The sequence below is a fragment of the Ziziphus jujuba genome, chromosome 8, assembly GCF_031755915.1.
Source record: "Ziziphus jujuba cultivar Dongzao chromosome 8, ASM3175591v1".
NCBI classification, from domain to species: domain Eukaryota; kingdom Viridiplantae; phylum Streptophyta; class Magnoliopsida; order Rosales; family Rhamnaceae; genus Ziziphus; species Ziziphus jujuba.
In genome coordinates, this window is record NC_083386.1 from 11,168,252 (window position 1) to 11,229,199 (window position 60,948).

The 60,948-nt window shown below is 34.6% G+C and overlaps 6 protein-coding genes and 1 long non-coding RNA gene across 17 annotated transcripts in view; 4 read left to right on the plus strand and 3 right to left on the minus strand.

The window, feature by feature from the left end:
* Positions 1-6,880, plus strand: part of LOC107404960 (ARF guanine-nucleotide exchange factor GNOM) — a 6,928-nt gene extending 48 nt beyond the window's left edge. Inside the window, exons 1-4 of one of the 7 annotated variants that reach the window (XM_048469638.2) lie at positions 1-256; positions 1,362-2,196; positions 2,771-6,344; positions 6,435-6,880. The exon at positions 1-256 is cut by the window's left edge and continues 48 nt beyond it. In XM_048469638.2, coding sequence (XP_048325595.2) covers positions 1,462-2,196; positions 2,771-6,344; positions 6,435-6,445 — 4,320 coding nt within the window. In that variant the 5' untranslated portion in view covers positions 1-256; positions 1,362-1,461 and the 3' untranslated portion in view covers positions 6,446-6,880. Of the gene's footprint in view, positions 257-644; positions 1,114-1,275; positions 2,197-2,770 lie in introns of all 7 variants that reach the window. The other 6 variants (XM_025068889.3, XM_048469636.2, XM_048469637.2 and 3 more) reach the window with 6 other exon arrangements.
* A 7,467-nt stretch (positions 6,881-14,347) lies between these two features.
* Positions 14,348-16,584, plus strand: LOC107413410 (AT-hook motif nuclear-localized protein 15). Its single transcript, XM_016021355.4, has 2 exons — positions 14,348-14,617; positions 14,821-16,584. The coding sequence occupies exon 2, from the start codon at positions 15,542-15,544 to the stop codon at positions 16,427-16,429; it is 888 nt and encodes a 295-aa protein (XP_015876841.2). The 5' UTR covers positions 14,348-14,617; positions 14,821-15,541; the 3' UTR covers positions 16,430-16,584.
* A 5,481-nt stretch (positions 16,585-22,065) lies between these two features.
* Positions 22,066-29,229, minus strand: LOC107404962 (ARF guanine-nucleotide exchange factor GNOM). 4 transcript variants are annotated; one of them, XM_025071420.3, is made up of 5 exons: positions 28,951-29,229; positions 28,292-28,350; positions 28,120-28,199; positions 26,956-27,795; positions 22,066-26,277 (listed from the first exon to the last, which is right to left on the minus strand). In XM_025071420.3, exons 4-5 carry the CDS (start codon positions 27,688-27,690, stop codon positions 22,615-22,617), a joined length of 4,398 nt encoding a protein of 1,465 aa, XP_024927188.1. In that variant the 5' UTR covers positions 27,691-27,795; positions 28,120-28,199; positions 28,292-28,350; positions 28,951-29,229; the 3' UTR covers positions 22,066-22,614. The 4 variants fall into 4 exon arrangements, with proteins under 4 accessions (XP_024927188.1, XP_048325410.1, XP_015876840.1 ...); XM_048469453.2 differs by having other exon boundaries at positions 28,292-28,437; XM_016021354.4 differs by lacking the exon at positions 28,292-28,350.
* Positions 29,230-34,394: 5,165 nt separating this feature from the next.
* Positions 34,395-42,370, plus strand: LOC132805059 (uncharacterized). Its single transcript, XM_060819816.1, has 4 exons — positions 34,395-34,484; positions 34,565-34,693; positions 34,774-34,968; positions 42,353-42,370. The coding sequence occupies exons 1-4, from the start codon at positions 34,443-34,445 to the stop codon at positions 42,368-42,370; spliced, it is 384 nt and encodes a 127-aa protein (XP_060675799.1). The 5' UTR covers positions 34,395-34,442.
* Positions 42,371-44,414: 2,044 nt separating this feature from the next.
* LOC107413415 (uncharacterized) lies at positions 44,415-46,322 on the minus strand. The gene is made up of 4 exons (XR_007239731.2): positions 46,218-46,322; positions 46,038-46,142; positions 45,826-45,876; positions 44,415-45,082 (listed from the first exon to the last, which is right to left on the minus strand). It is a non-coding gene; the product is annotated as an uncharacterized LOC107413415 (long non-coding RNA).
* A 1,626-nt stretch (positions 46,323-47,948) lies between these two features.
* Positions 47,949-49,333, minus strand: LOC112490873 (LOB domain-containing protein 29). The gene is made up of 2 exons (XM_025071312.3): positions 48,959-49,333; positions 47,949-48,845 (listed from the first exon to the last, which is right to left on the minus strand). Exons 1-2 carry the CDS (start codon positions 49,235-49,237, stop codon positions 48,420-48,422), a joined length of 705 nt encoding a protein of 234 aa, XP_024927080.1. The 5' UTR covers positions 49,238-49,333; the 3' UTR covers positions 47,949-48,419.
* A 5,519-nt stretch (positions 49,334-54,852) lies between these two features.
* LOC107413423 (ribulose bisphosphate carboxylase/oxygenase activase, chloroplastic) lies at positions 54,853-58,154 on the plus strand. Of its 2 annotated transcripts, none has more exons than XM_016021370.4 (7): positions 54,853-55,027; positions 55,316-55,641; positions 55,760-55,862; positions 56,169-56,254; positions 56,660-57,132; positions 57,467-57,748; positions 57,900-58,154. In XM_016021370.4, exons 1-7 carry the CDS (start codon positions 54,983-54,985, stop codon positions 58,013-58,015), a joined length of 1,431 nt encoding a protein of 476 aa, XP_015876856.2. In that variant the 5' UTR covers positions 54,853-54,982; the 3' UTR covers positions 58,016-58,154.
* The last annotated feature ends 2,794 nt before the right edge of the window (positions 58,155-60,948 follow it).

Sequence of the window (60,948 nt, forward strand, 5' to 3'; positions counted from 1 at the left end):
TTTTTCATAAAAAACTAGAAGCCGGCAACGTGTATGAGTGGTTGATCTTTTGCCGGCAACGGCTCTGATCGCATCGAAGCGAAAGCGAAACTAAAATAAGAAAAAAAGGATAAAAAAAAAAAGAACGAAAACACGGTGACTGGCCGAGTCTTGTGTGTCGCCGCAGCAGCTAAAACCCAAGTCCTTCGCGATCCCATTTCTCTCTGCATATAGTGTTTTAGGGTTTCTGCTGTTCTCGGCATTTTGCCAAATCAAGGTTCGTTTCCAATCCCTGATTCGCATTCCTCATTTTTCACTTAATTTCACAACTTTTGGATTTGTTTAATTCTTTTTATACAGACATTTGCCATTTTAAGTTTCTTTTTTTCTTAATTACATATTTAATGTCAAATAATTTGCTCTTGATACTTCAATATTTATCTGCGTTCCTTTTTTTTTTTTTGTATGATCTGTTAGTTTATACTTTGTTTTCTCTGGTCATTCACTGAGATCTTTGATACTTGGCTAATTGGGTATGCATTGTTGACCAGATCTCGAGCATATATGAAGCGTGCATGTGTGTTTCTGTTTGTTCAATACTGCATTTTGTTTAATTTTTCATTTATGATGAAATATTGGTGTTGGGTTTTTCTGAAACTTGGCAGAGAAAAAACTTAGAGATTATGTATGAACGCAAAAATTCAGTATTCTGTGCATGCGGGTCAACTTGGAATGTTGTTGTTGTTGGTGCCATGAAATGGGAATTTTCACCTTCATTTTTGGACTTTCTCTTATTTGTCTCATACAAAACGGATACAGTCTGTCCTTTTGAGGAGTTATGTTACGCTGTCTCAGGGTAGTAATGATTCCTTATTACTGATTTGCTTCAGCATGCTCTTAAGTTGGTTGGAAGTTAGTAAGTAATGGATTGTGTTGGCATCAGTTCCAGTGAAAAAGTTGGAAGAGAGAAGGGAAACAGTGAGATTGATCCTGGATAGAGCTGGTGCTTGTGGTTGCTGGACTGTGGTAGTGTTGGCATTGCATATAGGACTAGAGCACACCTTATATATATTTTGCCGAAAAGGATTTCAAGGGGAGGTCATAAAGAAGATAAAACAAGTTTGTGTTAGTATCGTATGTTATTCTGCTGATAACTATATTTTATATATGGATATATGCATTTTACATGTTTTGGTTAGGTGCGTGTGTCTTATAATTGAAATATGTCTCTTCCCTTATTTCCTTGTTATGGTAGCTCTAAAAGCCTGCTATTGATATGACTGCAAATATCTGCAGGAGGCTTCTCTGTGTTACTTGTTGCAGTTCACTCAACTAATTCAATATGTGAATTTTCTAAAAAGTATGCCTTTGCATGTCTGTAGATTGTGAAGGTATGCTTTGCTTATGTTTCTTCGCCTTCTGTGCATAGACGTTGGTAAATACTGGTAGAACTTGGGTTCTATCTTAAGAAATTGTTGAAAGATGGGACGTCTAAAGCTGCAGACTGGAATCAAGGCAATTGAGGAAGAACCTGAGGACTGTGATGCTACTTGTTCTAATAAAGCGACTTTAGCATGCATGATTAATTCAGAAATAGGAGCTGTATTGGTAGTTATGAGGAGAAATGTAAGATGGGGGGGTCGGTATATGTCGGGTGATGATCAGCTGGAACACTCTCTAATTCAGTCTTTGAAGGCATTACGCAAGCAAATTTTTTCATGGCAGCATCAGTGGCAGACCATCAACCCTGCAGTGTATCTCCAGCCTTTTTTGGATGTGATTCGATCGGATGAAACTGGTGCACCGATTACTGGTGTTGCTTTGTCATCGGTTTACAAGATCTTAACACTTGATGTGATTGACCAAAATACTGTGAATGTTGAAGATGCAATGCACTTGTTGGTTGATGCTGTCACTAGTTGCCGTTTTGAGGTGACTGATCCTGCATCTGAGGAAGTAGTACTGATGAAGATATTACAGGTACTTCTGGCTTGCATGAAGGGTAAAGCATCTGTTATGTTGAGTAATCAGCATGTCTGCACCCTTGTGAATACATGTTTCCGTATAGTCCACCAAGCAGGAACAAAAGGTGAATTGTTGCAACGGATAGCTCGGCACACTATGCATGAACTTGTTAGGAGTATTTTCTCACACCTTCCAGATATTGACAACACAGAAGGTGCGCTGGTAAATGGAGTCAATACTGTCAAACGGGAGGTATAAGTGCTGTTCCATTTGTCTTTTCTTGCTGCAATATTTTCTCTCAGTTTTTGTATCTGCAGTTGGGAAGTAAAGTGGAAATGAAAAGAAAAATATCGAAATTCTTAGATTTAGTTGTTCTTTAGGCTATCTTACCATAAGAAAAGTTACAAGTAGCAACCATTTAATTTCTTTTCACATTGTCCAGAGACTAGTTTATGGTTCCCAAAATCCAAATTTTCTTCAATGCTTTTGTGCTTTTAAACTTTTTCTGTAATTGAAAAGTGATATGTAAGCTTCCCTTCTCTTATTTTCCTGTACCTTGAAAAGGAAGTCTCAAGTGAATTTAGAGCTAGAAATGTGAATGCGGGGACCAGATGCCTTGACTTTGTCTCTATGGTAGTTAAAGGATATTTGGCCTTGTAAGCTGTGTTTGCGTTTGTAGTTTTGTTCTGGATGATTTGCATCCCTTGCCTATTGTGTAGATGAGACTAGATCTTTTGAATATACATGAGAAGATAATAATTAATGTTTCTGATACCTATCTTTTTATATTTCTTCTTCATGAATATATTTAGTCATTGCTTTGCAGATTGATGGGCTAAATAATGAGTATGCATTTGGAAGTAGACAATTGGAGAATGGCAACATGAGTACTGAGTATGATGGTCAATCATTATCAACGAATCTTGCTTCTAATGCTTCTATAGTGGCTGGAATGGATGAAGATACGATTAGAGTTGGTACTGGGAAAGGCAATGATCCATATGACTTGCATCTCATGACTGAGCCTTATGGAGTTCCCTGTATGGTGGAAATATTCCACTTCCTTTGTTCTTTGTTAAATGCTGTTGAGAATATTGGATTAGGTCCCAAATCTAATACCATAGCATTTGATGAAGATGTTCCTCTTTTTGCCTTGGGTTTGATTAATTCTGCTATAGAGGTGAGTGGCCCCTCTATTAGGCATCATCCTAGATTATTGACTTTAATTCAGGATGAATTGTTTCGTAGTCTGATGCAATTTGGCCTGTCAATGAGTCCACTTATTCTTTCGGTGGTATGCAGCATTGTTCTTAATTTGTACCATCATCTATGTACTGAACTCAAACTACAGCTGGAGGCTTTCTTTTCTTGTGTAATTTTGAGGCTTGCACAAAGCAGATTTGGAGCATCTTACCAGCAGCAAGAGGTTGCTATGGAGGCTCTCGTTGACTTCTGCAGACAGAAGACGTTTATGGTGGAGATGTATGCTAACTTAGATTGTGACATAACTTGCAGTAATGTCTTTGAAGACCTTGCCAATCTTTTATCCAAGAGTGCTTTCCCTGTTAACTGCCCTTTGTCATCAATGCATATTCTTTCTCTGGATGGTCTTATTGCTGTTATTCAGGGAATGGCCGAGAGGATAGGCAATGGGTTAGTTAGTTCAGAGCAGTCTCCCATGAATATTGAGGAATATACTCCATTTTGGATGGTGCAGTGTGATAGCTACGCTGACCCTAATCATTGGGTCCCTTTTGTTCGCCGGAGAAAGTATATTAAGAGAAGGTTGATGATTGGAGCTGATCACTTTAATCGTGACCCCAAGAAAGGGCTAGAGTTTCTCCAAGGAACACACCTCTTGCCTGACAAACTTGATCCTGAAAGTGTGGCCTGCTTTTTCAGGTATACTGCTGGGTTGGATAAGAATCTTGTTGGTGATTTTCTGGGAAATCATGATGAGTTTTGTGTTCAGGTTCTTCATGAATTTGCTTGGACTTTCGATTTCCAAGACATGAATTTGGATACTGCATTGCGACTTTTTTTGGAAACATTTCGACTGCCCGGAGAATCACAAAAGATACAAAGGGTGCTTGAAGCATTCTCAGAGAGATATTATGAGCAGTCGCCACAGATTCTGGCTAACAAGGATGCTGCTCTCTTATTATCATATTCACTTATATTGCTGAACACTGATCAGCACAATGTCCAAGTGAAGAAAAAAATGACTGAAGAGGACTTCATCCGGAATAATCGGCGGATCAATGGAGGCAATGATCTACCTAGAGATTTTCTTTCAGAGCTGTACCACTCGATATGCAAGAATGAGATCCGCACAATTCCAGAACAGGGTGCTGGTTTTTCTGAAATGACCCCGAGCCGGTGGATTGACCTAATGCACAAATCCAAGAAAACTGCCCCATTCATTCTGTCAGATTCTAAAGCCTACCTTGACCATGACATGTTTGCTATAATGTCAGGGCCAACTATTGCTGCTATCTCTGTGGTATTTGATCATGCAGAACATGAAGAAGTATTCCAAACATGTATTAATGGATTCCTAGCCATAGCTAAAATTTCTGCATGCCATCATCTTGAAGATGTGCTGGATGATCTGGTTGTGTCTCTATGTAAGTTCACAACACTGTTGAACCCATCATCTGTTGAGGAACCTGTGCTGGCATTTGGTGATGACTCGAAAGCACGAATGGCAACTGTAACAGTCTTCACTATTGCCAATAAGTATGGTGATTACATTCGCACAGGTTGGAGAAATATTCTGGACTGCACCCTAAGGTTACACAAGCTTGGCCTTCTTCCAGCTCGTGTGGCCAGTGATGCAGCTGATGAGTCCGAACCCTCTGTTGACACTGGACATGGCAAGCCTTTAACAAATTCTCTATCTACTGCTCATATGCCTTCTGTGGGTACTCCAAGGAGATCCTCTGGATTGATGGGGCGATTTAGTCAATTGTTATCTCTTGACACAGAGGAGCCAAGATCTCAACCTACTGAACAACAACTTGCTGCTCATCAACGCACCCTTCAGACGATTCAAAAATGCCATATTGACAGCATATTTACTGAAAGTAAGTTTCTGCAGGCTGAATCTTTATCACAGCTTGCACGAGCACTTACTTGGGCTGCAGGGCGACCCCAGAAAGGGAGCAATTCTCCTGAAGATGAAGATACCGCAGTTTTCTGTCTAGAGTTGCTAATTGCCATTACCTTGAATAACAGGGATAGGATTGTGCTTCTTTGGCAGGGTGTCTATGAGCACATAGCCAGCATTGTTCAGTCAACTGTCATGCCATGTGCCCTGGTTGAGAAGGCTGTTTTTGGACTTCTTCGTATTTGTCAGCGGCTGCTTCCGTACAAGGAGAACCTTGCAGATGAGCTTTTGAGGTCACTGCAACTTGTGTTGAAACTTGATGCCCGGGTTGCTGATGCGTACTGTGAGCAAATTACGCAGGAAGTCAGTCGCCTTGTAAAAACAAATGCCTCTCACATCAGATCCCAAATGGGTTGGCGGACCATCACATCCCTACTTTCCATCACTGCTCGACACCCAGAAGCCTCAGAGGCTGGATTTGATGCATTGTTGTTTATTATGTCTGATGGAGCACATTTGTTGCCAGCCAATTATGTTCTATGTGTTGATGCTTCAAGGCAGTTTGCTGAGTCTCGTGTTGGACAGGCAGAGCGTTCTGTTCATGCAGTGGATCTAATGGCAGGTTCTGTTGATTGTTTAGCACGGTGGGCATGTGAGGGTAAGGAAGCAATGGGAGAGGAAGAAGCTATGAAGATGACTCAGGACATTGGAGAGATGTGGTTGAGGCTTGTCCAGGGATTGAGAAAAGTTTGTTTGGACCAGAGGGAAGAGGTTAGAAATCATGCTTTACTGTCGTTACAAACGTGCTTGACAAGAATGGATGGGATACATCTTCCTTATGGTTTCTGGTTACAGTGCTTTGATCTAGTGATATTCACATTGCTTGATGACTTGCTTGATATTATTGCACAAGGATCCTCCCAGAAGGACTATCGGAACATGGAAGGAACGCTTATCTTTGCATTGAAGCTCTTGTCCAAGGTATTTCTGCAGTTGCTTCCTGACCTATCTCAGTTAACAACTTTCTGCAAGTTATGGCTTGGTGTTCTTAACCGAATGGAGAAATATGCAAAGGTGAAAGTTAGAGGTAAAAAAAGTGAGAAGCTTCAGGAACTTGTGCCTGAGCTGCTCAAGAACACCTTGCTTGTTATGAAGACAAGAGGTGTGCTTGTGCAGAGGACTGCCTTAGGTGGTGACAGTTTGTGGGAGCTGACATGGCTAAATGTGAATAAAATTGCTCCATCTTTGCAATCTGAGGTTTTTCCTGATCAAAATTCAGAGCAATCAGAGGGTAAGCAAGGTGAACCTTTGGAAGGTCTGTTATCTAATGAATCAAGTGATGTTCCTGCAACTAAAGCAACACTTTCTGAAGGTGCTGCAGGTGGAGGTTAGCATGTTCTACATAATGTTGGCAACCAGACCTTTTCTCTTAGTACATGTCCATAAGCATTGAGCTATTATACGAGATAGTCTTAGTTCAGAAATTTAATCAACAGAACCTCATGGACCACATGTTGACGTGGTTGGAGAGATGCTAGATGAGGGCCGATTGGCAACCCAGGCAAGTTGGTTGGTGTCTTAGTAATGATCTCGGTATTCCGTTTCATGATTTGGCTCCGGCAAAATTTTTTTATGGTGTATTTCCAGATAAGTAGTGGATTTCTCTGATGGTATATTTTACTTACGTTAGTAAGAATGCTTATTAGGCTAATAGTTTTACCATTTTTTTTTTTTTTATAAATTTTTTTTTCTATGTTATATTGAAAAATTCGTGAGAAGGAAGTTTATCTATACCACAATATAAGGAAATCTTTTAATAGTTTTGTATCTGCTTGCATATTGATGTACAGAACCAGGATTAGTTTTTTATTTTTTTATTTTTTTATTTTTTTATTTTTTATTTTTTTACCGTTAAAGTAGCATGTTCACTCATGATGACAATGTTAGTTTTAGGTTCTATTCAAACTTTCTAATTTGTCTTGCATGACACAAATAGTTCTTCAGTCCCATGAATTTCAAATTTATTATGTATTCTTTTGGAAGTGGTTGTACCTTGACCATGATGATGCTGAAAAAGAGCAGTCTATGCTTTTTGTAATTCATCCTAAAAACTTTCCATGTTGACTAATTAGCAGCAAGCATTATGCTTATGATGCAACGTGCTCAAATTAATACTTTAGTTTTCATTGTTTTGGAAGGAAAATTATGAATATGGGTACCAAACCTAAGCACACGAGGTCAAGTGAAATCTTTTTCCTGTCCCATTAGTTTGGGATTAGAGAAACACGGGCAAAATGAGTTATTTTTTGTGGTGCTGGTGAACTGTGAGAGCCAAAACTGAATTCCTGACATTGTTTTAAGCCATTTGCTGGTGATTATAGCTGGCTGTATATTGCAGAAAGTTAGGGCCTTGCATGAAGCTTGGTTTGGGTATGTAGCATTGAATGTCTATCCTCACCAGATGGATCTGAGCAGGAATGTTTGATTACCAGGAAAAGAAAACAAGAGGGCTCCATAAGGAAGAAAATAGGTCTTTTTAGTGCTAGAATCTGCTCATCTTGTTCTATGTTTATCCGCAACAATAATGTGGAGCCATGTGAATCAATATGTTTTTATCTCTCTTATAATGTGCTTAATGCAAAATCAAGCTTGAGATCTCCATTATCAAGCTGTTTTTAAGGATATTTACCTAAAAAAAAAGAAGAAAAAATTATCAAAAGGAAAAACTGTTTTAAAGGATAGAGCAGGGTGATTTTGATATTGACCCTAATCAAACTGTTTGAAATGATTGCAAGCGAAAAAAAATCCAGTGGGTAGCTGAGAGAAAGTCAGCAACATTGATTGTGGAACCAAAGATTAAGGAAAGCAGTTTTGACATTTTTACATAAGTTCGTCAATCCAGGGACAAATTAGATTTTTAACCAGGGAAAAAAAAAAAATTAAAAAAATAAAGGGACAAATTAGGTGGCCAGGGAGGGAGGGTAGAAAAATTGGATGCCTTTCCCTTTTAATTTGGTAAGCCATGATATTGAATTTTCTGACACAAGAGTGGAGAACTAATGAACTATGCCTTATTTTGTGGCTCTTTTTTTGGCTTTTTTTTGCTTTTTTTAATTATTTGTTTTTTTTTTTTTAATCTTTTTCTTCTAGGATAATTTTCCTGGTAAAATTCAACAAGGAAAGATGGCACTTGTTAATTGTCTTGTTAGTCAAATTTGGAGGTAATATTTTTCTCCTGCATCAAATTTGGAGGTAATGCAATCCAGTGACGTGGCAGTACAAATTATTATTATTATTATTATTATTATTTTTTCCCGATAATTAATGCTCAAACCTTCAAACTTTAATACAAGTGGCTCAAAAAGGAGGAGGAAAAAAAGAAGCAAAGGACCATAGTTTGCATATTTCATTTTGACCGGGTTAAAAACTGTATTTTTATAGCCCATTTGGAAAGTATAAAAATTGAGAGAAGAAAAGATTTTTGGATTTAGTTTTTAAGGATTTAATTTTCTGATAATTAATTTTTGTTTTAATTTTTATGATGAGTAGTAGAAAAGTTAAGATTTATAAGTAATTAAATTTAAGATTGTATAATAAATTAAAGGTAAATATATATTTTAAAAATATTTAAAATTATTTTTTTTTTAAATTTTAAAATGACATTTATATAGATGTGAAGAATTTTCCCATATATTTTCTACATTGATGGAAATTTAATTTTCTGTACTCACACTCTTTCACCTTACAATAAGTATTCAAATAAAAAAAAAATTTACTTTTCCAAAAAAATTAAATTTTCACTAATTTTATCTTTATTCAAATATGATATTAATTTTTTCAGTTATAAAATTCATAATATTCAAATATTTGTTTATATATAATTTGAAGATTTAAGTAAGATTTATAGTAAATCAAAATTATAAATAAGATGCTATGGATAGATAAAATCTTATAATTATTTTCTGACAGAAAAATAATATGTTTTCAGAGTAATTTTATAATTGGATAATATATAAAATGATATTAATATAAAATCAACAAATAATCTTTTGAGAATAATATATTTAAAGATTAATTTAAGATAAAGCTAAATTATATTTTATAATTTTCCCTATCTAACTATTTAGAGAGAATTTTAAAAATTATCGTATGTCTTGGATCATATATATATATACATATATATATATATAAAGTTAATGTTACCTTAGGACTACGACATTTCCTCTTTTTTTTTTTCTTCTTTTTTTTTTTCCTTAATTTTTAACCTCGTTTCTTAAATTTCGATACAAAATTAACTCTTCAAATAATCGCATAAATAAGTCCATATACAAGCCTTAGTTTTTTCTTAAAGCAAATCGATAAAAATAAGGAACCGTTAAAAAATAAAGTTTAGAGTAACCACAAACAACAAAGCCGGAGAGATAAACTTAATACTGAACTTTGACGGAGACAAAAAAATGTTAAACAAACTGGAATTAAATGTGATTAAACCCATGAGTAAACCAGATTAATTCGATGATGAAAGAATAATAAAATAACATATTGCAGTGTAAACTTAGCTTTAACCAAAGGAAAACCGTGGATTGGAATTAAAAATAAATAAGATTAGAGGTACCAGTTAGTCCATTAAATTATTTATCGAGTATACATATATATATTTTTTTGTTTGAATTAGTATACATATATATTATTTGATTGACTGGTATTTATTCACATTTATGGTTTCAATAATTATTTATTTATATTTAAATTATATTAATTAATTAAATAATAACACATGTATACTTTTATAGATAACTTGATAAAGTAGATATGCCTTGAAAATTATGATACCATGAAATTCAGAGAAAGAGTCTTTTGACTAGCTTATTTTCGATTGCTATATATGTAAGTTTGCTTATTTACGTGATTTTCTAAATTTTTTATCTGTGAAATGTTTATGTCTTCCTTGATTCTCTTTTAATAATATTTGTCTTTATAATAAATTAGTTCCTTGATTCATGAAATTTACCTTGAAAATTTTTAAAACAGTATGTTTCTATTTGTATGGACAATTTAGTGATAAACAGTAATATTAGAGGTGCCAAAAAGTCTTATTTTACCAAATATAGATGTGTTATTATTTTATTGGTTGGAATATTAGTATAATTTACATATGAATAAATATACTTTCTATGGAATAAAATAATACTAAATGTATCACTTATTCTACCAAGTTATTTATCAAATATGCACATATCATTATTTAATTGATCTATATTTAATTTCATTTATCTTTTTTAAATTGATTTATTATTAATACATTAACCAATCGATAATAAAATATGTATATTTGATAAATAACTTTATAGACAAAATGGTACTTGTAACTTACTCTTAAACAATAAATGTAACTAAATATAACTTAATTAAATAATAATACATGTATACAAGGTTTAAAATATCCGATATTTTTTCGATATTTTTATTTTTTGAAGGGGTCGAAATAAAATTTAAGTTTGAAATGAAAATTAATAGAATTTCTATAATATTCATTGAAATTTTTGAAATTTTTGCAAAATTTTCATGGAAATTTTCATAAAATATCTACATTAAATCTTTAACGATTTAGTTAAAAAATCTATAATTTCTATGAAAATTTTCATTAAAATTTCAAAAATATCCGATATTTTTTAATTTTCTTTTTTAAAAATTCATAAATATTATTGATATTTCGTAAAATATTTTATCAAATTAACTTTATTAATAATTTTTTTATCCTTTAATTGCTTTTTAAACATTTAGTGATATAAGCAAAATAGAATGAATTGAATTAAATAACGTTAATAAGTTTTACTTATTTATTGAATATCGATAAAGCAAAAATACAAAGATTGTAAATTATATTTTTGAACCTTAAAAATCTTAATATTTGAAACTATAATGGAAGATGATGATGAAGAAGGCAATCAAATGTACCAATGGATTAGAAATGTTCATTTAGATGATCATGAAGAGAATCCTGATCTAAAAATTGCTTAACAAGCTGAAAAAGAGGAAATAAATGTTCAAAAAGTTATTGTTGAATAAGTAAATTCTAGTAGTGGTGATTTATTTCAAAAGCTTATGAGAGAGCCAACTAGAACTACTAGTGCTTCAACTTCATCAAGTGGTATACATTCACAATTTGAGATTCTTAGTAGTCACTCTAGCTCCAGTGGTAATGAAGATAACTTCAATAAATTATCTGAATTAGAAGTTATAAAAGGTAATGGCTAAAGGGAATTACCAAGTCAAGAAGTTGGATTAAGCCCATTTACTGGTGAACAATATTAGACACATGCAACACAATATGAAGATCATGAGAGTAGAAATGCAGATCAAGGATTCAGTGCTGTTGGAAAATACTATATACATAAAAAAGAAAAAAATTTATATTGGAAATGTCACAACAAGAAGAAGATTCAATTTCTACGAATTTTGGATCTATGACAGTTGTAAGTCATTTTCATAATCCTCATTCAATGGATATGTATGGAATGTCACCAAGTAGCAACTCATGGATACCATCTAAAACTCAATCATCAGAGAGTAGTAGTTATGTACATAGTCAATCAATAATGCAAAATCCAAATGGTCGATATATTAATAATTATATGCAAAATTATCAAGCAGATACATCTTTTCATTACTATTTCTTATATTTCAAATCTCAAAATCAAAATGAGAAAGAAACTGATGATTTTCCACCACCCAGAAGTTCTATGCGGTATTAAGATGACATTTATGAACTACAATGTAATTGTAATAGTCATTTTATATATTTTAGTTAATAAATAATTTTATCATATATATATATTTTTGATATATTTTTATTAATAATAATTCATTTATGGTCATTAATGCTTATTATAAATCAATTCATTAAAAATAATATAACATCTATTCAATATTTTAGCAAGTTTTATAATCAATTTGAAAATCAATAGATTAAATAAACTAATTTTCAAGTTTGAATAAAAATTTATATTTTTTAAAACAAATTTCCATCATTTTTTATAATTTTTTATTGATATTCGATATTTTTCGATATTTTTATGAAAATTTTCGTATTTTAAATTTTCAATATTTCCATCGATATTGATTTTTTGAATCTTGCATGTATATTTGATAAATATTTTAGCATATTTTTTTTTTATTTCAATATTATTCAATATTATTATAGTGGTAAAATGATAAAAGAGTAATGCGAGAGGTATAACAAAAAGTCTACTAAACCATTAACCAAAAAATTGTGGCAAAATAATAGTTTTATTTTATAGGATGAAAAATTAATACAATGCATTAACCCAAAGATAAACCACTAAAATAATATTAGCTCCCTGTAGACTTTTTGATCTAATAATAAAATCATTATTTTTGAATAATAATATTACAATCAAAAAATTATTTATAAAAATATTGATCAAATGACATGGCATAGTGATACATATTAATATAACATAAATATAAATAAAATAATTAAAAAGTGGATTAAAACAATTTGATCCCCCTACTGCCATTGGTTTCTGAATTTCCCATCTCGGTATAAATAAATAAATAAATGTATATATATATAATTTTGCTACAAAAATATATGTGTTACCTTTGTGAGGTGGAGGGCTATGATATATTCGATTACATATGTAATAACTTATAGGGAGATTAATGTGTTTAAATCTTCTAAATTGAACATATTTTGGCATCTTAGTCCTTAAATTCTTTAATTTAGACGTTTTGATATTTGAATTTAAATAAATGATTCTTTAATTGAATTCTATTTGCATAAAAAATTCTTAAATTGATTATGTTTTAACACTTTAAAAAAAAAAAAATCTACTTTAAAAACTAAATAAAGTGTCAAAAAAGAGAGAGATTAAAGTAGCAAAATATATTCAATTCAAGAAGAAAATACATCAATCACCCTAAATTACTAAATTATATGTCTATGATCAAGCACTCTCACATTATCGTAGAATTGTTTGCATATGACTGTATGCATATAATGCTTGCCTTATTTGCTTGTCTTTACTTTATATGCGATTTCCTTGTTAGGACTTTCTATTTTATTTTAATTGGTCTTCGGTTATAATCCATTCCAATATGGACGGTAAGTTACTTATTACTATTTTTTTATCGCATGGAAAGGAATATTTCAAACAATTTGCTTTCAAAATTAAAACTCACCCTACATCCTTTTTTTTTTTAACCCCTTTCACTCATTTCAAATTCTTGACTTTAAATACATCTTCCTATTATCAGCAAAAAACATCAATAAAAGCACTTGGAGAAAAAACTAATCCAATTTCCAACCAAATGATCAACTTTTTTCTTTTATGTTTCTTTGGTGATACATAAATGTTCAACACTAGTATAACGAAGTGGCCTGGCCTGGTGGTCGAGAAGCCACTGCTTGGGCCAGAGATGCGCGAGTTCGAGTCGCTGGGGTGGAGGGTGAATCGGGGTCAGCCAAACCAAAAAGAAAAAAAAAAAAAAAAAAAAAAACTTTGACACTAGTATTGATTGACAGGTAATTTGTTTTTGGTTGCAAAATGGCAAAAGTAAAATGTAATGTTGAATTGAAAAGAGTGTACGAAAGTCCAAGCCAAAACTGGTCACAAGCCCACATCAAGCACACTTTTCTTATTTTTCAGAATAAGAGGAATAGGTTCTAGCATATTAGATATGTAGGTGGACTGTCAAAGCAGCAGAGTATGGCCTTGGTAACACCAATATTAATTTTCACTCACAGTTCCAATTCTCAAGTCCCAAGTAACAAGGTCCCAATTGCAACCCCAAAATGGCATATTAGACATGCTATAGACTATAGAGGAAGAAAGAAAGAAAGTCCTCCTTTGTGCAGTGACAGTGTAGCAGAGCAGTGGTTCTGTGCTGGTGGCTCGGTTTTTGGCGGTGATGGGTTAATGGGTTTTGTTTTTTTTTCTCTTTGCAGAGACATTGGCATTCGATACCCTTGTCAGGACTCACAGTCCCACAGACAGTGACGTGTTGGCGTTCCCACTACTCCCCATGCGCACGTTATCCCCTACCCCTGCCCCAACCCCAACCCCAACCCCAACCCCAACCCCATGCCCTTTTTCTTTAACAATTTATCAAAACTCTTTCTTTAAGAAACCTCTAGCCATATGATTGCCAATCACAAACGTACACGTATACTGTGAGGATATATATGTCATTTGGAAGAAGGCAAGTTGAATGGGTTTGAAGATTTTAATTGGTGGGTGAGAATATTGGTGAGTTGTGTCGGATATTAATAAAAGGTTCTCTCTCTCTCTCTCTCTCTCTCTCTCTCATTCTCCAAAAGAGAAAAACCGAGCTTGGAACTTGTAGAAGAGTAGAGACACAAAAAGGGCAAAAACCGCTTATCGGGGAGACAAAGAGCAAAAAGAAAAAAAAAAAAAAAAATACCCACAAATGCTCTGCAAAACCTCTTTTTACAGAGATTTTTAAGTACAGGAATCCTTATCATACGCCTAGTGAGTGCTGGGTCCTAAGCGTACGCCCACCCTCCACCCCCCAGAACAGGTAAAAGAAAAGTTTTCGGATGCCTCATAATAAACTTATGAGGGGTCCCCAGAGAACTTAAACCCTTCTTTCCTTCTTTCAGCTCTCTCTTTCTCTTTTTTGTTTCTCTTTTGTTTTTTTCTTTTTTTTCTCTCTGCTGCTCGGACGGGTATTGAGACTGCCATAACTTGCGCTACTGCTTTGCTTGTACTAAACCAACACAGGCTTTGCGTAATATAGGCTTCACCTGAAAGAGGGAAAGGTACAAAGCCACATCCAGTTGCCTTCCTCATCTTTATCCCTCTATCTATGTGTATGGAGCTTGACACGTGTAGTTAGCGGGGGTTATTGTCTCTGTATCGTTCTTTGCGGTTCTTGAAGTGGTTGAAAGATTAGATCTTTGGATACCCTTTGGGGTTTAAAGAAGTGGGTTTTTCGAGCTTTTTGGATTTTTGATATGGATCTGCTGATTTTTTTCTATGGGTTTTTTGGGGAAGTGAAAGGTTAGGGTTTTCATGCAAAACAAAGAAGACCCATATCTATGTAATGTCTGATTCTGTCATGCAAATATAGATATTTGGGGTAGGGCTTTGGTTTTTAGGGAGGAAAAAAAAAAAGGATAAGATTTTGGATTGTATCTGTTGGATTTGGAGTGATTCCGTATTAGAGATCTCAATCTATCACAAGCAAGCAAGCGAACAAAGAGAAAAAAAAAAAAAAAAAAAGAAGGAACAAAGGAAAAAAGAGAAAAGAAAAAAGCTGGATAATTTTCTCCTTTATTATTCTGTGGTTGGTGTACTGGAGCTTGCTTCACAATTGGGTAACTGAATTTTTATTTTTAATTTGTCATCATCTGGTTAAGAAAGAGAAAATTTAGGTTTTTTTTATTGCTCCATCTATCTTCCATTTTTGGGTATTTTCTCTTTCTTTTTTTGTTTTGTCCTGATGGCAAATAGATGGTGGGCTGGAAATGTAGCCATTAGAGGAATAGACCCAATGTCTTCACCACCTTCGCTTCAGCTGAGAAACACAAACGAAGAAAACAGCAACACAACTCCAACCAATAGCAGCAACAACAGCAAGCAAAACCAACTCGAGGACGAAGACAAAGATGCTGAAGAAGACGCAAACACAGTCACCATGGACCCAGGAAGCAGCAGCGGTAACCGCCGGTCACGAGGCCGACCACCGGGGTCGAAAAACAAACCCAAACCTCCACTTGTGATTACCAAAGAGAGCCCCAATGCTCTCCGAAGCCATGTATTGGAAATCAGCAATGGGAACGACATAGTCGAAAGCATAGCCAACTTCGCTAATAGAAGACATAGAGGTGTCTCTGTCCTCAGTGGTAGTGGCATTGTCACCAATGTTACTCTCAGACAACCTGCTGCCCCCGGAGGAATCATTGCACTCCATGGAAGATTCGAGATATTGTCGTTGTCGGGTGCTTTCTTACCTTCCCCTTCTCCGCCGGGTGCGAGTGGATTGACGGTTTACTTAGCTGGCGGACAAGGGCAGGTCGTCGGTGGTACGGTGGCAGGTGCGCTGATGGCGTCAGGGCCGGTGATAATTATAGGGGCAACATTTACAAATGCAACCTATGAGAGATTGCCTACGGAAGATGATGAGGAGGCTGCTGCAGGAGGAGAAGGAATGCAAGTAGAGCAACAATCCGGTGGGAATTCGAGTTCTCAGAGCTTGGGAGGCGGTGAACAACAAGCTTCATTGCCCATATACAATTTGCATCCGAATTTGCTTCCCAATGGTCAAATGGGTCATGAAATGTTTTGGGGTCCTCCACCTAGACCCCCACCACCACCTCCATCTTACTGAGTTGGAGAGAATTTGGATTTTAGCAGCTGACTTTTGTGCAAAATGTTTTTTTTTTTTTTTTTTTTTTTGCCTTTTTTTTTCTTCGATAGTTTACTTGTAACAAAAGTAAGCAAGAGGTTAGAACTTTTTTATTTTTATTTTTATTTTTGTGTTTATATCTTTTGATTGTGAAATCTCAATTTATTTCTCTAATTTTAGCCAAATACGTTCAAAATTTGTGGGCCATTTTTTGTTTGTTTCTAATCCGAGTTATTTTCTGGAAGTATTAATCATTCTAGATGATGGTGTTGGCCAAAGAAAGCAGTAGTAGTGGATCAAGAACGGAGTTGGATAGAGCTACTAAATTTTAGTGGAGGGTTTGTGCTATTCCTCTATATTTATGGTGAGCTCATTTTTGTTCTCTAATTGCACCTCTTAATCATGCTTTGAAAAGCAATAATTTCATCTTTATTTTCCGAAAAATGGATGGTTTTTTGAATCCAATGGGTTCGTAAGCTAAAAAACAAAATCCATCTCCTGTATTCACTGACAATATTAATTAATCGGGTTTGCATCTGTACTGCTTTTAAAATGGTTGTCATGAGTGCATAAGTAATTATATGTATGTATACTTACGCCTGCTAGGACTTTAGGTTTAGGGCGACCAACCGTCTTGCATGAAAGAGGGGGGGTTGGGGTGGTCATATTTGACCGAGTCTAGTGAATTTGACGACTGGTCATGGACAAAAATTTGCATCCTACCTATACCATTGGCTAGAGAACCGTGGTACTTTTGGCTTCTACTTGTACTGTTTTAGCATACCATTAATTATCAACTAGAGACAGGAGAACTAGCTAATTGCACAAAGAGTTGGAGAGGCATGTAGCTCCATATAGACATGGTGAGGTTCAGTTTGGTTTACTAAGGTTGATAAATAGTTCATGTGATGGTTTGAATTGGACAAATTTGATGGGATGAAAAACATGGTATTTTCAACGTATTTGATAAATATGTTTGGACCTACTAGTTACATGGGTATGTATGAGAGTTGAGACTTTATTAGCAGTATAAGTTGGGTTCAATATCTTAAGTACTGTCATTCGGAATTAAAATGTGACTGCAGTTAGGTATGGCGTAATTAATGTTGGTTTGGGTTTTTAAATGACTTGTTTATTTCGAAAAGGACGTTCATGCTGTTTACATAGTGTAGGATATATATTGACATGGGCAGGTTGATATTAATTTTTTTGGTGACATTTTGGTTGCAACTTGCATGCATGTTTTTAGAGGGGATTAGATCGAATTCCTTTTTTGAGATTTAGAAGTTATGTGTTGAATTTTACAACCTGGTTGAATGCTTGGTTAGATTTAGACATTCCTTTAGGTTATCATATATCAAATAGTTATTACAATTTTGGGGTGCTTTCTCTTCATTATTCTTGTCCTATCAATTATACGATAGTTTATTTTTAGTTTAAAATGAGAAACACATGTGCATAGTTATCGATAAACAAAATCTAATAGAATGGACATTTTGAAACATGTTAAGGGATTAATTGTTTGTTATTTTCTGTATATGATAATAGATTGTTTGATGTTGGAACAAAATAGAATTTTCCATGTTATACGCACAGAATGGATAGGTTATTAACATAGAATGATATTAAAAATCTTCAATTTGTGCTGTGTTGGTAGCTGATAAGTTAACCTAACTTTAATAAAAGCCTCAGAGAAATAGATTGCTTTTGTAAATTACATATTTTATGAAATTTCCAACACTTGGAAGACATGGTTTATATTATATAATATTCTCCTAAGCGAGTAGCTTAGCATAAGTTAGGCAATGATGACTTGGCAAACTATTTTTGACTTGTTAGTGTACTGTGTATGGGTTCAGCCAAAAAGGTGACAAAAATTAGTTAAAAATAAGGTGTCATGTTGTTGTTGCCCATATCATTGCTCAAACATAAGTTTAGTAATGTTGCTTTCAAAATCCTTTATCATGTATATGTAGAATAGGAATTCGTGAATGTTTTAGATGAAAGAGATACTGGTGCTTGCCTTAGAATTGATCAGCCAGGAGTTATTCTTGTGAAAGGGATGTGCACATGAAGCTCTCTTTTCCAAAAACTATGTCAACAATATATCTTTGGCATTTGTTGATTACTGATTACTTTGTACACTTTTAACCCCAAAATGTTGTACTGACGGCTGTAACATGTTTTCTCGTTATGTGTATCAATCTCATTTGCAAATCTTTGATGGTTTTTTCGCGAATAAGACTACATATTCTGAATGCTTATTCCAGCAATATTATCTTCCGTCAAGCAAACTAAATGTTTGGTCATCTGCTCCTTATTTCCCTAGTTAGTAGTAGGAACTTTTGCTTCCGCTCTTATAGTTGGTTTTGACTGAATATAATTTCAAACGGTTTGCTTCCTCTTCATCACCTTTTCAAGCTTCGCTCTTTGATGATCCCTTCTCGATTCTCAAACTATTCTCAAACTACTCAACTCTCTCAATGAAATGAGCTGGTAAAAGATAATACTATTGCAATTTTCAGCTATATATTATTTGACAACATAAACTCCTAGTTTACTTGTTTGATCGTAATTTAGCATTGTTGTGAAGGCTGTGATGGCCAATGGCTTTAAGTTTTTGTAGTTTTGCATCGATCCAATAGCCATCGTTACAAAGTTACTACATTTGTTTTGCTTGCTTAATTTGGTGTTGTAACAAGTCTGATGCTTTTAATATCTTTTTTTTTTTTTTTTTTTGGATTAATGTTTGTGCTCTACTTTCAAAAATTGAATTAAGTTGGACTGGGACATTCCTGTATTAAAGTCGAAATGCTAGAATTATACAGATCGATTGGACAGATTGATTTCAGGTTTTGGTCTTGTGGCTGGTAGATGTTTTTTGACTTTTTGAAAGAATAACTTGGCAACGAATCCGTTGAATCGTGTTTGTGTTTATGTTTGTAAAATTTAGTCATTTCGAACGTAGCCGTTAAGATTTCAAGATTTTGTGTGTGAAAATAGATCACTAGATAAGTATGAATTTATCGTTTAAATGATCATGTCTTATTATTTAATCAGGTGATTTGTTGAATGTACAAAAATATAAATTTGATTTAGATTTTAAATAATAAATATTTTTTATTTTTTAAATTTTGCAAATAGGACAATTAAATTGAAAAATAACAAATTAATACAAGAATAAATAAAAAAAATAAGTATTTTTAATATTATGAAAGTAACAAATTTACCTAAATATTCCTTTTCAATCAATTTATTATATATTATCATATTTTATTTGTTAATATCTATTAATTTATTAAGTTTTATTTAACAATGATATAGATTGGCATCATCGATTGGAATCTGCAAATTATCATATGGGTATTTTCTGTTATAAGATTTTGCAACGACCAGAACTCATTAATAGACAAGATTAAAAAAAAAAAAGAAAAAAAAAAAAAGAAAAAGAAAAAAGAGCAGTAAGAGGGTCCGGTTTTGAATTTAATCATGATGATGTAAAAGCATGAACAAGAAGTCGACTCAATGCAAATTGCTGTAGGACTGAGAAAATGTGGATAAACATCTTGATGCAAATTGCCAAATTGCTCTAAAGACACTAGAAAAATGTTGACAAACATCATATGAAAGTGATTACTAACCGGAAGCTACTAGTTCTTATTCTTTGTTTTGTTGGGTTTTAGAAATTAAATTCAAAAGCTGATGGATAAGAAGAAAGTTCAACGCTTAAGCTTTACTTTGAAAAATTAAATTCAAGAGGCGGTGGATAAGAAAATTTGACACCTAACCCCCACGTGTTAAAATTTTTAAAAAAATTAAATTTTAAAAAATTAGTTTTTTGGAATCAAATTTTTAAAATGGAAAACTTATGATTCGTAAGTAATCAAATTTAGTTTTATGTAATGAATCAAAGATAGATTTATATTTTATATTTTTTAAAAAAATTAAAGTTGTTTTTTTAAAATAATAGTTTTATAAATGAGAATAATTTTTTTTACATATTTTTTTTTATATAGATGGGAATCTAAATTAATAGACTTCTGCTTTTTTATTTCAAAATAAATATTTATATACATCAAAATTATTAGTTTTAAAAAAATTAAATTTCTACTAATTTTATTAGTTATAAAAAAATTGAAAAAAATATATGTACATGTAATATAATTAAAATATTTATTAAATGATATGATATTAGATTAATATATCTATCTAATTTTAGCATGAAAATTTTTGCAAGAAATAAATAAATATGGATAAACAAATTTAAATGTAAAAATGAATAAAGAAATAAATGAAATGATTTGATAAATAAAATTGATAAATATTTTATAAAATAAATCGTTATTAATAAATAAATAAAGATATATTTATTTCTTGGAAGGTAAGATATATGCAACTCCGTGTGCACGGCGGCGTACTATAATTTTTGGAATTTTCTTAAAAGTATTATTGAAAAATAACATGTGATTATTTTCTAATTAAACGTGGCAGCTGTCGGTATGTGTTTTTCTTTTCTTGTTTTTTGTCTTTTTGTAGGTAGACTATTCTCTCAGTTTTTGCCTTTTTTGGTAATAGTAGGTAGACAGACAGTGCACTATTCAAGAATTGACTAAGCAAAACCACAGTTTGATACCACAGAATGACTCAAGGGTTCCAATGTTTGGGTAATTGAACAGTGCCAAAAGGACTTTACATCATACTAGAGACAGTGGAAGGCGACCAGAAATTGCCTTTAGTGAACAATAATATCGGTTTATCATCATCATATTATCTTCCAATTTTATTTTTCTTTTTTATAATTATTTTACAAAAACGCTATATATTATATATGTACCCATACACACACACACACACACTTTTAATTATCACTTATTTTATGGATTTTAGCTTCTTATTAGATTTGATTTTGTCAATTTACTCAATTTTAGGTGGATTGTTCAACCAAAAAAAAAAAAAAAAAAACAAAAAAACAAAAAAGAAAAAGACGAACAAACAAATACAGGGATTGGATTGTTAATTAGCATTTCATTCCAGATAATATCTCTTTTATTTTTATTTTTATTATGAATTTTGTTGTTTGTTATAATGAATTTATATGATAAATTATAATTAAAATATTTAATTATATTATTTTTATATATTAAAATTTTAAAAATAAACTCTTACCTTTTTTTTGTTTTTTTTTTGTTTTGGGTAATCTACGTTACGCCAAGAAGCACGCAATGCAAATCGCAGCTACAATTATTAAAATAACAAAATAATTATTATAATATATTTCTATTTTCATATTTTATGTACACAATTGCCAATGATCGAAAGTCTGTGGTGCTTTTCCTTGGGAATCCTATGGTATGATGATGACTCCTCAACCTAACCATTGAAATTTAAACACCTGCTTTACCCACAAGTAGCGGAACTTCGATAAGGAATTGCTTTCAGCTATTTCTAAATCCCACAAAAATGAGAAAGGACTACAAAATCAAGTCTCGTTAAGGTTTGGAATTTTTAACCGATCTTTTTTAACATTAACTTGTCAAAAATACAAGTCCACCGCCACCTCGATGAGAATTAATTAACAAATTTTATTTCAAGCCAGTAACACATTTTAGTATCATTGGTGAGTGAAAAATATACTTCTCAGCAGTACAAAGTAACAAACCAGTTCTGTACAAACAATAAGCAAGCCGATATAAAAACTATTGATGAATTTCTTACATTCTGGAAGAGAGCAACTTCTTTCCCTTGCGATTTCTCAATGTGACAGAATTAAAAAACAAAAGGGTGATCAAATTCTCAGCCTATAAAAGTACCTTACTACAAGGCCAGTGTAACATCTCATTAGGGAAAAACCACTATTTATCTTGACATCAACCATAATAAAGTTTTGCGGAGGAAAAACATGAGGGAAAACCGGTTCAATGACTAAGGATATTGTAACAAAGGAAACTGACCAATCTATCTGGTTGGCTTTTCATTCAACTAGATACAGGATTCCTTCCATGCGTGCCAATCTGCTGCTTTTGGCAACTCTCCAACAAGAATCAACATGCGGTCCGCTAGCTTCAGTATTTTACACCTTATAAATAACTCAAATGGTAGGGACCGAGTTTGCTTAGTAATTTATGAACATGCATCGCCATGACATTGGCAATATATTGTATAACAGGCTAACCACCACCAGCAGCACCTTCAGTTGAAGGTACATGGCCCATTTCATCAGATGTTATATCTTCCCCTGCTTCACCTTGCTTACTGTGTGAATGCTCCAAATTTTGATCAGGGAAAACCTCGGATTGCAAGGATGGAGCAATGTTGTTAACATGAAGCCATGTCAGCTCCCATAAGCTGTCCCCTCCCAGTGCACTTCTTTGCACAAGCACACCTTTTGTCTTCATGACAAGCAAGGTATTCTTGAGCAACTCAGGTACTAGTTCCTGAAGTTTCTCACTTTTTTTACCTCTAATTTTCACCTTCATATACTTTTCCAATCGACCAAGAACACCAAGCCATAATTTGCAGAAGGTTGTTAACTGAGATAGGTCAGGAAGCAACTGCAAAAACACTTTGGGCAAGAGCTTCATCGCAAGGACAAGTGATCCTTCCATGTTCCGATAGTCCTTTGGGTGTCCTTGCGTAATTTCAAGTAAGTCATCCAGCATTGTAAAGATCACTAGATCAAAACATTGTAACCATAAACCATGAGAAAGATGTATCCCATCCACTCTCGTCAAGCACTTTTGCAAAGACAGTATAGCATGATTTCTAACATCTTCTCTCTGGTCCAAACAAACTTTTCTCAGTCCCTGAATGAGCCGAAACCACATCTCCCCAATATCCTGAGTCATCTTCACAGCTTCCTCCTCTCCCATTGCTTCCTTACCCTCACAGGCCCACTGTGCTAAACAATCAACAGAACCAGCCATAAGATCCAGTGCTCGAACAGAACGCTCTGCCTGTCCAACACGAGATTCAGCAAACTGCCTTGATGCGTCAACACAGAGAACATAATTGGCTGGCAACAAGTGTGCCCCATCAGACATGATAAAAAATAATGCATCAAATCCCGCTTCTGAGGCTTCAGGGTGCCTGGCAGTGATGGAGAGTAGGGAGGTAATCGTCCGCCAACCCAGTTGGGATCTGATATGAGAGGCATTTGCTTTAACAAGGCGACTGACTTCCTGCGTAATTTGCTCACAGTATGCATCAGCAACCCGGGCATCAAGTTTCAGAACAAGTTGCAGTGATCTCAAAAGTTCATCTGCAAGGTTCTCTTTGTAAGGAAGCAGCCGCTGACAAATACGGAGAAGTCCAAAAACAGCCTTCTCAACCAGGGCACAGGGCATGACAGTAGACTGAACAATGTTGGCTATGTAATCATATACACCCTGCCACAGCAGCACAATCCTATCCCTGTTATTCAAGGTAATTGCAATTAGCAATTCCAAGCAGAAAACTGCAGTATCCTCATCCTCAGGAGAGCTATTCCCTTTTTGGGGGCGCCCTGCAGCCCAAATCAGTGCTCGTGCAAGCTGCAATAAAGATTCAGCTTGCAAAAACTTACTCTCAGTAAATATGCTGTCAATATGACAGTTTTGAATTGTCTGAAGGGTGCGTTGATGAGCAGCAAGTTGTTGTTCCGTAGGTTGAGATCTTGGCTCCTCTGTGTCAAGAGATAAAAGCTGACTAAACCGTCCCATCAATCCAGATGACCTCCTTGGAGTACCCATGGAAGGCAGATGAGCAGAGGATAGAGAATTCGTTAGAGGCTTTCCCTGTCCAGTGTCAGCAGACAGCTCTGTCTCATCAGCTGCGTCACTGGCCACACGAGCTGGAAGAAGGCCAAGCTTGTGCAACCTTAAAATGCAGTCCAGAATATTTCTCCAACCGGTACGAATATAATCACCGTACCTATTGGCAATAGTGAAAACTGTGACAGTTGCTATTCTGGCTTTTGCATCATCACCAAAAGCTAGCACAGGCTCCTCAACAGATGATGGGTTCAACAATGTCGTGAACTTACAGAGTGACACAACCAGATCATCCAGCACATCTTCAAGATGATGGCATGCTGAGATCTTAGCTACAGCTAGGAATCCATCAATACATGTTTGATAGACCTCCTCATGCTCAGCATGATCAAATACCACAGAGATGGCAGCAATTGTTGGCCCTGACATTATAGCAAACATGTCATGGTCAAGGTAGGGCCTGGAATCTGATACAATATATGGGGCAGATTTCTTGGATTTGTGCATTAGGTCAATCCAACGGCTAGGGGTCATTTCAGGAAAACCGGCACCTTGTTCTGGAATTGTGCGGATCTCATTCTTGCATATTGAGTGGTACAACTCTGATAGGAATTCTCTAGGCAGGTCATTGCCTCCATTGATGTGCCGGTTATTCCGGATGAAGTCCTCTTCTGTCATTTTCTTCTTCACTTGTACATTGTGCTGGTCTGTATTCAGCATTATGAGAGAATATGATAATAGCAGAGCAGCATCCTTGTTAACCAGGATATGTGGTGACTGCTCATAATATCTCTCTGAGAATGCCTCAAGAACCCTCTGTATTTTTTGTGATTCTCCAGGCAGTCGGAATGTTTCTAAAAAAAGTCGTAATGCAGTATCCAAATTCATGTCTTGGAAATCAAAAGTCCCAGCAAATTCATGAAGAACCTGAACACAAAACTCATCATGATTTCCCAGGAAATCCCCGACAAGATTCTTATCCAACCCAGAAGTATACCTGAAAAAGCAGGCCACGCTTTGAGGATCAAGTTTGTCAGGCAAGAGATGCGTTCCTTGAAGGAACTCTAATCCTTTTTTGGGGTCGCGATTAAAGTGATCGGCTCCAATCATCAACCTCCTCTTGATATATTTTCTTCGGCGAACAAATAAAACCCAATGGTCTGGATCATTGTAGTTGTCACACTTCACCATCCAAAACGGGGTATATTCTTCCAGAGTCACAGGGGTATATTCTGATCCAGCTGACCCATTACTTACCCTCTCAGCCATTCCCTGAATAACAGCAATAAGACCATCCAGCGCAAGAATGTGCATTGATGACAATGGGCAGTTGACAGGGAAAGCACTCTTGGACAAAAGATTAGCAAGGTCTTCAAAGACATTACTGCATGTTATGTCACAATCTAAATTAGCATACATCTCTACCATAAATGTCTTCTGTCTGCAGAAATCAACAAGAGCCTCCATAGCAACCTCCTGCTGCTGGTAAGACGCTCCATATCTGCTTTGTGCAAGCCTCAAAATCACACATGAAAAGAATGCCTCAAGCTGTAGTTTGAGTTCAGTACGCAAATGGTGATACAGATTAAGAACAATGCTGCATACCATTGAAAGAATAAGTGGACTCATTGAAAGGCCAAACTGCATTAGATTACGAAACAATTCATCCTGTATTAAACTTAATAACCTAGGGTGTTGATGTATGGAGGGCCCACCCAACTCTATAGCGGAATTAATCAAACCCAATGCAAAAAGAGGCACGTCTTCATCAAATGCTATGGTATTTGATCTAGGATCCATTCCCATGTGCTCAACAACATTTAACAAAGAGCAAAGGAAGTGAAATATTTCCACCATGCAGGGAACTCCATATGGCTCAGTCATGAGATGCAAGTCATATGGAACAGTGCTTTTGCCAGTACCAGCTCCAATTGTATCTCCATCTAACCCAGCCGCTTCTGCACCCATTGAAGTGTTGGAAGCAAGATTCAAGGATAATGACTGACCATCATATTCAGAACTCATATTGCCATTATCCAATTGTCTACTTTGAAATGCATGCTCATTGTTAAGCCCAGCAATCTGCAAAACATTGTCCAAATACATTTATGAAGAATAGTGAAATAATTTCAACTCTAGATATCAGAAATATCACGTCATTGTCTTCCCAGATTTATTTAACAGATAATGATATATGCCAGCATTACTAATCGCCCAGAATAGCACTTGTTTCTTCTCCAGAAACAAAGTCAAGGCCCCCCGATATGACATATAACATAAATATATAATCACTAAATAGACAAAGCCAATTAAATGCAAAGCATCAGACCCTTCTATTATTTGCAATCTAAACATACTTAGTTCTTTCTTTCTATGGAAAAAGGAAATTAAGTGAAGGAACTTTTTATATGTTTGTTTCTCAATTACCCATAGATACAATAGGAATACAAACAAGTTGAAAATTTTACTTTCTAGGAAAAATTTTTCCAGTTCAAAAGCTGATTCAAAAAATGAAACAGTTTGCTAACCTAACTTCCTTTCCTGTCATAAGATTCACCGTAAGGCACAAATCAGTGACTATATGGACAACTAATTACAAGTCCAGGAACAGTTTCAGTTGTCTTCAGCTTTTTTTATTTTTTCTTTTCATAATTCTTCTTATGTCAATAACAAGTTTCCTTTCACTCACCAACAAACGCTATAAACATGAGAAAGAGAAAAATTTTCAACAAGAAAGAGGACTGAGTCAAGCACTTATACCTCCTGCTTGCTCGTATTGGTTCCATTTACCAATGCACCTTTTGTGTTGTTAACATCTGAGAGATGTGAGAAAATACATCTAACAAGTTCATGCATGGTATTCCGAGCTATCCGCTGCAATAATTCACCTTTTGTCCCTGCTTGATGGACGATGCGGAAGCATGTATTGACTATAGTGCATACATGCTGATTACTCAACATAATAGATGCTTTACCCTTCATGCAAGCCAGAAGTACTTGTAGTATCTTCATCAGTACTACTTCTTCTGATGCAGGATCAGTAACCTCAAATCGACAGCTGGTAACAGCATCAACCAACAAGCTCATTGCGTCTTCCACATTTACAGTGTTTTGATCAATCACATCAAGTGTTAAGATCTTGTAGACAGATGACAAAGCAACACCAGTGATTGGTGCACCAGTTTCATCTGATCGAATCACTTCCAGAAATGGCTGGAGATATACCGCAGGATTGATGGTATGCCACTGATGCTGCCATGAAAATATCTGCTTGCGTAATGCCTTCAAAGACTGAATTAGAGAGTGTTCCAGCTGGTCATCACCTGACACATAACGGCCCCCCCATCTAACGTTTCTCCTCATAACTGCCAATACGGCTCCTATCTCTGAATTAATCATGCATGCTAAAGTAGTTTTATTGGAATAAGTATCATCAAAGTCCTCAGGTTCTTCCTCGATTGCTTTGATTCCTGTCTGCAGCTTCAAGCGCCCCATATTTGAACAGTATTCTTAAGATAGAACTAAGTTCTACCCGTATTTAAAATTCACTAACTTTAGCACAGAAGGTGAAGAAACATAAGCACAGCATATCTTCACAATCTACATAGATGCCAAGGAATACTTATTAGAAATTTCGCATATTAATAAGCAAATTGAAGTACTGCAAGTACAAAGAGAAGCATCTATCGTTTCTTTTTTTCAAACATAGCAAAAGCAGTCTTTGAAGCAACCATAGGAAACATTAACAAGACAAACACTCTTCAACTGGATCAATGCCTCTATAAAATTTCACATACAAAAACAAAAAGTACCACCAGAATAGTGCTCTTAAATTATGCTGACTTGGTTTGACAATTAATGTTAAAAAACTCAAACTAACCAAAAACTCTACAACTATCAAATCTGCAAGCATAGCACCAGTACCACTCTATTATCACCGTAGAGCAACCAACAATTCAGTGCCACAGCCCAGAAACAGTCCTCAGAGTCTGATCACTCTTCCTCTATAACCAATGGCAAAAGAATTAGTCATTCCTTAAAATCAGTTTTTACCACTTACAAGTATCCTAAAAGATGACATTATACAGAATCTTACCCTACTACAACCATATAGCAGCCTAGTATAAATTTTCTTCATTAATCCAAAGGCAGTATCTGAATCACAAAAAGGACCTTAAATGCAACAAACATCCAACCAATCTTGACAAGAGCCCAGTTGATGAGATAGCATGAGAACAGAAACTGCACTAACAGATTGGATCATGGAGGAAAATTCAAAATTCATTGAAACCAGCAATATAATTCTTATAACACAATTGTTTGACGTGCCCAATACACAAAGACAGGGATACATTATGCTTATATTATACAAGGTGACTAAGAGATCTGATAAAAAAAAAAAATTAGCCCAAGTTATTTAAGGATCAATTCAAGCTAGATCCTAGTAAACGACCAGATTAAACCAACCAAAAAAAAAAAAAAATCACAGATCTTCATTTTGATGACTGAAGAAAAATAAAATTGAATTTGAAACAACTTTGGGGGAAAAAAAAAAAAGAATTGAACATTTGCACACATACAGATCATTTCTTCAACAAACATATTAAACTTCTCAGAAAAAAAAAAAAAATCTAGAAACTTTTCCTTAAACAATTATTATAAATTCAAACCAATTGACTGTATAAAATAGAACAGGACAAAACCCTAGATTAATGGAAAATTAATGTAGAATGCAAATCTGGGAATTGAGGGAACCTGAGATTTGCAGAAGGTGGGGGGGAATGGTGGAAACCCTAATCAGAGGCCAGACGATCCCGATGAGGAAGAAAGAGAGTCCCGGTAGGGCTGGGCCTTGGTTGCCGAAACCACTCGACTCGAAAAAACAGTCAGTCACCACGTTTCACGGTTCACTGGGATTCCATCACACACCCATTTCCACAGCCGAGGGTCCACCGCTCCTTCGCTGCGGCCTTCCCGTACCTGTAAAATTTCTCTCCTTTTTGCCCGAATTTCTGACCCGTCCGATAATAAGGTTCGGCCTTAAATCCAGTGGGACCCTTAAAAAAACAAAAAAAAGGGAAAAGAAAAGGGGAATTTGGCCCAATACCGTAGGACCGAGCTTCATGAATTTTACCCCCTCAATTCATTTCTTTTTTGATTTACCCCTTAATACCTCTTATAACCTTCAAATAAAAAACAATTACTTACATATCCTAGTATTTTTAAAACCAAACAAAAATCAACTATTCCTTTTTTAAACGTTTTTACACTTTCATACAAATACAAAAAAAGTAAACAAACGGCTTTATACACGAACACACAAATACAAACAACCAAACCGAAGCTGTCGTGGAAAAGCCAAACATTAGGATCTCATCTCAGCACAGGGAATAAGGTAATTGGTTGAATCTTTTTCTTTATTTGTTGCCGTGGGACCGATGTGGGTTGTTTTTGTGTGGATTTGGCTTTATGTTTATTTCTTTCGTTGCCGTGGAGTGGGTTTTTATTTATATTTTTTGTGTTTATATTTTTTGAAGATTTAGGATAGATTGATATTGGGCATTAGTAGGAAATGAAGAGAGGAAAAAAATGGGACCGGTTTGGCCTTGATCGGTGGCCGGAGGTGGAAGAAATAGCCGGGTGAAGAATCAGGTCGGTACTGGTTTAGGCGGGTTTATTTTTTGAAGATTTAGGATAGATTGATATCGGGCATTAGTAGGAAACGAAGAGAGGAAAAAAATGGGACCGGTTTGGCCTTGATCGGTGGCCGGAGGTGGAAGAAATAACCGGGTCAAGAATCGGGTCGGTGCTGGTTTAGGCGGGTTCGGGTCGACCCGGACGAGGGTTGAAGATGGATTGAACGACATGTCGTCTGGGATGAACGACACCCAGACGACACGTCGTTTTTTATTTTTTATTTTTTTTAAAATTTTTATAAAAATTTTTTTTTTTGGGTATAGATATATATATAGAATTGAAGATAAGAGAAAGAGAGAGAGAGAGAGAGAGAGAGAGAGAGAGAGAGAGAGAGAGAGAGAGAGAGAGAAATTAATTAGAGAAAAAATGAGAGAAATACTTTATGATTATTTTTTTTGGGTATTTTTTGGGAAAGAATGAGAGAAAGAGAGAGAGAGAGAGAGAGAGAGAAATTAATAGTAATTCATAAAGGAATGTAATACCGTCAAGAATTCCCTATTATATTTTTTTCCTTGTATTCATATACAAAATAATGAAATATATTATGAATTTTGTATCACAAATATGTATGAAAACTAGGATGCCGTTTATTTGATCTAAAAAGCATAAAAGCATCCTGTCTAGATAAAGGTAATATGTTTTAACGGTTGTTGACTAAGACCAAAAGGACCCTTACAAGCAGCAACATCAACATACCCATCCTTTCCACAAATTCCAACACATGTTGAAACCCTTAAATTACCATAATATATATATATATCACAGAGAGAGAGAGAGAGAGAGAGAGAGAGAGGGAGGGGGGAGAGAGAGAGAGAAAGAGAGCAAAAAGAAGTGAGGTCGCCGACTACTAGAAGACTGCACTTTGTTCTACAAATAAATAGAAAAGAAAAAATGCTTATACATGTCAAAACTCTCCAATGGGGAATAAACTGTACAGTATCAAAGTGCTCTTCCTCTGTTGGCTGATGCTATTGCTATGGATATGTTAAAACTAAAACCTCTCAAGTGTGCATATAATCACAAGAAGCACCCTTCTTGCAATGACCACTCTCATGATACTTGCAAACTCTCTGTCCCTTAAACGGAGGCCTTGAAGAACCTCCCCCTCCCCCTCCCTCTCCATTACCAAACGATGACTGCCTGTTCCAAGGTTTATTACCCCCACCATAACCAGAATCCCCACCGTGAGATCCTCTATCCCTCTGATTTGAGTATCTATCTGCATTATGATTCCGTTCGCTTCCCCATTTCCCTTGGTTCCCTGTTGGTGCACCCCAACCCGGATTTGGATTTCCTGGTGGTGGCCCTTGACCAGGAGAAAAGAGAAAAATACTTTATGATTAATTAGAATTGAAGTTGATAATTCCAGAGTTAGTACTTTCTAAAGGTATAGATATATATATATATATATATATAGAGAGAGAGAGAGAGAGAGAGAGAGAAAGAGAGAGAGAAGATCGATGCATAAAATTTTAGGTACATGGTTAGCTAGAAGCAAACACGCAAACACTTTATACCCAAAAAAGAAAAAAATAAAAAATTAAAGAAGAAGAAGATAGAAAGATTTAGATGGCATGCACACTGCTATACATTAAATGTTCAGTAAATGTTATGGCATGCACAATATCCTTAGGAAGAGAGCGTATGAAATTGAGGATTGCGGATATTTATACATGTATGTATACATAGTTGACAATGTTGTTAAAGGTAGATAAAAGTTTATTAATGTTGTCAATGTACATTTGTAGGTTGTACTTTATAATGGCACCAAAGAGGAACTTGTGAAGTCAACCGAGAAGGGAGTTAAGAAGGTGGAAAGTAAGAGACGCGGTGGTAGCACAGCAGCAGCACCCGACTCTAAGCGTCAACGTACTACTAGGCAGAAATCCAAATCTGAGACGGAAAGCACCAAACTTCGAGGGCACGTTCCACTTTCCTCTCCCCCATTTGATATGGTAAGTTTTATATTCATTTATGTTGTTTTGTGCGGTAAATGATAAGACATGTGACAGTATTTATTCATGAATGTGAAAACTGAAGAAAAACTTCACCCGATGGCCATCGGTAATTGTCGATAGGCCATCGGGGTTTTTTTTTAGTTCATTGTAGGTAGATTATCGATGGTTTCATCGGTAATTACCACTTGTGCAAAAATGTGAACCCATATGTCTTAAGATTTAGTTGGAAATTATTATTATCAAGTTAGGGTGGAAAAATAGGGTATGATTAAATCGTTGATGTCAGTTCCATTTATGTAATTCATATTGCAGCCCATCGATGCTCCAAAGGAACGGATGTTGCAGGATGCCGATATAAATAAAGGTAGGGCACATTCATTCGGGAATCCAATAGGGGCGAACAAAGTAATTACAAGTGTCCTCACAAGTGAGCAGCTCGAAAAGTATAGACAAACATGTTTTGGACACTTACTTGACATGAAGGACCTCCGGTTCTCTGGTCAGTTAGTGCATCACCTGCTTTGCAGACAAGTTGTGTCCAGCAATCCAGAAGTACTGGAGTTTAACTTCGGCGGATCTGCAGTGCGGTTTACGAAGTGGGAATTCGCACTCATTAGTGGGTTAAAGTTTTGTAGGTACCCTTCGATGTATGATATGCAAATTTCCAAAGGAAATGAGCTGCGCACAAGGTTGCTACATGACAGGAGTGACTTGAAACCGCCCGAACTGGAATGACTATTCAAGGATACAGTTTTTGTGGATGATTGGGATGCTGTTAGAATTGCGTTACTATATTTCTTAGTTCATGGTGTACTCGGAATGGATCCGAAGGTTCAAATAAAAAAAAAATTCATTGATTTGGTTGCTGATCTCGACGTATTTAATTCCTACCCTTGGGGCATTCTGAGCTACAAGGAGACGATCAACTCATTCCACAATGCATTCCAGCAACGAGGACGAGGACGTGCAGTAAAGAATATATCACAGTATTATGACCTAAAAGGTTTTCCATTGGTGTTTCAGGTACGGTAATATATTTAATACATGTAGCGTTTACTTAAAATTTATATTTAATAACCTATAATTTGTATTTTGTAGGTGTGGGGGTTTGAAGCAATCCCTGATTTTGGTAACCAATTTGCCGACCGGTTGGAAACCCGTTGTCCGAGGATCCTTGAATGGCATACTCCAAGGCAACCGAACCATTTTGCTGTCCATAATTGGTTCTCCTCCAATAGCAATGTAAGGCAAATTTTGTTTAGACTACATGGTACGACTACATTCAAGTTACATTACCATAGTCAGTTTCCAAATTTACTTTTTTTTCCTTTCTTCATTGCATGTAGTATGTTGTGCACTGGATGTTAGATGCTACCGATGAGGAGAAGACTATGGATTACTGGCGAACAATAGCAGTTGACATACATGAAGTTCGCTACACGTCACCTCCAATTGTAGCACCAATAGTTGGCGCTAAAGATGTTGGCGCTAAAGATGTTAGCGCTAAAGATGCGTCCAAAGCTGAGGAGCATTCTAGTGGCCTTCCAGATGCTAATTTCAGGGTATGCAATTGTTACTTGCACACAAATTTGTATTTCATATGTTGTACTAATATATGTTGACTTATGTTTTGGATATTGATATTGATTAGCTTGCTTGCTTGGAGGCAAAGTTGATGAATTAAATAAAGAGATGGCAGCGTTAAGGAAGATGCTTAGTTCTGTTATTGACCAACAAAAGCATCAGGTATCATTTAGACAACTTAGTATACTTTACTTTAGTGCTTCAGCATTATTAAATTACATATTGTAATTCAGCAATTATTTGTTGTTAGAGTTTGGGAACTGCAAAAATAATCATTGTGTTTTGCAGGCCGAGCATCATATGCATAGCCATTCACCGTCATCTTCGGTTAGACCATCATCCCCTGTGGCACCGTCTGTTGGAGAGCAAGCTGAAGAATTTGATGCACCCATAGACGGTTCCAATGTTAGGAAGGAGGATGATGATTGTACTACACCGTTTGAGCCTATCGTACCTGGAGGACCCTATGTGGAGGATTCCTGGGCTTTGGTGCCATATCGGCCTTTGCATTTCGGGTGGGATATCGGTGCTTCAGCTGACAGTCCACATCATGACCAATCAGCTGAGATTGAGGTGGAAGATTGGAAGCATAACGTTGGTGATACAAGCCGATTCGGTCGAGTTTACCACCAGTCACATCATGTCATCTCTCCTTACACCGACTCGTGTAAAAAGAAGGTCAAATTTAATCTTACTCGACCTATTGATGCATCAAAGGAGAGGGCGTTCGATGAGTGGTATAGGGTGGCACCGAAGGAAGCAACCGTGTGTACATCTTATATGACGGTGGGAAAGGAATTTTTTGCTGAGCTACTGACCAATGAAGGATGGTTGAATTCCGATGTAAGTTATATGTTTTATGTTCATGTAAAATCATTGTGGTCCTATGTTTGAAATGATGTTTTATTTATCACCTCGCACTTGTTACTTATTTCCTTTAATGTGGTTTTGCAGCATATTGACACTATTTTGTATTTCATACGAAAAAGGCGGTTTGATAATGAGAAGATGTTCACCAACACCTGTGCCATATTAGACGTGTTATTTTGGGTAAGATGATGGGATGTTACTGCATTGCTTAATGTTATATTGATGATATTTTATATTGTATATATTTCATTATTTTGCAGTCATCCATCAAAGGGCGTTATCCCATATGGAGGGCATCTCGTAGCACATATTCATGTGATGCGACCCTTTGTAACTATGTGCGTGGGAGGTCACCCAAACCTAGCGTGTCGTGGCGGATATGTGATTATGTAAGTCCATACATATATTGAAAAAAATTCTCACTAAGTTTCCCATTTTGTGGATAATGAGGTTATGTTCTAATTTGCAGGTGTACATCCCTGTCAACAATGGAGGCGCGCATTGGTTGGCAGCATGTGTGGACTTGAAGGCCCGGCATATTGATTTATACGATCCAAATATGGGAAATAAATATGTCCAGAATAGAGAGTTGAAGAATGCGGAATGCCTTACGTATATGCTGCCTTACCTATTGAGGGATGGGAGATATTACGGGAAGAATCCGGTAATAGAATCCATTCACGATGACCATGAGCAAAGATGCACCCCGCCAAGATAATGGGTATGAATGTGTTGTCATTTCAAACAACTTGTATTGCTGCTGTTTTTTATTGTGGTTACGTGTGAAAATACACGTAGTTGGTTTTCATTAATGCTAATCATTAATGCTATTCTGCAGGGGTGATTGTGGCGTCTACGCTCTGAAATTTATTGAATACATGAGTAGTGAGGAGAACCCTTCATTTGGTCCGCAAGACATTATGTTTTTTAGAAAAAAATATGCTGTTGATTTGTACTTTAATAAACTTTCAATGTAGATCGTATGTTTAATGTTATGACGGTCTATACTAATGTTATACTAATGTTATCTTAATATGCTGAACCTATCTTTACTAATGACAACCGTTGAAAAAAAAAAGAAAAAAGATAAAAGATAAAAAAAACCCTCGGTTGTGGTAAAAATTAAAGGAAAGATGATTATCGATGGTGCATCGATAATTCCCGATTCACCATCGGTAATTACAGAAACGCTTTTTCGTAACCAACAAATAAACCCTGGAAAAATTACCGACGGTTTCGTCGGTAATTTCCGAATGTGTACAGTCCATCAAGTTTTACCAATTTGTTGGGCCCCACAAGTTCCATAATGTGTGTTGAATGCAAAAATATGGCAAATAGGGATTCTAAAATTATAATAAGTGGAGAAAATCCCAAAATTTAATAAATGTGTATCAAATTTTGCCAAAAAATGGGATGTCTGTTCACCCTCCGTAATTCTCGACGAAAACGTCGGTAACCGCCAAATTCCCTCGGAAAATTATCGATTTTTTCGTCGGTAATTCCCGAGGGTGTACAGTCCATCACATTTTACACATTTTTTGGGCCCCACAAGTCCCATAACGAGTGTTAAAGCAAAAACATGCAAAACAGGGATTCTATAATTGTACTACGGAGAGAAAATCCCAAAATTTAATAAAAGTGTATCCAATTTTGCAAAAAATAAGCAAACTGTTCACCCTCGGTAATTCCAGACGAAATCGTCGGGAACCTACAAATGCCCTCTGGAAAAATTACCGACAGTTTCGTCGGTAATTCCCGAAGGTGTACAGTACATCATTTTTTGCCAATTTTTTGGGCCCCACAACGCCCCTAAGGTGTGTTGAATGAAAAAACATGCAAAACATGGATTCTATAATTGTACTAAGGAGAGAAAATCCCAAAATTTAATAAAAGTGTATCCAATTTTGCAAAAAATAAGCAAACTGTTCACCCTCGGTAATTCCAGACGAAATCGTCGGGAACCTACAAATGCCCTCTGGAAAAATTACCGACAGTTTCGTCGGTAATTCCCGAAGGTGTACAGTACATCATTTTTTGCCAATTTTTTGGGCCCCACAACGCCCCTAAGGTGTGTTGAATGAAAAAACATGCAAAACAGGGATTCTATAATTGTACTAAGGAGAGAAAATCCCAAAATTTAATAAAAGTGTATCAAAGTTTGCAAAAAAATAAGCAAATTGTTCACCCTCGGTAAATTCCCGACGAAATCGTCGGGAACCTACAAATGCCCTCTGGAAAAATTACCGACAGTTTCATCGGTAATTCCCGAGGGTGTACAGTTCGTCATTTTTTGCCAATTTTTTGTACCCCACAAGGTCCCTAAGGTGTGTTGAATGAAAAAACATGCAAAACAGGGATTCTATAATTGTACTAAGGAGAGAAAATCCCAAAATTTAAAAAAAGTGTATCAAAGTTTGCAAAAAATAAGCAAATTGTTCACCCTCGGTAAATTCCCGATGAAATCGTCGGGAACCTACAAATGCCCTCTAGAAAAATTACCGACAGTTTCATCGGTAATTCCCGAAGGTGTACAGTACGTATTTTTTTGCCAATTTTTTGGGCCCCACAATGCCTCTAAGGTGTGTTGAATGAAAAAACATGCAAAATTTGGATTCTATAATTGTACTAAGGAGAGGAAATCATAAAATTTCATAAAAGCATATCAAATTTTGCAAAAAAACTGACAACTGTTCACCCTCGGTAATTCCCGAGGAAATCGTCTGTAATCCCAAAAACACTCTCTGGAAAATTACCGATTGTTTCGTCGGTAATTACCAAGGGTGTACAGTACATCAAATTTTTTAGGGTTATTACCGACGAAATATCACGCACTGTACACCCTCGGGAAGTACCGACGAAATCGTCGGTAATTTTTCCAGAGGGCATTTGCAGTTTCCCGATGCTTTCGTCGGGAATTACCGAGGGTGAACAGTGAGCTTATTTTTTGCAAACTTTGATACACTTTTTTTAAATTTTGGGATTTTCTCTCCTTAGTACAATTATAGAATCCCTGTTTTGCATGTTTTCTCATTCAACACACCTTAGGGACCTTGTGGGGTAAAAAAAATTGGCAAAATAATACGTATTGTACACCATCGGGAATTACCGACGAAAATGTCGGTACTTTTTCCAGAGGGAATTTTTAGGTTCTCGACGATTTCGTCGGGAATTTACCGAGGGTGAACAATTTGCTTATTTTTTGCAAACTGATACACTTTTATTAAATTTTGGGATTTTCTCTCCGTAGTACAATTATAGAATCCCTGTTTTGCATGTTTTTTCATTCAACACACCTGAGGGGCCTTGTGGGGCCCAAAAAATTGGCAAAATATGACGTACTGTACACCCTCGGGAATTATCGACGAAACTGTCGGTAATTTTTCCAGAGGGCATTTGTAGGTTCCCGACGCTTTCGTCGGGAATTTACCGAGGGTGAACAATTTGCTTATTTTTTGCAAACTTTGATACATTTTTTTTAAATTTTGGGATTTTCTCTCCTTAGTACAATTATAGAATCCCTGTTGTGCATGTTTTTTCATTCAATACACCTTAGGGGCCTTGTGGGGCCCAAAAAATTGGCAAATAATGACGTACTGTACACCCTCGGGAATTACCGACGAAACTGTCGGTAATTTTTCCAGAGGGCATTTGTAGGTTCCCGACGCTTTCATCGGGAATTTACCGAGGGTGAACAATTTGCTTATTTTTTGCAAACTTTGATACACTTTTTTTAAATTTTGGGATTTTCTCTCCTTAGTACAATTATAGAATCCCTGTTTTGCATGTTTTTTCATTCAACACACCTTAGGGGCCTTGTGGGGCCCAAAATATTGGCAAAAAATGACGTACTGTACACCCTCGGGAATTACCGACGAAACTGTCGGTAATTTTTCCAGAGGGTATTTGTAGGTTCCTGACGATTTCGTCGGGCATTTACCGAGGGTGAACAGTTTGCTTATTTTTTGCAAAATTGGATACACTTTTATTAAATTTTGGGATTTTCTCTCCGTAGTACAATTATAGAATCCCTGTTTTGCATGTTTTTGCATTCAACACACCTTAGGGGCCTTGTGGGGTCCAAAAATTGGTAAAATATAATGAACTGTACACCCTTGGGAATTACCGACGAAACCATCGGTAATTATTCCAGATTGAATTTAGTGGTTACCGACGATTTCCTCGGGAATTACAGAGGGTGAATAGTCATCAATTTTTTTGCAAAATTTGATACACTTTTATTAAATTTTGGGATTTTCTCTCCGTAGTACAATTATAGAATCCCTGTTTTGCATGTTTTTGCATTCAACACACCTTAGGGGCCTTGTGGGATCCAAAAAATTTTCAAAATATGATGAACTGTAGACCTTCGGGAAATACCGACGAAACTGTCGGTAAATTTTCCAGAGGGAATTTGGTGGTTACCGACGATTTACTCGGGAATTACCGAGCGTGAACAGTTATCAGTTTTGTAGCAAACTTTGATACACTTTAATAATGCTACATTTAGCATGTTATTGGTTGGAACACACATGATTGAAGTTGCCGGATGGAATTGTTGTGAGTCTTTTACGACGGTGTACAAATGTCAATTACAGATGATGCATTGGTCATTACCATTGGGCAGTAATATCATCCATGCAATACTAAGAAACATACAAACAACTGAACCAAAAATTGAAGATGGAATGATATGTTATCAAAACAATACGACAGATGAATTTGACAATAAAAGAACACATAAAGCCAACGTCTATTATGCCAAAACACATGTTACGCGGTTGACCAACTAATTGCATTCCTGACTACATTTCATACACACGCATACCATATAACATGGCCTCATTGTCTGAATATAGCATCATGCGATTGATGGGAGTTCGTTTCAGTGGTGCTGTTGGTTGTTAGTGCTATCAAGAGGTACGGCGGCGGAGCATGATCGGCTGGTGTGACCAACCTGTTTGCACCTCCCGCATCTATATTGATGACGCTCCTCTCCTTGAGATTGAATCCTCTTCTTTCTCGGTCTTCCTGACTGTTTGCCAATTTGAGGTGGAAGTACAACCTGGTTTATGACATCATCTGGAGCATGCCACTGACATTTATCTCCAAGTGGATATATGGTTTCCGAATATGCATAACGGAGTGAGTCAACTGAGTAATGCGACGAGCAAAGGAAATATGGAGAAATATGTCGATGCTTACATGCTGCAATTGCATGGACACAAGGAAATCCATCAATGTCAAATTCCTTGCATGAGCACATCTTATTTTCTAAGTTAACAACTCCAACGAACATGCCATGGCTAACAACTTGAAACTCATATAAGTTCATTGGCATAACACGTAAGCCTCTGCCATTATTTGAGCGGTCTTGCATGATTTTTTCCAACTAATTAGTAACAGGAGTTTGCATTGCAGCAGCGTTAGTTCGACGTTCATACCACCACCTTTGCAAGACATCACGAATGTGATCTAGTAATGGCAAAACAGGTTTATCCCTAGCATCAATAAGCACAGAGTTCATGCTTTCTGCAATGTTAGTTTCATTATGTTGTATCTATTGCCTGGAAAATGTGATCTAGCCCATTTTGAAGGACTTGCATCCTTGAGATATTGTACAGCTTCAATACTAACCCCTTCTAAAAGCTGCATGGCCTTATCAAAATCCTCAACAATATATGCTCTAGCTGCATCATTAAAAGTTGATATAATCGCGTTGACATTACCTTTAGACTTCTTAGCACGTAAATTTGTACCAAGATGATATGTACAGTGGCCATGGTGATTATTAGGGAAAACTGTACGTATTGCTTTTGCAATGCTCTTGTGTCTATCCGATATAAAAGCTATATTCGGATCATCCCCAAATGCTTCTTTAAAGCTCTCAAAAAACCATGTGTAAGCCGCATCCGTCTCCCCAGGGCCTATTCCATAAGCAAGTGGATAAATTTGATTGTTCCCATCCAAACATGATGCAATATATAACAAACCTCTATATCTATTCTTCAGTGTAGTTCCATCGACAGCTACGACTCTCCGCATATGCTGGAACCCTCTAATGCTAGCTCCAAGTGCCATGAAAAAATATAAAAATCTGTTTTGATCATCAGTTTCAATTCGAGTAAACGTGCCCGGATTTTTGCTCTTCAAAACGTGACTCCATAAAGGAAGTTTTGCATATGAATCTTCTGGCGTGCCCCACAAACCCGATAGTGCAACTTCCTTAGCGGCCCATGCTTTGTTGTAGCTTATGTTTACTCCGTAATTAGAGCGAATGTCATGCACGATATCTCGAGGTTTGTATTGCCGTGAAATCCCATCAAACATTGGCTGGATGATGTCTCCGATAACTGAACTTGTTGCTTGACGATGATCCCTTTTCATGATATTTAAAGAGCAAATATGCTCATCTTTGAAGGCCCTAATCATGAAGGCCTCTGTATTATCACCATGTAGTTTGGTAGCATGCATTCGCCACACGCAATTGTCGTTTGCACATACAACCTCATATCGGACTCTATCTGACTTCTTGACCTTGAATTCAAAATTTCTCCTTAGTGCATAAAGACTAATCTTCTTCTGTAGCACATTCTTACTCGCAAAGATTTGGTTGATTTGAATGATTTCATGGGCATTGACGGATGAGAAGCGATGGTTGACCCTACGTTCAGCCATGGTTGCCGTCGAATCCTGTCGAATGTCCAAATGGTTTTCGGTACAAGGAGAGGCAAGCACATCATCATTCACATTATCAATTGGAGAACTACCATAAGGAGACTCACCATGTCGACTATCACCAGCTGAAAGTCCCGAATGTTGGGTCCAACAAATGTCTCGTAACCCATCTTCACTACGATCAGTGTTGACCTCAACCTCAAATTGTTCATCTTGATCATAATCATGTCCACGATATTCATTCAAATCATTAATTTCGAAGTGCTCGTTATCATGATCATGTTCCGCAGATTGCACATTGTTTTCACACATTTGATTTTCAGAGAATCCAGGTTGAGTTTCCGGCACATGAATTTCGGTCGCTGAGGACTGCATGTCGGCATCAGAGGTATGAGTAGCTATCTCGGGAACTGCAGATAGTGGGGCAATAGTCATAAATCCTGAACTTGTAGGTATCCTATTCACCACACATCCAGCAGTATCAATATTCTTTGGAACCCTGGATAACACATCAACAATAAGTGGAGATCTGTCTTGAGGTCTGTGTGAACTATACTCTTCTATAAAACTTTGTAGGTCTTCATCATTTTCCACAACGTACGGCTCACATGACAAACACACATGGTATATGAACTTGAAGATTAATTGATGTTGTGTAGAATCTAAGTTGAGAGCGTTGTAGACAACATCTTCAAGTTCGGCCAACGTGCAATTCCTTTTGATACGTATAATTTTCGTTCTTTGACGTTGGTATCTCCAGGTACCTTCAGAACATACACTCTATGTTCCATCGTAGAACAGTAAAACTGAAATTTGTGACATTGAGCACAAAGAGTTTACCAATTCAAAACATACTAAGTATCTACTTCTGCAATCGTAGAATCTTTGCTGGAAGGTTTAACTATAATCCTGAAGCAAAAGTAATGAAAAAATACAAATACATTTTTAGTAAATGAGTACATAAAATAAGGCAAACAATTATGTTATTAACGCCTACTGGAATAGCATTTTAAATACAAATACAAATGCATTTTCAGTAAATGAGTAAAGATAAAATAGGAATGCATTTTATGTAAATGAGTATAAATGCTGATTAAGGGAAAAATGTTGCCATATATGTACACATATTTATATTTATAACACACCCTGTGAAATCTGATAGAAGCTACTAGCTGCTGGATAGAGAAGACAAACGAGTTTTGAGGACCCTACAATGAGAACATGTTTCTTGGTACTAAAGTGCTACTAAAAAAGGAACCCTATTACCTAGCTTCGTAATCTTATACAATCTGAGATCTAATTACTTGAAGATGACTGGCTTTTTTAAATTTAGTATTTGTAATATTTAACATAAATATATCGTTTTCATGTAGGTATATGAAATTGACTGATATGAAAATTGTAAAAGAAAGGAAATAAATATGTTAACAGTCTTTCCTGAAACAAAAATATGAAAGCCAAAAAAAAAAAAAAAAGAAAAAAAGTCATGGTTTGCAAGCCACAATAATGAAAATTACACTCATTAAATTTAAATGAAATTTTGTGTTCCAAAATCCAAGTCCAAATGAGTCATCCAAAATCTTGACTGGAAACCAATGATCTTATCTTTCCTATAACCCTGAGGTGTTCCTTGTCACTTTGTAAATTGTCCCGCTTCACTCCTCCCAAATTCATTGTGAATTTGCTACACTTTAAGCCAAAAGTACTTGTCAACTCATAAATCACACTCTCTGTCTAATAATTTCTCTCTGCAACTTTATTCTCCCATCTAGAACAAAAAAAAAAAAAATAATAATAATAATAATACACGGTTTCGGTGAATAATCCTTTTTGTGGAAATTACCAAAGTAATTTTTATTTTATTTTTTATTTATTATTTTTTTTTTGTGGTACAAAGTTTTGACTTAAGGAGTCCTATTATTCGATCCTTTCCAATGCAGAAGGTACATATCCATGCTCCTTCGGCGAATTTTCACTTATCTGGTTAACTGGACAACAATTTTTCACCAGAACTGAATTGGAAATAAATAAATTATGGGTTTGAAATTTGAAACCCAGTTGCTTTAGGGAAAAAAAAAAGAAAAAAAAAGAAAGTTTTGTGGTCTTTTGGAGATGGTCCAGGCGAAAAACCTTTGCTCCTTTTCTTTATTCATTATTAAGTGGAGCTGTCAACAATGACCTTACATGTAAATTGGTAGGAAAATAATGATCAGTGAGACCATTTCCATATGAATTCTAGTAAATGTTATTTTTTTAATACAATATTGACTAATTAAATTCTTATTCTTAGGCTAATATATAAATATATATATATATATATATATTTATTAATTAAATCGATCCATTGAAAGGTCTAATGCTCTAAATTTGACCTCGATATCATCTTTCTGTGAATTCAAACAAAACATTTTTGATTCATTTTTATAATATTATATTTAATTTTTTTTCATAGTTTATAACCCCTCCTTTGTTCGTACCAATTCATACTTTTTCCTCACTACTAGTATTGTGATAAGGCTAAGTCATTATTTGATTTTGACTTTATCTATCACCTATTCGTAAAATATATTTTAGGAAATTTTTTTCGTAAAATCAATTAACAAAATTAATATGAAGTATATTGTATTTATTTTTTGGCTTACTTATTAAGCCATTTATGTTTACTATTGGGAGTTCATGATTTCAAAACATTAAGATGGAAAAAATTTATTATAAATGATAAAAAAATTTATGTAAAGAAGTAGCATAAAGCCAAATTATGTATATATATATGTATATATATCCACATACCAGGTAATCGTTAACTCCGATCTGCAGAAACGTACAATTTAATTACATCCTTTTGAAGTGTATGGGCTCCACAATGAATATTTTCAGATGATGCAGGGAGAGTGAACTGAACTGAAGAGATTTTGGGATTTTCTGCAATGTTCGTCAATGCAAAGAAAGAAGGCTGAAAGGTACCCAACCAACAAAAGAGAAAGAGAGAGGAAGACACAGTATACATTTAATGTGGTAGCAGGACAGAAGTTAATGGGGTAGATAGAAATGAGGGATGGTCAAAAAAGTTGTTTTAATATTATCACCTGTATTCGAGACCGTCAATGAGAAAACTGTTATTTTTACTTGACACTTTCATAGGTATCCATGTATTTAAATAGTTTACAAAAGCCAGACAATTAATTCCCTCCTAACAAGTCTCATTTGGACATACTACCATGGAGCCATTCATGTAAAAGTGATTGATACCATCCATTTAAATTATCATCCTTCTTATTTATTGCTTCTCCACATATCAAATAATATGGATAATTTAATAATGAAATTGGATCCTTACACATCATATTGACACGAGAATCAAGTACAAAATTAAACTAAAAACAAAATCTGAATATGGAAGAAATTGGATCCTTTCACAAATATGGAAGTTTCCTTTTTTTTTTTTTTTTCTTTTTTGTTTATTACATTTTGGTATCTTTTTTTCTACGAAAATCCAGCTGAACACAACTCTATAATTCCTATGTTCCAAGATTATGTATAAGATTCGAAACATATTGGATACAAAGTCCTACAAGGTAGCAGACATGGCAAGACTTTGCTGGCATACCTCATGCTGAACCAGAATCCTAATATCCCAAACAAAAATATATAAAAGAAAGAAAAAATTTGTGAAAAATTAAGTGAAAATTCAAACTCCAATGCCTGTTATCAACTGGCCCAGCGTGAAGGATTCTTTTCACATATACCAGGTTAGGCCATCTGCCTCTGTGCTAATAAGCCTTTGCAATTCAAATTTTTTTATGATGCTGAAGAATGATGCCTAAAATTCACACAGCAGCATGCATCTCTAGCCGTCTTCGTGCTAAGATTTTCAAATTTGTTCAGAATGCTTTGAAGCAACCTGTGTGTCCACCGTTCTTGTGTCATGCTTTCTCTTGCTTCGTCTCTTTGATCTAGATGTGCGGGTCTTTGTAGGATGCTTTACAGCATGCTCTTGGATGCCCAACACTACATTTTCATTGGTAGGGAGTTCAGGAGGGGCATCAGGCCATGGTGTGCGTTTTGATGGTACATTGACCTCCAGAGGAGGATCAATTATCCATCTGTAAAGAGACCACACTAATGTCAAATGCATGTGCATAGGAAGAGATTCTGCTAAATGAATTTTAATTAAATAGGCAATTGACCATCATGATTTTTGTGTGTCAATGATATATATTGAAATTTAGATGGCTTGATGAGGGGTGGGGGGAAAAAAAGCATTTCCATATGACAAAATTATTGACTAAAGGTAAAGATTTGCTGAACCAAAGTAAAATAAAAAGAAGCATGCTACATAAAATCATAGTACAATTATATAAGTCAATTGTTTAAAGGATTGTAGTCAAATTGCAAGTAAGAAAGCCCTTGGGAATGAGGTCAGAGGACTGAACAGAAATACATTGAAATGCCACACCAATACCACTTGACCACTTGAAACAATGCAATGACATTCACTTGAAAAGAGAAGTTGAGCATCATTGTCACATTCACAGGTAGGTTACTAATTTTAAGTTCTACCCATGTGTGATATTCAAAATCACAATTTCACAGCCACAATTTTATGCTTTGAAAATAAATTAGAGACGCATAGTACTTAGAAATTGAAGGATATAACAGCAGAAAGTTTAACATGACAAGAGTATTACAAAACATTTCTACCAATTGTATATGATCATTGGCATTGTTGACTCCATCTATGCTTCAAATTTTTTAAACAACCATGACAGCTTTCAGAATGCAAAAATCATATGCACTATAAAATGGAAAATGGATTGGAGACACAATAGGAAAGAAGATATGGTACCTGTAGGGCCAAACCATAACCGCCATTCACATCTTGCTCGAAATAAAGTAACTGGAAAATAAAGCAATTAGATTATAAATTTAATGTCACATCAGCAACACAAAAGAAAATGCAGATGCAGAGAGAGAGAGAGAGAGAGAGAGAGAGAGAGTTCATAGTCATCAAACATGGTATATAAACAATTTAAATGCAAAAATATGAAATATACATACCTTAAATTTGCTTTGTGCATTTGAAGTAACTCTTACTACAATACCACACTCGGCTTGTTGCTCGTTGATCGTAACACCAAAGAAATGAGCATTTTGCTTATCCACCTGCAACAAAACAAAATCAAGCAAACGGAAAATTCCAGAAAGAATGAAAGTCCATGATAACAAACATGAAAGCACCTTTCCACTAATTGATGACAGAATGGAATGTATCCCTAGTTGGCTGTACTCCATCCAGCATCATATCATCATACATATCTCTCAGCAAGAAATGCCTACCACCACCGTTATTAAAAAAACAAAAAAAACAGAACACAACTTTCACAATTTCTCCCAAAAAAAAAAACAATTCCCAAAACCACTAAAAGAAAATCAAAATTAGAGCTGTTGCCTACTTGTTGCTTCTGCTTCTGCTCCTAGGGCTCTCTAAAATCCTGCAGTTTTCTCTCCGAGTCGCCTCTTCACCATCTCCTTCAAAACGCGCAGTCTCCACGCTTACAATCCAGCCGATTCATGAAAGGAAACAGAGGGCTGCTAAGGTCTGGTTATGGATAAAGAGATGGAGGGGAAAAGTCGAAGAAAGGAAAGAAAAAAATATAAAAAAAAAAACATAAGGGTATTTTGGGATTTTAAAAGATTGGAGGGGTAGATCAAAAAAGAAATAAATTGAGGGGGCAAAATTCATGAAGCTCGATCCTATGGGGGTATTGGGCCAAATTCCCCAAAAGAAAAAGAAAACCAATCAACAACCTTCCAGCCCAACGGGCTACAAATATGGTTCAGCCCAATTGGATTACCTCAGAAAGGCATTGATGGGCCTACCCAAATGAGTCGATCATCTTTTTATGAGTCCACTCGTTTTATTTTTAAATTTGCTCTCTCACCAGTAGTGTTCTGTTCCTTAGTACTCATTTTTAATGTGTATATATGTATATATATAATTTTGATATTATAAAAAATTTACGAAAAAAAATTATGAGGGAGAACCATATATTACTTTCATTATATTTATATTGTTGAGATATAGAAATTTAAATTTAAAATCATTAGATAAGAAAATAGTGGATTATTTACTGACTTTTGTTCATAGGAACATTACATAATTGCTATGAGTATGAATGGATGGTATAACTATCGTCTATTTGTGTTTAGGATTATATTTGTTAAATGTGTCACTTTATATGGCTTCTATTCTTCAAAAGCTTACTTTAAAAAAAAAGGGACAACAAACTATACTTCGTTGCCAAAAGCTTCTTATTTGACAACAACCAGCAACTACTTGTTGTCTAAAGGTCTAGAACATATATGGAGATAGACAATTACATGAGGGTACCACCACCATTTAAAGGGCGTTTTTGAAAACTAATTATATATATATATATATATATATTTATATATCTTGTAGTGGTGTAATATTAGTGATTATATATTGTCGATATCACTTTCTCTTTCCGTCGACCTTGTTTATATTTGCCACTTGTTTTATGTTTCTAGCTCCAAACCATGAGTATCTTTATATATATATAATTAGTGACCCTTTTAATTGTTCATATGTTACTCATGCTCAACATAAAAAAGTAGTGTTTTAATACTAAAAATCAAATTAGTCCCTGTAATGAAATTGAAAATGACATTAACACATATTAAATAATACATTGGAAGAGTTTGTGGAAGTAATTTATAAAATAGACAATTCAAATGAGATATAAATTTATCTATATATATATATGCCATTTTGTTTTCCATTAAATCAGATAAGATCTTATCTAGAATGTTTCTTTAAATAAACATATATAAAATATTCAATGACTTGCCTGGTCTTAAAAACAAAATGGGAAAACGGAAGAAAAAAAAATGTTTCTTTAAATAAACATATATAAAATATTCAATGACTTGCCTGGTCTTAAAAACAAAAAGGGAAAACGGAAAAAAATTGAGGAAAAGAAGAAAGAAAGGAAGAAAAAAACAAAGATCATTTACAAGGAGAGGACTCCAGGAATTCCTATTTAAAACAGAAAGAAGGCTCTATTGACACTGTGAAACTCACAGATATTAGGCCCTATGCCTTGGATCAGTATTTTGGCCATTCCGACATACAAATATGCCAAAAAAATAAAAAATAAAAAGAAAAAAGAAAAAAATAGAACCCAAGACAAGCAAAATTTGTTCCCTTGTGCATCCCAAGGAATTCACATATTTGACCAAGCTGTTCCTTATTTCAAAAATTAATCATTAATCCGAGCTTGGACTTAGGTCCGTTTGGGACGCTGGATTGTACTGAATTAAATTAGAAAATTTTAAATTTTTTTTTTTTTTTTTGGGATGAAATTCAAAATAGTAGTACAATCCAATTCAATTCAGCATTCCATACGAGTTACAGTTTTACAACAAAGAGGTGTTGTCGTCTAACGACCATGGATAATTTCCCAAATTGCCTGGTTCTGTCTCGAGCTCGAAAAGTTTCTCTAAATTATCCGGAGTACCAGAATGACCACCACAAAGCATGTCCTGTTCTTCCATTAATCCACATAGAGGAACTTGTATATCCATCTGAGCATGATCAAGAGCTTGATGATCATAATTAGCAACTTCATTGTTTTCTGCATGGGAATGAACAAGTGCCTGTTGGTTCTGATGATACTGTGTGTTAATCGCATAATCATGATGTAAGAGGTGAGATCCTGCATATATTGGGTTATCATTATGATTTGCAGCAGAACTTCCACAGCTATCAGTAACACCATTAAAAGGAGTGAAATTAGCCATTTGGTTACCGAGAATTTCAATCTCCTCCTGTAAGTAGGCAACCTTCAAAAAGGAAAACTGACATTAAATTTAGTTTCGTCATGAAAATTGGTAACCAAAGAAGTTTTGATGAAACAGAAACTATATATATATATATATATATATGTAAAATCAACCTGCTGTTGAAGTGCAAAGATATGAGCAACACAACCATATATAGGATCTGTCATCCTAGCAAGTGCTTCATAGGATATAGTTGTAGCAGCTTCGCTTCGGTAATGAATCGGTAGGTGTAGAAGAAGCTTGGAGACATTGCTAGCACCAAACACCTTGTGGACTGCTGCAAAATGGTTTGCAGCCTCATCATAGCAGAAATAAGGAGCAAAGACACATTGAGTGGTGCATTTTCTCCTTAGGAACTTGCATGCGCCACATGAAGAGCCAAATCCTGTCATAGGCCAAAGCCTTTTATTTTTATTTTTATCTTCTTCTTCTTATTATTATTTTTTTTGACTAATGTCGAAATGATTTCTGGGTAGTAGTACTAGAGGTTGATTGAGAATGTAGATTTTTTGAGTGTACGAAGTTTTTAGGTTTTGCTCTTTATAATCATCCCCTTCGTAAAGAGGAATAGAAATTATGTATTGGGTCCTTCAATAGGACATTCTTTCTTTTTGGACAAAAAGTAGGTCCTTTTAGGTCTCCTTTATGGCCTACATTGTCATTCTCAAATTGGGTAAGGTTTCGTAATTAATTCCCTTAAAAGGACCTTTCTTTTTCTCATAAAGACTCTTTAGGAATGAGGCTGCCTGATGGAAGACCTAATCATTATTATCATTAGTTGGTTTCTCAAAATGAGAGATAAATTCTTTGATATGAAGTATTTTAATTAAGCTATAAAGAAAATCTAGATAAAGGCAAGTACAATTTTCCCTGTTTTCATCCATTGATATTGTATTGAGAGAATACACAGAGAAAGCAGTAATATTTCCAAATTGTTAACTTTACAAATATAATATATATATGTTGAGCAGAAATTTCTGAAAATAAGAACTCCAACCGGCTAACTTTCTTTTCTTTTTTGTCAATAATTTCGTCTCCTATGTTGTTTGTGAAGCACAATTCAATTCCAAATAAAACTCAAAAGCAATTATGTTAGTTTACACCATTTCTTGAGAATCGAATATAGGTGATCAATCATAGGCCGGCCATTCTTTATGGCGTGATGTGCCATTTGACGAACCCTTATAGGAGAGTAATTTGCATGAGCAGAGAGATTATGCAGAGAACTCAAAGCAAAATATTTTATGACCATTCAGTCAAAATCAAGTCATTTGGCGTGGTGCACTTGGGCTAACACATGCTTTTTAGCTAAAAAACATAAAAATTATATTAAATTTGCTACTTTGTTTTCCCCTAGCTTAGGGATTGGACATAGAGTCCGTGACTCAGGACGGCCATTTGTCTGCATGTAACTAATCATACATTTTTTTAATCAATATATATCATCCTCTTCTCCATGTTTAATGTACATTCTTCATACAATTCATATATTTTAATCCCTTCACGATCAGGTTTGGCTGTTGGCCACTTTGTTTATGGGCTGGTAAAAGAAGAAAAGAAATTCTCTTTGTTTTCCCAACCATTTTACAAAGGGGTTAAAAACAGATTAATGCATGCAGAAAGAACATTAACTTTAATATAGATCTACGGGGTCCATTAAAAGTTCAATTATATCCAACCATGCTCTCCAAAGCTAGAATGTAAAGCAGAAATGGACTAATGGGGAAGAGAGTTAATGCATTTGAGTAACACGAAATTCTACTTTCTGTCATGTCAAAAACTGTGATGTTTCGTTGTTTTCTGCAAAAAAATATATATAAACTTCTATTTTTCAGAAATTATCTTTTAATTTATGTTGGAAGACGTATTGACATAACATATGTTATAGGATATATGATATTTCGTTCAATTAATAATTTTAAAATTAAAATGTAATTAATCGAGCAAGTAATATCACTTGACACTTTCATATCACCATGTCAAGCTATATCAAGCTATTATAAGCTAGATTGATAGTTATCAAAATATTAAATTCATATATTATATTTATATAAAAATGTTTTCCCTTAGGGATTATTTGCCAGTTTACAATGGATTCTAAGTGACATGTTGATATAGCAATAAGATTTATGAATGACATCTCAGTTAATAATTTAAGCCCTTGTTTGATAGGATAGATGAAAAATAGAAAAAATAAAAAACTAGAAGAATGTCTCTCTTGTTGTTTGATATGATATAAAAAATAGAAAACTGCTTTTTATTCTTCGTTTGCTATAAATGTGAAAAATGAAAAGCAGGAAAAAGAAATATAGATTAATTTAGTTATATTGTATTCAATGAATGCTTTTCCTTCCAATAGTCTCTCAATATATGGAGAGAGTACTTTAAATATAAAACTCATCCCTTAATTTTCCATCCATCATTTTCTCTTTCCCTATTAAACAATCAATCTATTTTCTCTCCTGTCACTTTTCCATCCATTTTTTTTTTCTTCCTTCCGCTTTTCCACCATAGCAAACAAAGCCAAAAATGTAATTGGAATGTGGAAACTTTAGGTATTTTTAAAAGTGAAAAATGGAAGGAATGAAAAATTTTAGATCAATTTAGCTATACTGCATTCAATTGATTGATGTTTTTCCTTCCAATGGTCTTTCCATATATAAAGGGATTATTTTAGATGTAAAACTTATCCCTTAATTTTCCATTCATCATTTTCTCCTTCCCAATTAAACAATCAATCTATTTTCTCTCCTGTCACTTGTCCATCCATTTTTTATTTCTTCCTTCCGCTTTTCTACCATAGCAAACAAAGCCAAAAATTTAATTGGAACGTGGAAACTCTAGGTATTGTTTCTCAATTATAAGCAAACTAAGAGTTAGTTTCTAGAAGATCAAATATATGTATTTATTGCATGAGAATTGGGTAATGTTTTGGGGGATGGTGGGGGATAGAGCTTTTTCGAGCTTAACGATGAAAGTGCATGCCTTTCTCTATCATGGATCAATTATATCGGTTTTTATGCATCTGCAACATTTGTATTAATTGATAGGTCCAGCTGCTACCTCTCTCTCTTTCTTTCTTTTTCTGTCAATGGTGTCTGCTTGTGCGCATGCATCAAACCTAATGCCGTAGTTTCAGGTCATAGCTAGGTGATGATAGAGCAGTACCACTGTAAGTTTAATCTTATCCAACTTCTACATTCCTAACAACTAAAATTTGAGCTGTCATCAACAACTTTACATTTGAATTAGTCTCAAATATTAAAGTTTCAGAAAAAGAAGGATTCTTATATTAGGATGTGAATATTCTAGCTAGCTTAGGTATCAATCCAAATTAAGGTAATAAGGTAAAAGCAGATGTAATTCATCTTTTTCTTGAGTTTTGCCAACTTAGGATTGGGAGTAAGGGAGTTTCAAGACCTTTCAAATCATAAACATTGGTGCAGGTCATATTTGCATATGCCAAATAGTTCATTGCAAAAGAGTTCAATGACCTTAAATGGTAAGCCAATGACAATATATATGTTGCAAAGTGTATTTTAATAAACAAGTTCCAACTTTTCCTACTGGCTACAAAGTTCTCCTCCTGCTCTGTTTATGGGGTAACTAATAACTACATACTTTCTGTCTTTTTATTTTTTTTAATTTTTTTTTCTTTCTTTCTATGTTTTGTTTTCCTAAATATATATATATATATATATTTAAAAACAATATTTTTGTGATAAACTGTTTATAGAGACTAATATATATAGTATATAGTTTTCTACTCAAGAAAAATTCTCCTCTCATTTTGCCATTACAATTGCTTTGAGCAATTTGTAATTTCATGAGGGAAAGGTATATATGCTTGAGCCTGTACTCTCTAGTTTCTCTTTTTGTGGTCCTCCATGGTGAGAAATTCCTCTGCCAAATGCATACCCAAGTTTGAATCCGGGAAACCTCTTGATTCCTCAAATCTTTCATAAGCCATATTGAGAAATTGTTTTATTTTATGTGAGCATTAGTACAAGAGGGTTTTCGAATAAAAATTTAAAATAAAATTAAAAAAAAAAAAAAAACGTAAAAGACGGTATAATACACTCTTAAAAAAAAGGATTTTGCCACCTTTGTTTTTAGACACGATGAGTTGTTGTGCTTAAAACCACTCTTGGTCATAACAATTACTTTTAACTCCCAAAAAGCTGTGGTCAAAAGTATACTTTCATCAACAAAAAAATGTATAATAATTATGGCTAAAAACTTTTAATCACAGAGTCATTTGCACGAGAGTGAAACAATCAAAAAACGAGAATAGCCTCCTCTATTTAGAGGGGGGGGGGGGGGGGGGGGGAGAAAGGAGGAAAAGAAAAGAAGTTGCCCCTCTATTTTGTATGTCATTTGCACGAGAGTGAAACAATCAAAAAACGAGAATAGCCTCCTCTATTTAGAGGGGGGGGGGGGGGGGGGGGGGGGGGAGAAAGGAGGAAAAGAAAAGAAGTTGCCCCTCTATTTTGTATTTTCTGCAATTATCCTTTGGTTTTAAAAAATTACAATTTATTCCCTCCATATTTCATTTTGTTTCAATTTAAACCAATAGACAGTCAAAACATTATTTAATTGTCAGTCAACTTATAATAAGCACAGAGTTATCCATCATTCAGTTAAACAGTCATTTGACACAAGCAAAAATTTATCAATGTTCTTTTTTAAAAACAAAAAAATGTCAAAATTACAGTTTCTAGCATTATTGTTTTACTTAATGGATTTTTTATTTAAATAGGGGTAAATCTTCAAAATTTGTTGTCACTGGAGTGCTTTTTTTTTTTTAAATAAAAAAATAAATTTAAATCTAAAAGAGATAAATTGTAATTTTAATACCGTAATAAGATTATGTGAAAAAAGTGTAAAATAAAAGTGAAATTTACCATAAAGCGTCTGGATCCTGGATGTTCTTCAACTCAATTTTTACAGTCTTGGACTTGAATATGGGCTTGTGTCTAAACGTCGTTCTAATGGAACTTAAATGGCCACCATAGTTTCTCACACAGCGTTCCAGGATTCTGATTGCAAATTAATTACTTAACCTCCACTCTATTTATTTATTTTTGGGTAATTACTTACCCTACTCTGTCTCTCTAAAACTATATATATATATATATATTTTTTTTTTTTTCAAAAAGTTCAAATTTTACATTTGTAGATCTTTATGCATGCTAGCCTCTAAGCATTTTATCAAATTAATATTCCCCTCTTCCTCTTGGAATGGTTCTCATAACAACGACCATGCGTGCTTACCCCAGGTTCGATCATATAGCTGAAGTTAATTAAAAAAAAAAGAAAAGAAATCCCTACCCCAATTTAACGTATATATGTCCCCAAAAAAGAAATAAATAAATAACAGAATAAATAAATAAAAAAAGGAAATCACCCAATTTCTTATTGGTTAGTTTGTTATAAAAAATATGACTATCAATATTATTTATACCAAATAAGCAGTCAATATTGGTTTTATTCTTGAGTTACAAATCTATCTCAAAAATATTTAATAACGTGATCAACTGGAAGAAAACGAAGGTTTTGTACATAGACCGGGAAATCCGATCCTGAAAGTGGGACATACAATAGCACAGTAGGAGATAATATCAACCATATATATTTGATCCACAAATATTTGATTATTTTCAATCACATACATTCGCACTACCTCATCCGAAAATTGGATTTTTCTTCAATGAGCATAAAAAAATTTTGTTGCAAAAGAAAACAACAACAAACAGAAACATGGTTTCAAATATTAAGCATATCCGTGGTAATAAACCAGCTAAAAATATATATATTATATAATTTTAGTGGAGAAGAAAACAGCAAGAATACTAACCTCAAGGACTAAAGATGGTCTGCGTTCCCAAGCATTCACTGTTTGACACGTGTCAGCCAAGGCAATCTTCATTGTGTGGCCCTTAACACGTTGAATGAAACAATCCCCAAAGATATCATCTTGTTTACACTTCACAAACTGTTACTATAAGTCCTCCCACTTCTCCATTTTTATCCCCCTCAAAAGACCTCTCTGCACCTTCTCTCTCTCTCTCTCTCTCTCTCCCAAATAATACAAAACCCACATTAGATCACAACACTCCATTCCCGGACAATCATCGATGGCTGCCGCCGTCTCCACCATCGGAGCCGTCAACCGAGCACCTGTATGTACTACTTCACATTTCTTTCCCAACATTAATTTCATGTCTATTGTCATGTTCTAGATTAATTATCCATATATAGATATTTTTATGTACATGAATTATTCCATATATATTTATATGTATATATATATATATATTATAGATTACTAATTCAATCAAATACAGTATAACGAGCTATAAAATAGTTTCCAAAAGATTAGATCTAATTAAGGCAATGAGAGAGTGATGGTTAATTAAAATTAGGTGGTTAATTAATTACTTAATGGTTGATTATTATTGATATGGCAGGTGAGAATAAATGGGTCAAGCGGTGGGGCATCAGTACCAAGCTCAGCGTTCATGGGGAACAGTTTGAAGAAAGTGAGCTCGGCAAGGTTTGTGAATCCGAAGGCTATGCCTGGAAACTTTAAGGTTGTTGCGGCAGAAGAGTACGATGAAGACAAACAAACAGGCAAGGACCGATGGAAGGGTCTTGCCTATGACATTTCGGACGACCAACAAGATATCACCAGAGGCAAGGGTATGGTTGATTCCCTCTTCCAAGCACCCATGCAAACTGGTACTCACTATGCCGTCATGAGTTCCTACGAGTACATCAGCACTGGACTCCGCCAGTAAGTCTATTATCTGTATACATATAATATTATGTATATAGATAAATTCCTTAATTTCCACAAATATTAATCTTAATTTAATTAGGGGTTCTAAATATATGTTTCTTTTCTTTTTTAGGTACTTGGACAACAACATGGATGGATTTTACATTGCTCCTGCTTTCATGGACAAGCTTGTTGTTCACATCACCAAGAACTTCATGACTCTACCCAACATCAAGGTATATATAATATAAAATTTTGTTATTATATGGTCAGATGTATGGTCAGATGAATTATACATAATTTGGGTAATTTGCCTTATGAACTACATATAATGAGAAAACGAATTATCAGATTTACATGTAATTTGACTAACGATGGCAACCATAATGGGTGCGATGTTCTCATGATCATAGCAGATTTGATATAATATATATATATATATATATATTATGATTGCTATAGTATTTTTAATTAAATACTATATATAGATTATACTCAGCTTTAAAAACAACAAATATTTGACAAAACTTTGACAATCTCAGGTGCCTCTTATCTTGGGTATCTGGGGAGGAAAAGGTCAAGGAAAATCATTCCAGTGTGAGCTTGTCTTTGCCAAGATGGGAATCAGGTGAGTTGATTTCATCATGTTCAACATATATAAATATAGGATTTTTCTTTAAAAAAATCATGTTTATGAATACCAAAATTACATGGATATTTTTAAAAAGATATATCTATTTTTTTAAAGATATACATATAAATATTTAGATATATATATTATAAAATGAAATATGTATTTTTCATATCATTATTATATAAAAATATATATAAGGTTGTTTTAAAATGCAGATGTTGGTATATTTTTATCGTAAAAATATTTTAAAAGATAATAATTATTGTCGTTAATATAATTACACAAATATATAATTTTTTTAAAAATTATTATCTTATCAAATATCTACTGATAAAAAAATACAAAAATTCACTCCATAAAATTTCTATATATATATATATATATATATATCTATTGCAGCCCAATCATGATGAGTGCTGGAGAACTGGAAAGTGGAAACGCAGGAGAGCCAGCCAAGCTTATTAGGCAAAGGTACCGTGAGGCAGCTGACATCATCAAGAAGGGAAAAATGTGCGCACTCTTCATCAACGATCTTGATGCAGGAGCTGGTCGTATGGGTGGGACCACCCAATACACGGTCAACAACCAGATGGTCAACGCCACCCTCATGAACATCGCTGATAACCCAACCAATGTTCAGCTCCCCGGTATGTACAACAAGGAAGAGAACCCCCGCGTCCCCATCATCGTCACCGGTAACGATTTCTCTACCCTCTACGCTCCTCTCATCCGTGACGGTCGTATGGAGAAGTTCTACTGGGCTCCTACCAGGGAAGACCGTATCGGTGTCTGCAAAGGAATTTTCAGGACCGACAATGTTCCCGATGAGGACATCGTCAAGCTCGTCGATACCTTCCCCGGCCAATCCATCGGTTAGTTAATTTTCCATGCATGCATACATACATAAGCGGTAATAGTGTGACACAAATCCAAACGTTTAAGATTGTAGATCCTGATATCATATTAAATTATTAATTATTATTGATTTCAAAAATTTAATTAACATGAATAAATTTGTATGAATATATGCATGAGTGGTGATAGCATAACTATGTTAAATTACTACAGTTTACAAAAGTTTAAGTGTTAAAAAATGAATTTGATATGTATATGGCATTCTTTTTCATTTTTTATATATTTTTGAAACTCTTATGTCCATGGATCCAGATATGAAAATTATTATATGAACCGTGGTTTCTTGTGCAGATTTCTTTGGTGCCCTAAGGGCAAGAGTCTACGATGACGAAGTGAGAAACTGGATCGCAGGCGTTGGAGTCGATGGTGTTGGGAAGAGGCTGGTGAACTCGAAAGAAGGACCACCAACATTCGACCAACCAAAAATGACATTGGAGAAGCTGTTGGAGTACGGAAACTTGCTTGTCCAAGAGCAAGAGAATGTGAAGAGAGTCCAATTGGCTGACAAGTATTTGAACGAAGCTGCTCTTGGTGAAGCTAATGAAGATGCTTTGAAGAGTGGATCTTTCTACGGTTAGCTTCCTTAAATCCTGCCTAAGAAGGCCTTGATTGGGAGGTTTGCATATATTTCTCTTTTTTTCAGATTATACTAAAATCAGACTAATTTTTTTTTTTTTTTTTTTTTGAAATCTTTGTTTTTATTTTTTGATTATATTTGGTATAGGGAAAGCAGCCCAGCAAGTAAATATTCCAGTACCTGAAGGTTGTACTGATCCAAATGCTGGAAACTTTGACCCAACTGCTAGGAGTGATGATGGTAGCTGTCTGTATACATTTTAAGGCCTTTTCTTTAAATATATAATAAATATTTGTGGGGATTAAAAAGAGAGCTTTTAATTTTAAGGGATGTTGATAAAAACAATAATTGTTGTTACCAGCTTCTTTTTTAATGCATTGGTTATCCTCTAATGTTTTGTCTTATAGTACTCTACACATACAACATTGTTCCATTTTATTATGTGATTTTTTTTTTCAATTTTTAATCAACAAGAAAAATTATATATGTTTTGGTTAAAAGTGAATATGATCATTTTTTTTTTCATGAAAACAGATAATAATTTCAAATGTTAATTTTAAAATTTTCAATTTCCTCTTTGGATATTTGAGAAAAATATTATCTGTTATCAATGGTAACAATCATCTTATAAATTTACTAAATCAAAAATTTATCATATTCAAATAATTTATAGATCTAATGTCACATTTAGTAAAAAATTTATAATATTTGTATAGGATGTACTCAAAATGCTCGGGCATGTTACAGCCAAGCCGAATTGCTTCTGCTCCAAGAACATAGAACTATGTCAATTGTAAAAGATGTTAATCTATTTATCCAATGGATTTTTTGAGTGTTAAAGAGTATATTTATAGCATAAAATAACTCTAAGTATGGGACTAGCTATTGATATGTTTAAAAAAAAAAAAAAAAACCTTACTTGAATATATTTAATTGTTTTTTACCTATAAAATTCGCTGTAAGATAATATATTATTTTGTACGGATTTTTCTTGTCCAAGTGTATCATGATTTTGCCATCAATAATTTTCCTTGGTTAATAATAATTATAGTTTTGCCAATATTTATGAGGTCTTTAATTCTTTCTCCCTTATAAAGGTAATGAGATAATTAAGATTATATATCATTTGATAATTTAATTGATTTTTTAAAAAAATTCATTTTTTTAAATTATATTTTTCGAAGAAAAAATTATTACATAGTTAAAGACAACAATGAATAATAATTATATTAGTAATTGTTTTACTAATGATCATCACAAATATCGACACTTAAAAATAATATACGTTTCAAACTTAATTGTAGTGGTAATAAATCATCAAATTTCCAAGCATATAATAGCATTCCCGATAAACTTTTTTTTTTTTTTTGGTCCAAGTTATCTTTATTTTGGGCTTTATTATTGGTTCTTTCATATTTGGGTCAACGAAGTAAGAGAGATGGGCTGGTCCAGCCAACATATAGAGGATAGGCCTTGAGCCAGAAATTAGCATCAGAATCTATACTTTCTTTCTTCAGTGAGATTTGAAATAGGTTTTTATTTATTTAATTTTTTTTTTTTCAAAGGAACAAAAACTCAAAATCACTGTCGCAGGAACATCCTAGAAACTTTCCCGATGAATGCACACCCTAGAAACTTATTATTTTTATCATCTGTACCACAAAATAGAGATTATTTTTCGACCACAAGATAGAGTATTATTTGGATTCACAAGCAGAAGTGGAGCCCATATATAGAGTCCATCTTTTATATTTTTGTGAGTGGATAATGATACACCAAATACCTAGATAATTGACTAGTTAGTGTTGATATACCAAATACCTAGACAATTGACTAATTAGTTTTCTTATACCACATTTTGTATCTTAAATGAAAATTCTTTGCCAAGTTATCAAAAATTGAAAAGTCTTTGTCAATGTGAATGTGTATATATATATATACATTTTTATTAGGAGTACAATAATTTTTAAATTAAAAAAAGAAGGCACAAGTAAAATCCACAATTTTAGTAGTGTAGATAAAAGTTGAAAGGTTTATCATTGAATTAACCTTATTTTATCCTCAACTTAAACATTTGCAAGGAGTTTTTTTTTCCCTTCTTTTCCCAAGAGTCAAAATAGCATATCATAATCCCTATAAAATCATTGTCAAGTTGTCTTTTCTTTTTGTTTTGTTTCTTTTTCTTTTTGATGCCAATAGAAGGCTTTATTTATTTATTTATTTTTTTCTGTTTTTTTCTCTAAATTTTTGCTAATCTCTTTGTTTAAAAAAGAAAAAAAGAAAAAAGAAAAACCTCATTTGGCGCCTCCATAGTACATCAATAACGACGTAAGCAAAATAACATAAAAACTTTGACCATTACTTTTACGAGAATGATCTCGAATGGCTTGTAATAAAATATGGTAATGGTAAACCATATAGCCATTTGTGAACAATCTTGAATTAAGAACCAATTTGAGCTCCTTTTTTTTTTTTTTTTTTTTTGCTAGAAAATTTGAGCTCCATGTATCCTCAATGCTTTGGACACGTCATATTTGTGAAGGCACCCTACAAGCTTTTATTTGTTTATTTAAATTTATAACCATTTTAAACTGCTTTAATTAATTAATATATAAGATCTTTTTATTAATATATTTTTGAAATAATCATATTTTTTTGTTATTAATAATTAATAGAATCTAACAACACAGAAGATTAAAAAAAAATCAAATTAAAAAAAAAAATCTGCTCTGGTTTTGTGACAAGTATTATTCTTCTGCTTTAATCTTAATTTTGGCAATTTAAAGCCACAAAAAACACGTTTATTGTTTTTAATTCTTATATGGGCTAGCCTAGGAGTAGGAGGAGGACTCAAGTTTATTGTCTGACAATCTCCCACGTGACACAACAAGAAGAACATTTGCAAGGATTTACTATTGGACCAACTTCATTAATTAATGGTCAATGTAAACATTTGCAAAGAATTTTTTTTTTTTCCTCATAAAATTAGAGACCAAGTTAGCATATCATAGTTGCCATAAAATAAAAATCATTGTTAAATGGTTTTTGGTAGGGTTAATCGCTTTTTGTTTTGAAAAATACCTCATTATGACATCTCCATAATACATCAGTAACCACATAAGCAAAGTAACATGAAACTTTGATCTTCACTTGTACGAAAATGATCTCTAAGGTCTTGTAATATAAAATATGGTAT

Excerpts from the sequence above, each read along its gene's own strand:
- LOC107413410 (XM_016021355.4), top strand. The coding sequence starts at position 15,542 with ATGGCAAATAGATGGTGGGCTGGAAATGTAGCCATTAGAGGAATAGAC.
- LOC107404962 (XM_016021352.4), bottom strand. The coding sequence starts at position 27,690 with ATGGGGCGCTTGAAGCTGCAGACAGGAATCAAAGCAATCGAGGAAGAA. Across the intron at positions 26,278-26,955 it reads CCAATACGAGCAAGCAGGAG|ATTGCTGGGCTTAACAATGA; the intron begins GTATAAGTGCTT and ends AATGTTTTGCAG.
- LOC132805059 (XM_060819816.1), top strand. The coding sequence starts at position 34,443 with ATGTTCACCAACACCTGTGCCATATTAGACGTGTTATTTTGG. Across the intron at positions 34,485-34,564 it reads TATTAGACGTGTTATTTTGG|TCATCCATCAAAGGGCGTTA; the intron begins GTAAGATGATGG and ends ATTATTTTGCAG. Across the intron at positions 34,694-34,773 it reads CGTGGCGGATATGTGATTAT|GTGTACATCCCTGTCAACAA; the intron begins GTAAGTCCATAC and ends TCTAATTTGCAG.
- LOC112490873 (XM_025071312.3), bottom strand. The coding sequence starts at position 49,237 with ATGACAGGATTTGGCTCTTCATGTGGCGCATGCAAGTTCCTAAGGAGA. Across the intron at positions 48,846-48,958 it reads TCTTTGCACTTCAACAGCAG|GTTGCCTACTTACAGGAGGA; the intron begins GTTGATTTTACA and ends TCCTTTTTGAAG.
- LOC107413423 (XM_016021370.4), top strand. The coding sequence starts at position 54,983 with ATGGCTGCCGCCGTCTCCACCATCGGAGCCGTCAACCGAGCACCT. Across the intron at positions 55,028-55,315 it reads GAGCCGTCAACCGAGCACCT|GTGAGAATAAATGGGTCAAG; the intron begins GTATGTACTACT and ends TTGATATGGCAG. Across the intron at positions 55,863-56,168 it reads TGACTCTACCCAACATCAAG|GTGCCTCTTATCTTGGGTAT; the intron begins GTATATATAATA and ends TGACAATCTCAG.